Below are 72,089 nucleotides of genomic sequence, written 5' to 3'. Positions count from 1 at the left end.
TCAGCCGGGCAGCGCTGAGCACTTGGCTCACCCTCAGACGCTGAACGGCTGTACGCGTGGAGGAAAATGTCGTTAACATGCATCGGGACTGAACTGCGCACAGCGCAGTGAGACCTCCCTCCTGCCCTGCTTCCAACCATTGCCTAGTGGTGGCGCCAGCCCTGGGCTTGGGTGTGTGGAAGCAGAAATGTAAAGTGCTGTGTTTTTACAAATAAGTACATTATTTAGGCTGCACAGGAATTAAAAATCATAGAAATATATAAAACTGTTTATATCCATGTTACATCTGCCCCACCTGCACTGCACAAGAGTTTGAAAATGTGGATTGTGAAATTTTGGTGTGCTGAGAGCAGAATAAATGTATGTCCACTAATAACCCTTGAGCAGCTAAAGCCCACCTGAAGCACTCACACAGTAAAACATACATGTATGTGATTGAACCCGTGATTTCCTAAACAAGATCAGTGACGCACAGCATTAATACACATTCAATTAGCAGGTCACATGATCAATAAAAACTGCAGTTAGTGGGTATAATGTTTACAACACTGTAATATTGCAAATGGCTAAAACCAGGATGAAAAGCAGTAACCTTCTGGACTTTCAGAGTAATGAAGAAATGATGTCAGCTGCTGCACTGATGAGCTGTGCAAACAAGGGTGTGTCAAATTAGGTGAGGAGAATCATTAATTCGTATTGAAGGTTATGAGCAGATATTATGTTATTGTCTGCATATATATATATATATATATATATATATATATATATATATATATATATATATAGTTCTGTACACACTTACAGATGTTATGTCTGATGTAAGTGTTGGGAACAAAAATCTGGAAAAGTAAGGTTGGGAATTACAAGGGCAGAAATGGTGGCAAACGCTTGTAAAGAGTGATGAGTATTGTGGTTTGCAGTGTTTCTGCAGACCTAACCTGTGCTATTGTGTTGTAATGCAAACAGTGTGTGCTATACATTAAACTGAAGTTTTGGCGCCTCCACGACTTATATATGGCTGTGAGAGACCTCCCAAGTGTAAAACAAATACACCAATCACGATTCTGGTTTCATTTTCATAGTGATGCATGTGGAATTAAATACAATTTTTTGTATTTCATTTCACGAAAATTCGTAAAATATCCTGGTTTTTAAACAAACTTCCCTAGGACATTTGTATTTCAATTTACGATTCTACAAAAATACGAAACATTTGTAAAACAAAATACGAATGGCTACGACATCGAAAAATACGAATTTTTCAATTACGACTACATAGTAAATTAAAGCCCGGAACACGACTTTTTCTACAACAATACCATTCGTACACATTCGTAATCGGTCGTAGGTAAAATACGAATACGAATTTTTAGGTTTTCCATATTAATAAATTCCCCCCATATGTGTTATCTCTACCTGATTGTGTTCCATTTACAAGTATTTTCTTATTTTATTTCTTATTTTCCTTATTTTCCTAAATCAGTATTCTACCCAAGTACATACTGTATTTTTCCCTCTAGATATATTACTCACATCCTATGTATCAAACCATTATGTGGAAGTACAGTATAACATTTTTATGAAATCCAAATAAAACACATCAAATATATAATACCAAGATGCAAATTTAAACATGGCCTCTCATAAGGGCATTAAAGACCCTGAATCAACCCAGATTGAAATGATTTTGTAGAATACTTTTCAGAATAGTTTCCCTGTGTACTCATATGACTGAAGGCAGATTCACAGGCCCATAATCCCCTTGTTTTGATTTGGTTTCTTTTTAAATATTGATATAATCTACTTTCTACACTAATAAAGAAAAACACTATGCACTCAAAAGACATAGTCAAAAAAATGTTGATACACTCTTACACTTATTAAAATAGGGTCTGCAGATCAGTCCCCCTATCCCTTTTTCTCTATAGTTGTGTATACTGTATAATGTACACTTGAAGGTGAGGCTCCTGTATTTTGGTATTGGTACACAGCTTCTTACACTGATGACAACATATTATACTTGGCACTATTTAAAGGTAAGACCTATAAATATAAATAATGTTCTAGCATTATTAAGGGACCCATACTATGAATATCACATGGCCATGGCAGATGGGCCCACATATTTGCCATATTTGGTATTTATGTTAAAAAACTCCTGAAATATTAATGCATATTGGAATAAATACATTTATGGGTACTTATGTAGTATCTGGGCGTCCGATTTTGTGATTGTATGCCTTACCTTAAGGCATACAATCAGATGCGATGCGATGCGATGCGATGCGATTTTGCATAGGATTCAATGTTAAGAAGGTCCTGTTCATTTCCCCACTATCCAAGTGGGCATAGAGTTGATTTTATATAGTGTGGCGAGCGCAGCGAGCCACAGAGCCCGAAGCGTGGCGAGCGAAGCGAGCCCTGCGAGGGGACGCATATTTCTTAAAAAGTATTCTGTGTCCCCTCGCGGGGCTCGGTGGCTCGCTACGCTCGCCACAGGTTTATATCCAACTCCATGCCCACTTGGATAGTGGGGAAAGGAAAAGGACCCCTTTTTCAAATTGAGTTCTATGTTAAAATGGACTCAGACCATTTTAACATTGAATCCTATGGAAAAATCTTGACCATCGCATCGCATACGATTTGGTCGCATGCGATGCGATCCGATCCGATTTCTAAATCGGACGCCCAGATACTACATAAGTACCCATTTATGTACCTACATAATTGGGTAACTTATGTGAGTAGACTAGACTAGACCCTAGTCCCTATGCCTCAAAGTTTTCTAGAGACCCTGTGAATTTTCTTACAAATTATGATGTGCATATTTTCTTATTTATTTATTCAATTAACTACTAAGAATTAACTACTAATAAGTTATTTTTCAAAAAAATATTAGCTGCCATGTTGTTATTGCTATACTCCAAGTACCTCCTCACCTGTACATTAAATACTGTAGATACACTTTTAAAATTCCATCGGGAGCTCATAGACATCACCTGAACGCAGGATAATTATTTGCTGTCTTTTCAAATTGTAATAATAATTAAATGTTACTAGATTTTATTAGGGTCAGTGGCTTATAACATACATTTACTATTATTTTACTTTGTTTTGTTTCCATTTAGGTATAGCCATATAGGTACAGATGTAGCGCCGCTCATTCTTGCTGGGGCTGGTGATTCTATTGCCAGCTCCCACTAGCAGCCGGCTACTGCCAGGGCAGGGCTCCCTGAAGCAGAGATGGGCAGGGAGATGCTGCCCAGCCACTGTGATAATGGGACGTGCATGCACGTGAGATGCACGCACGTCCCAGTCCCTATCGCCGGCGCTCGCCAGTGAAAGGGATCTGGCGGGCACCCCGCAAAAATGAGCTTTACTACGTCTGTAAAACAGTTTTTTAGAAATATAGAAACACTCAATATTGACTATTGTTTCTATATTGTATGTCCTGCACATGTGTTCCCAAATTCACTGCCAGGTCTGTAACTTACATTTATTTAAGTCTATTTATGTCTACTATGGTTCAAACTAAATTAGCCCTGTTCAGTTAATATGGAGGAAAAAAGTTGGTAGCCTCAGGATTTTTCAATACCATTGCATTAAGACTTGGTAACACATTGAATCCAGGATAAATTAAACAAACTATGCATTAACAGGTTTGTGGCATACATTATTCCACTAGTTATTGGAGGGGTCGCAACCCAGATAAGTGCTGTCAGTTGGATAACGTCAAGGCTAATTGAATAGCACCATAGATTGATCTTAATTTTCTGCCAACATATAAATTAAGTTAATATTTTTGGTGTCATTTGCCATAATAAATTTTACAAAAATGTCAATCTTTTCTAAATAATTCCCATACTTACCCAATTTGCTTCTAATTATGCCTTGTTTCTGGTCTACAATATATCATATCACATTATTCTATATTATACAATCTCATATTTCATATTTAAATCTAATACAGCGAGCTACACCTGCTGTTTCTCTAACCCAACTACTCTCTTTTACAACCGAGATGCAGCCATCCCTTCTGTAGACACTGAAATCTAGAAACCATACAACTCTTGCCAGGTTATTTAAACTTCATTATTTCCCTTTGTTATTCATGGTCCCATCACAGTACGTCACTGTTTCCTACAGAATCTTGTACAATGCTTCCATGTTTAACATTTACTTCATCCTACTAACACACTTCTCAAGCACAGTAAGGCATACCTTCAAACTTTGATATGGCAGGAGGAGGGACACTCAAAATTTTAAGGGCATGGCCTAGTGGAAAGGGGGCATGTCCTATACTCGCAATGCTCCTGCAGGGCCACACCCCCATTGTCACCGCTGTGTGGCATGAACAGACGCTGTGCGCATGCGCACAGTTTCTATTCATGGATGACAGGGGGCTCCCAACTGACAGGGGAAGGTATTGTAAGGAGCAGTTAGTCTTCTACCCTTTATATTAGAGAACTGAAAGTTCTCAAAAAAATTAATCTTAACTTCTTCTACTGGGCATAAATGGCATTATCTGAGATTAAACTTGTAAAGTGAACTTCAGAAAAAAAGATAGTTCTGATTTTTTTTATTATATATATCAAAGAAGCAGGCGGCACTTGAAGACCTTCGGAAAAAAAATATTTTTTGTATGTTTCAGGGGTCTATGCCCCTTTCATCAGGAAATGACATACACACTTACAACAGGCATTTAAATAGGTAATCAACATGGCTAAAACACAGGTATGGTGCAGTGCTAAATAAACACCAAACTTGGTGGCGCCAGTTCCAGCACTGTCTGCAGGGAGCACCGAAAATTTCAGGAACATGCGGCACCCATAAGTGAGGCTGCTGCATGTGTAACAGTGTGCATGGCTCCTGTTACTGCCATCATTGGAGCCTGGGTGTGCTGCAGGGGAAGGAAAAGGAGCAGCAGAGCGGTAGCAGGGCAGAAGCAGAGAAGGTGGAGAGAACCTGGAGGAAAGTCCAGCACACCACAGGGCTGCTGCTCAGTAGCTAATTTATCCCATGGCAACAAATGCAGTTGTGGTGAATCTGCTACTGACTAATGGGCAAGACTCTGCTTTAAACCCAGCAGCCAGGTGCTGGCTGATGAAGCAGCTTCTTGGGCTAAGAAGACTATAAGACCTAGTCTCTCCATCCACACTTCCAATCCAGCCCTGGGACCCTGGGAGTAGCTTCCACCTGTCACTCTATCAGTGGCTCGAGCCACTATTAATTCCCTAGGTTTATTTCCAGGTGGCAAAGTACCTTTCATACCACAGTGATTTTCTGACAAAAGGGGTATAGACCTCTGAAACATAGAAAATAAAGACGTGCTGTATGCTTCTTTTATGCTGTTCTTTATACTTGTATATATATATATATATATATATATATATATATATATATATATATATATATATACACACACAAGTTCTCAAGTTGAGAGATGCACACTCGCCATTTTATCAATGAAATATCAAATTGATAAAAGCAAAAATACTTTATTCGTCCAACGGTGTCAAATAGCGTCCAGTAACCATGACAACGCGTCATACTCCGGGAGTAGGTGGGAGTGTTTGGTGACACACGCTTCCTGTGGAGGGCGGAAGTCAGGAACCTGGGCGGTCTGTGAACGGGGGATGCAACTGGTATAAAGGTATGTGTTGTGCATTATTTCTTTGATCCTGTACTGCCTGACGATGGGCTGAATAAAAAAGCCCGAAACGTTGCAAAATGCACCTCTGAGTGTCCTTGAAATTATTTTGGAAAGGAGTGAGTGCCGGTGTTCTGCTTCCTATTATTATACCCCCTCCGGGCACCTTCACACTACTACAGAGAGTAAGTGCCGACTACTCGCTACATGTATGGCTGGAGGACTACTAGAGAGGTCTCTTGCAAAAGTCTGAGCACTACTGAAATTTTACTTACCTATGAGGCATCTCGTCTGTGTACAGTCATCGCATCCACCTGTGTTACATCTAGTCTGCACGTTCAGTGCAGTGAATATTGGTGGTATTTTGGTTCACATTTACCTTGGACACTGTTCTAGTTTCCCTGCATGTGATTACAATTACAAGGCTCTCGGCTCTAATGAGCAGAAGGTGAGAGATAAAGACATTTCACTTAAAGGAGACACGCTGGAATTTATGCTCTCAACAGCTTGTGCATAGCTAATTCGCAGTTTGGAACATCATTCCTACAAATAACGCTTGTCTACAAATTGCCATAAAAAGGTTCCCTGCTCCAAGAGAGTGTACGGTTCAGAACCAGAGAAAAATGGATGAAGCAAGCGGTTTTAATTGGCATGAAATACCTATAGGCGAATTGCTTAGCTTATCAGAAAGTGAAACGGAATCACTACTATTTAAGGAGAGACTCAGAGACCCAACAGAGACCATTGACAAAGATGAATTTTTCAACACCATGCTGAAATACAAAAAGAAAGAAATAGATTTCTTACTTCATGGAGTGACGTTATCTGAGTACATTAGGGAGAAAAAAATCCCTAGAGGTTTTAGGGTTAAAAATTCTCCGACAATTGGGAGGTATAATAAGGACTTTGTTCGCCGGTGGATAGCCGTGATGAACAAATGCTCAATCGACTTGATGGCTCTGGTGGTGGAAGAGTCGGCACGTGAGTTATCCGTGATCAGAAAAAAGATTGAGGAATACCAATTGAGTAATATATCGACTGTCTCACCAACCTCTGACGCAAATCTGTTTGAGAAACTACAATCACAGATAGCCAACTACAAAAAAGAATTAGTGGCTTTTAAAAAGAAGAAATTCGAGATTGTAGATAAGGATTATCAGGACTCACGGGTCTATAGATGGTTATCGGGGGGTACTGAGAATCGCCAGAGATACCCTAACCAAAGGCGTCATCAGGACTGGAGAGAGCGAGGAGAATTGAACTCCAGTGAATATCAAAACTCTTCAGACGAATCAGACCGACAAACCAGAAAAACCCGCAATACACAGAGACCCCCTTTAAGTTTACTTTTGTAATGAATAAAGAGAGTGTACCTTTCCTGGATGTCAATATCTGTATAGAGGAGAACAGGATAGTGACAAGTTTATATAGCAAGCCCACTGACAGAAACACTTTGCTCAGAGCTGACAGTTTTCACCCCAAATCCACCCTGGACAGCCTCCCCTATTCACAATTACTGAGAGTGAAACGAATCAGCAGTAATGATGGTGAGGGAGAGGTACAGATGAAAAAAATGATGGATAAATTTAAGAAAAGAGGTTATGCCGATCACACTTTAAATATAGCTAAAAATAAGGTTGACAGATTGAGTCGACAGGAGACACTTGTCCCCAAAGCTAATAATGCCAACAAAGATGATGTGATTAACTGGGTGCATAATTACGACGTGGCACATAAAGAAGTGAAAGAGATTACACATAACTTATGGCCCATTATTCAGAATGACAGAGACCTGAAATGCCTCAAAAGGACCAAAATTAGATCTTGCTATAAAAGAGGCAAGAATATCAGAGATTGGGTCATTAGATCAGATGTCACTGAACATGTCAATAGATCTAAAGGTATTAATATTAAACCTAATGGGTGCCATAAATGTTCTGGCTGTACAACTTGTGGCCATATGATAGCTGGAAAAGTATTTTATCATCCACATAATGGCACAAAATATACCATTAGACATTTTTTGACATGTAGTACAACATACGTCGTATATATGATTAAGTGCCCATGTGGCATGACATATGTGGGAAAAACCATCTTACCCTTTAAGGAACGTATGGCACTCCACAGGTCGGCCATAAGAGCAGCCCTAAGTGGCAAGGGCAATGACCAACCTGTGGCCAAGCATTTTCTTAAAGAACACCATTCAATATCCAGCTTAAAGCATATGATCATTGATCATGTACCGGATGACCATAGAGGTGGTGACAGGGGTAAAAAACTGTTATGTCTAGAATCTAAATGGATCCACATTCTAGACACAGTATATCCAAGAGGATTAAATGAGCAATTAAATTTAAGTATGTTTTTATAAAATATGCGGTTACTATGTCCCATATTTTTCAAAGTAATCAGTTTGAGCCATGCTATTAATGTGTTCCTATATTCCATTTGTTGTAAATATGTATTATAATATCACTTTTTGTAATTATTCACAGGTGTATGTATTGTATACAGCAAACCTAGTTGAACGCGTCCAGTAACCATGACAACGCGTCATACTCCGGGAGTAGGTGGGAGTGTTTGGTGACACACGCTTCCTGTGGAGGGCGGAAGTCAGGAACCTGGGCGGTCTGTGAACGGGGGATGCAACTGGTATAAAGGTATGTGTTGTGCATTATTTCTTTGATCCTGTACTGCCTGACGACGGGCTGAATAAAAAAGCCCGAAACGTTGCAAAATGCACCTCTGAGTGTCCTTGAAATTATTTTGGAAAGGAGTGAGTGCCGGTGTTCTGCTTCCTATATATATATATATATATATACACACACAAGTTCTCAAGTTGAGAGATGCACACTCGCCATTTTATCAATGAAATATCAAATTGATAAAAGCAAAAATACTTTATTCGTCCAACGGTGTCAAATAGAGTAATATATAATGACATAGCCCCGACGTTTCGGCCCCTAAGTAATGGACCTTTCTCAATGAGCATGAGTGAAGAAGAACATCGATAAGAGACAGCTGTGGATCATGCAGACCAAAAAGGTGCAGACCGTAAATACAAGATGTAGTCTTTGGCGCTAGAGACTAGAGGGGTGTAACTTGTCACCCTGCAGCCACCGCGTTAGAGGATTGCCAGCCTCTAAAAAACATACATGAAACAGAAAAAAAACGTGGGGCGCTTGGGTAAACAAGGAAAATTTACAGATTAAAAAAAAAACATAAAGCACAACAATACATACATATAATCAATCTAAAAACTAAAGTGTCAATGGGACACTGAAATTGACCACTGGATATAAGCACTTTTAGAATAAACCTTTCCCTTTTATAATGAAAGGAGAGTATAAAGTGAATTAGTATCAGTCCAATTGATCTTGAGACATAATGTCCTTTCTCCTTTTCAGGACAAAACATAGTTCACAAGGGTGAAATGGCTAGTATGCACACTTTATCAGCTGCAGCAATGGTACCTTGCTTTTAGGTGAAAAAAAACAGTCACAGAGTGGGAACAGGACTTCTGTTACCGGGGTGTAAGTAACAGTGTTCGTTCTGTCACCAAATGCAGTTCTTACCGCTCTGTAGCGTAGGCAAGGGTCAGGGTGGTATGCAGATGGATCTGCGCCGCAGCGCCTGCTCGCTCCGTACCTCTCGGCTGGCTCTGAGTGATGTAATGCATGCAGCCAGCTATAGTTCCCCGCAAGTGACGTCTCCTCGCCGCGTTTTTTTTCTCCTGATGTTTTCACCCACGCGACACTCTGCCACAGCGTCTGCGATGGGGGGGAGATCTTCGGCTGGTGGAGGCAATCTTCCGGCTCTGTATGTAGTGGTAAGCGGGTTACGGGGGCAGGTGATCCAGGTTTCCTTTTGGAACGCGTTTCGCCGCACACTGGGCGGCTTTCTCAACCAGGTATGGACTTCATTCTCCATGCCCAGCTTAAATAGCTGATCTGCTTAACTTGTGCAGGTGTTTCTCGTTGGGTAATCACCTCAGTAGTCTCAAGTGATGGCTGTCTCATTCAAAGTGCTTAAGGTTTCATTTTTATCTATAAAAGTATTCTATTATGCTCTTGTGCTTATATAACAAGTTTTCACTTATAAGAAAAAAAGGTTATTCCGCATATTTGACTGTAAGCATTTCTTAAATCACATACATTCTTTAAAAAGCATTTAAATATTTTAACTTTCTCGCTATGCAGGATAGATTCACAGTGTCTAGACTATGTGCATATATAGGAACATAATACAGTACTATAATATTTCTATGCAATGTTTCTAAGCTATAGTAACAGAGGAGACTTCTTGATCCAATTACTATAATAGTTAATATTTAGCTATACTAAGACCACCATGGTTATGTATAATTTTACAAATGTTCTATCGGCACTGTTATATATCATATTGTTCTAGTATCCTAATGCTAGCAGTGCCACTATTGCTGCTAGACTTTATAGCAGAATCGGTACTTGTGAGTTATCCGGGCTGCCGATTTCTAAATCGGGTCGGATCGGGCACATCGCATCGCATCGCATGCGACCATCGGATGCGATGCGATGACCCGATTTTTCCATAGGAATCAATGTTAAAATGGACTGAGTCCATTTTAACATGGAATTCAATGGGAAAAAGGGGTCCTTTTCATACCCCTACTATCCAAGTGGGCATGGAGTTGGATATAAACCTGTGGCGAGCGTAGCGAGCCACCGAGCCCGAAGCGTGGCGAGCGTAGTGAGCCCCGCGAGGGGACACAGAATACCGTCCCCTCGCGGGGCTCGCTTCGCTCGCCACGCTTCGGGCTCGGTGGCTCGCTACGCTCGCCACAGGTTTATATCCAACTCCATGCCCACTTGGATAGTAGGGGTATGAAAAGGACCCCTTTTTCCCATTGAATTCCATGTTAAAATGGACTCAGTCAATTTTAACATTGATTCCTATGGAAAAATCGGGTCATCGCATCCGATGGTCGCATGCGATGCGATGCGATATCGCATCGCATCGCATCTGATTGTATGCCTTAACTTAAGGCATACAATCAAAAAATCGGCAGCCTGGATAACTCACAAGTACAGCAGAATCTAATCACTTTAAAAAATAGGGAAATCATTTAAAGGTACAGGTCGCAGTATCCAATGGAAATCACCAGGGCATTTGTTTTAAGTTCAGTATGTATGCCATACATGGTGCATATCAATACTCCTGAAATTACTACACAGTATGATGCAGGAATAAACTACCACTAATCAACATAATGTACATAAAGAAAGTAATTTTTATTTTTTATTTTTTTATTATTATTTTTTATTTTATATTTCTTATTGTTTTTTATTTTTATTATTATTATTTATTATTATTATTGCAGTGAAGAATGCAAAGAGGGATTAGTATGTTTTAATAAATAAATAACATAAATAAAGAAGAGATATAAATTAAAAGTGCATAGTGAGCCTAAAGATAAAGGCCATACTTAAGCTTGAAAAATAATCTAAAATCATATATAAATGTATCAGCATATTTGTTTGTATGTGCATATCCTCACAAGCAGCTGGATTTTTTCTGCGGAATATGCACTACACACCTACACCAATAAGGTATCATAACATCAAATTTCGTGGCAAAGCAGGACAGGGTGGGAGGGGGCGGGAAGAACTGGAAGATAGGAGAGAGTTTAAAAAAAAAAATTAAATAAACAATAAAAATGAACATAACAATAGAACATCCTATCTTTCAGCATTATCAGTGCTAGATGAACTTGAGGTCAATACTTTCATTGAGACCTTGGGGTTTTAGGGATTGCAGCCTCAGGTTCCATGCTGCTTCTTGTTTGCAGTGGGTCCTGAAGTGGTCCCCACCCCGACTTGTTGTTTTTATTTGCTCAAGTCCGATCACCAGCATCCCTTTCGGATTGCTATTATGTGCTTCAAGATAGTGCCTGGGAACACTGTGATTCATGCATTTATTAATAATATTTCTCCTATGCTCTGTTATTCGATTCTTGAGTTGGCGTGTGGTGCGTCCCACATAGTACATTTGGCATGGACAAATCAAGAGGTAAATAACGTAGTTTGTAGTAGAGTTGATAAAGAACTCTATCTCAAAGGACTTCCTTGTGACAGAGGCCTCAACTGTCCGTCTTTTGTTGCTTACAAATTCACAGGTTATACATCTTGTGTGGTTACATCTGAAGAAGCCACATACCTCTGGGCCTATCAGAGTTCTCTGTGCTGAGTTTTTTCTACTCTGCTCTCTATCTTTAAGCATACTTGGGGCTAGAATATTGTTGAGGCTGCGTGCCTTTTTAAAAATTATGGGTGTTTTTTTCTCAAGGTTTGATTTTAATATTGGATCAGTGCTTAGGAGTTTATAGTTCCGTTTGATAATGGAACTAATTTTATTTGCCACTACATTATATGTGGACACAAAAAAGGTTTTTTTGTTTTCATAGCATTTCTTTTTGGTTGTAATTTCTTTGTTGTTATCTCTATTTTTGTTTTTATTCTTATTAAGCATCTCATCCCTATTGAGATTTTCAGAATAATGTCAAGCTTCATCTAGCACTTTTTGAAATCACATAGTAGAGACTCTGCTTGTTCCTTGAACTTCTCATTTGAGAAACAGTTCCTCCGAATTCTATGTAGCTGGCTTTTTGGCACATTATTTAGCCAGCTTTTCTTATGGTTGCTAGAATATGGAATGAAGCTACACACATCCACAGGTTTTTTGTAGCTAGCAACTGTCACTATTCCCTCCACCACCTCCACCAAAATATCAAGAAAATTAATCTGTGTAGGATGGTGCGTGCAAGTGTAGGTTAAACCAAAATTATTAGTGTTCAAATAAGTAACGAAATCCGTGATAAAGTGTCTCTGTGCCAAATAATGAAAAGGTCGTTGATATAGCGACCATATAGGACCAGGTTCGACGCATAGCTTCCTTCCCAAATGTATTGGTTTTCAAATGCACCCATATATAAATTTGCGAAGATAGGCGCGAACCTGGTCCCCATCGCTGTACCGAGGACCTGTAAATAGTGACAGTGATCAAACAGAAAATTATTGTGAGTGAGAATAAATTTAATTGCATCTAGTATGAAATTGCTGGTTGAAGCAAAATGTGCAAACTGAACTGGCTGCAGGTATCAGTTTGCACATTTTGCTTCAACCAGCAATTGAGCTGTCTACAGCCTATACCTACACGTACCGCATCTACATTACAACTGAGCATCGGATATTGTGGATCTGGTCGTCAGTACTACATTGATCTGGTCGTGAGTACTACATAGACGGGATGGTCCCCTAAAAATTAAGTCACCTAATATTTGCACCAGAAATAGGTGTACTAAGAAGGCCGTGGACACCCCATATGCTTGTGGTTACTTCTGCCTCACAAATGAACATCTGATATCTAAGATCCAAAGTTTACTCAACTGACGTGAAGGCCATAGCAGCCAACAGTCACTAACCTATTACACCCCAAAGGTGTTAAAAGAAGGTTGTGGATACTCCACACGCATTTGAAGCATTTGATATTGTACCTAGTATAAAACCCCTGATTAAGTCTTTTTCAAGACGAAACGCGTCATGTTACTGATGTCACATTCCAAAAAGGAAACAATGTCCAGATGTGGATCTTGAAATATAATAAAGCATTCTGGTTTTAAGATCAAACATTGTATTTGGTTACTGTATTATGTACCATTATTATTGGTGAGAATTTTGTTAGGTGGTGAAAAGCGCTCTCTATACTTTTTGTTCCCATTTCTACTTTGCCTCCCCCAGGGGGGGTTTATAGAGTAGCTGCTTACATTAAAGGGCGCACGTGGGGTCATTCTTTGTTTTATATGTATATATATATATATATATATATATATATATATAATCCAAAAGAAATGGCACTCACCAGGGCTTCATTATTTTTGTAATTTCAGCAGGATTTTTATTCCATACTACAAATCTTCATCACAGACAAACAGTCAGGTTGACGTTTCTGCCACGGAACGTGGCCTTAATCACGACCACCTCTTACAAGACACACAGACAGTCTGTGTGTCTTGTAAGAGGTGGTCATGATTAAGGCCTTGGTGAAGCCCTGGTGAGTGCCATTTATTTTGGATTGGATTGGATTTGTGGCCCGTTCAAGGAACCACTGATGTGCGACCCCAGGCGGATGCTGGATATAAGTGAGTGCCGATCTTATCCAATATATATATATATATATATATATATATATATATATATATATACTGTATATATATATATATATATATATATATATATATATATATATATACAAACCAATTCAGACTTTATTATGAAATTAACAAATACTGAGCTTCATCTAGCTATATAATCAATAATCAATTTATTTGCACAGGAACCTTACTGTAGTCTCAGGTTATGATGTAAAGCTGAGACCATTGTGCCAGGACCGCATTTTTAAAATGGATTTTCCATATTCAGTAACAAACTTACTCCCTGTAGTTGGCTGGTACAAAATAACATTAACAATTCTTATCTCTTACACAAGCGCAGACTGCACTAACCTACAGTATATCCAGAACCCAAATATAAAGTAATATGTCTTGGAATGTCTAGAGTTAATGTTAGGATCCCGGGAGTATCCCCGAACCAACAACCTAACTCCGTTGCCTCTGGCTGCAGTTAGCGGACACGTGTGGTGCTAGGTTTCACCTATAATAGCCATGTTCGAAGGAGCTGGTTACGCCGGCTCCAACCCTGATGCCACCAGGTCTTATGGGAGACCACGCGCCCGCCAAGGCAGAGGGACGGCAAGGGGAAAAACTACCTAAACCCACATGTGGGACTGGGAACCCCCGGAAGCCCCAGGGGAGCAACAATGCTCAAAAGATGACATACAATAAACAAACTGCACTGGTAAATTTGGTGGAACAATTACACAGTGTGGGCGCAACAATGCGCAGGGGTAGAATATAAGAATAACAATATAGCTAGGTACAAGGGTAACCTTGCAGGGAGAACCCCTGACTTATCTGTGACGCTGGAGCAAGCTGGAGGGCTCAAACAGCAGGAACCGACAGGCAGGAGATGCAGGGAACCAGGAACACAACCGAGGCTGACAGGGCAGAACCAGGAGCTATAACCGGCGTCTGTTCCCAGCAGATGCCTGCTATTTATTCAAAAACTCGCGCCACGTCGGCTGGTGACGTCACCCGCAATGCGAAGGACGGAAGTTCGGGTCGTTGCTAAGCAATGCCCGATGCTTCCGCCCTAATGTCTGCCAGAAGCCGGGAGAACATGGCGCCACCCGCTGCGTCCAGCGGCTCCGGAGCTGTCCTGTGACAGTGGCACCCCTGGAGTTCGCTGAGACCCTTGGCGGCACCTAACAGTTACACTATCTTCACATCACTGTTATTAACCCATACGAGTTAAAAAAAATTGTTTTTAATGTGGGATCTATTAGACTATATTAAACACAGAACCAACCACGCACTGACCTGAAATACAGTAAGTGGTGGCAGTGGGGCAGATGTATTAAGCCTTAACAAGAGATAAATTCAAGGTTGATAAAGAGAGATAAATGTCCAGCCAATCATGTCCCAACTGCCATGTTACAGGCTGTGTTTAAAAAAAAGTCAGTAAGGAGCTGATTGGCTGGACATTTATCCCACTTTATCACCCTTGCATTTATCTCTTGTTAAGGCTTAATACATCTGCCCCAATATGACAAGTGTTAAGTGTATTTGACAAACTGTTTAGCAAAACTTTAGCTCATCTGTACCTTGGAGACAGGTGACTGAGGGACTGAGCACTTAATTATTGGGGAACCGCACAGTATTGATTGAGTCCATAAATGTTGTTTTTTCGAACATCTGTTTCCAGCAGGGTTAGTACCTGACATTTTTTCAATAAATCTATTGTTATCCCCATACATGCACTGTTGATTTATTACAAAGCATACAGTGGGATCCACTGCTTTTTCCCAGCATATATTACTCATTTCTGACAAGACCCAGTTCCTACACACAGGCCTCATACACCCCTCATCCATTATCTTTAAGAGGGCAGCCCCCCCTCTCATTGAGGACCAGCGGCTCGCTTGTGTGAAGTTATTCACTAGTCAGATCAGCGCCAACCACCTATACCTCGTTCATGAACTAAACTTCCAACTTTATTTTTATTTACTGAATTATTGATACATTTTGGCAATAATATGTTAATTTAACTCATATTAATTTTACAATTTTTTCGACGCATACAGTACATGTACAGTAGGTGGGTGCTTTATAAAATGTGAAGAAATTCTAACATAATATTAGCTAATCACAATAATTCTGAAATCATTCTACAATTAAAGACCTTTAGTCTATTATATAGATGCACATGTCTAAAAGTATTGTTAAACTATAGTATAAATTGTTCTCTTAACCTAAAGAATGTAATTTGCATTACTATGGAAAAGTTTTTAAACATGGCCAATAATGGCTTGCCTGGTGAGAGTTCTATTCAGAGTAAAATGCTACACTATGTAAATTATGCTTACATTATTTTCAAAGATCTGCAAATGTACATACTTCAGAAAAATATAAATGCAAAAATGTATTCTGAATTTAATATTCATGTTGTGTATCCAGGGCATTTTCACATACAATATTTGAGAAAGTTATGTAAAATATTCATATTGCAGTATTTTCAAAACTGTAGTGTTTGTATTGTTATGGTAACAAGTAAACATATACATAGTTATTTAAAAATCACAAAACTAAGTGTAATTGGGCTTGCTATGGCTATTTGATTTTGTATGTTTTGCATTGTTTGATCTGGCAACGATCGTTAGAGCAAGTATGAGTCATTTAAAGCATCATTGTTCTGAGGTTTCCTTTATGCGGTACGTAGCTATTCCACTGGTTGGAAATTTCGCTATGAAGGTACTTTACATGGCCATCAACCAATTGTAGTCTTTCTCCAAAGTCTTGCGTAGATTAATAATACCTCTTAGCGCTCCTTCATTGTGCTGTCTAGGTATCTTAACTGTGGTGTCCTTCACACCACAATGGGATTTTGGATATACTGTATGTAGTTGTAAAGACCAGTGGTACACAATGTTTTCATTAACTTGTATTTGAAAATGTATAAAAAATCCACTGACATGTACATAATAAGTAAAATATACAAAAGTTCTAGGAACATTAAGAGAGGGGGATATGGCAGTGGTACCCATAGTTACAGTGCTGAATTAAATACTGTATATCTATTAATTATAGGTTTAAACTCCAAAATTTATGCAAATTAGAAGAGTACCTGCAGTGGTGCACGCACCCTGCTAGGGACCAAAGTCTTAGGCTGGGCAAAGTCCTGGTCTGTCAGTGATGTCAGGGCTGCATATGACAATTGCAGTGACATGATGTGAGAAGGAGAATGGAGGTAGCACAAACCCACACACATTTATAGTGGCACTACCATGGTCCCCCAGCAGCACAAAGTATATCAGGAGATGCCTAATGTCCTGCGCTATATAAGAAACTGTAAATAAATAGATATTGGACAGTGTTCTAATTTACAATCCTCCTCCCATAGCGAATCACTGTTATTCTGCTAGTAATAAATAAATGAGAAAAAAACAAAGGAACCATTTCAGTTTAAAGTCTTTGTTTAACCCGTTAGGGGGCCAAAGCCTCCAGCTTGAAAATTCATAAAATTTCCTTTTTGCTAAGGTAGATTCAAAGTCTCTATTCCTCCAGGTGTTTTTTTACATTTTCAATAGTGAGGAAGTCTTTGATATGGGTTATTGAACTGTTATGGATCTTCCCAAAGTGATCCGATAATTAATGGGTTTGTGATCCATTTTTGATATTGCGTAGATGTTCTGCATTTATTGTTTTGAGAGCTCTAGTAGTGCAGCTAACATAATGGAATCCACATGACCATTCTATAAGGTATACCACATTGGGCACATGACAAGTGACTGATTAAGAGATCTTACTCTATAATCCTTATTTTTTACTTTGAAAGTTGTTCTTTTACTTGATTTGTATTTACTTATTCTGAACATGGTACTGTACATGTGCTACACCACACCATTAGTTTTTGGGGACCATCTAACCTGCAGTAATTACAGCATACTTCTCTTTAGGATTTCATACATGACTAACATATGTCACGACACTAGAGTGAAAATAAACTCTCATTGTTTCATTATTACATATGAATTACTTTATTACATTTGTTTTGGTTTACTGGGATGGTGCAACCGGCAATACCCCCCCACACACACACATACACCCACCCCCACACACACACACATAAAAAAATAAAATAAAACAAAAATGATTACCAGCATTTCCACATTTCGAAGAAGCAGTAAGTCATTCTGGTGAATAAAAAAGACTTAGTAGGCAGTTTATGGATGGGAGAGAAATTTCTCAATCACTGTTAGTTGCAACAATCTAGTGATTTTTATCTATCCATTTAGTGGAGTTCATTTTACTCATTTAGTAAATTATTTTTAATATCCTACAAAAAGGATCATTTAAATCAGGCATGTCCAACGTTGGCCCTCCAGATGTTGTAAAACTACACATCCCAGCATGCTTTGCCACCGTTTTGCTATTAGAGAATGCTAAAACTATTGCAAAGCATGCTGGGATGTGTAGTTTCAAAACATCTGGAGGGCCAACGTTGGACATGCCTGATTTAAATCCTTAAATAACAAATGTTTAAATTACTGCAAGCTGTCAATCATTTTTTTAATTCACACAGAGTCCACATACATCTGAATGCTCTTTATAAAGCAACTTATCAATTGTCCGAATTGTGTATTCTGTCTAAATAATCTTTTGGAATTGTTTTTCACAGTTATTTCATTGTACAGAATACAAATACTTTACAGCGTTTTAATAAATTCCATTAATAAATTAATTTTTTCTGTATTTGTCATTAACCTTAATTTAGTGTATGTTCTAATACTCAGGCGATACATTGATTGCGATCTTAACTGGTCTATTTTGAGCATTACATTGGCTGTGCATAAAAACAGAAAAATAAAACCTTGGTGTAACAGTATCTAAGTTTACCAATACCCAGACAATATGCTGTCATTCCAACTCATGTCATGTTTAGACAGCCACTGACTGAATAACACACCACTATTTATCTGCAGTTGTCATATTGCCCTATGTTTACATATAACTGTCTAGAGAGTACATATCCAAACTGGTTTATCTTTCTTTATAATGGACTGACGAGAGCATGGACATTTTATTTCCTGTTCTTGTCACTGTCACTGGACAGTTTGCTCGTTCATTCTAATTAAAGTTTTTATTGTATTGGGAAATCCCAGAATCAATTGTATTGTATTTGACTATTAGTTTACAAAAAACAAGCAAAGCTGGTATATACAGTGTGAGCAAAACACATGAAATTATAGAATAGTTAGTTAATATTGGTAGTTCATCTGGTAATTAATCTTTGGGATCTGACCTGTTTCATATCTTTGTATACATCTTTGAGAGTACTGTACCTATAACACTAGATAGAAGTAGTAATAATAATAATGATATTAATAATAATAATAATAATATATTCTATACAAACAACAGTAAAAATGAAGTATATAGGGCCTTATTCTAGTTCACTCTTTCTGACAAAATCCTTCTTAGATGGACAAAACCATGTGCAATGCAGGGGGGCAGATGTAAAATGTGCAGAGAGAGTTAGATTTGGGTGGGGTTTTACTTCAAAGTGAGATCTATATTGCAGTGTAAGAATAAAGGGTACTTGTGTATTTTGGCGGCGCCCATCGCATCGCATACCAAAAGGCATACGATGGTATGCGATGCGACGCGATATCGCGCGATATTGTACAATGGCATACAATTTTCAAATTGTATGCCATTGTATATGGCATACAATGCCATACAATGCGATGCGATGCGATTAAACATTGTATAAGCACCCTAATGGGTGCTTACAATGTTAAATGCACCCCCACGCCACCCCCCCACTATAAACGGTGGACGGTACGCGTCCTCCGACCTTTTCATACCCCCACTATCCACGTCGGCGTGGAGTCGAGAATAGAAAGTGTGGCGAGCGCAGCGAGTCACCGAGCCCGAAGCGTGGCAAGCGGACGCGGACACCTGTGAAGCCCACGAGGGGACACGGACATCTGTGAAGCTGCGCTCGCCACGCTTCGGGCTCGGTGGCTCGCTGCGCTCGCCACACTTTATATTCTCAACTCCACGCCGATGTGGATAGTGGGGGTATGAAAAGGTCGGAGGACGCGTACCGCCGCCCCTCGCGGGCTCGCTGCGCTCGCCACGCTTCGGGTTCACGTTTATAGTGGGGGGGTGGCGTGGGGGTGCATTTAACATTGTAAGCACCCATTAGGGAGCTTATACAATCTTTCATCGAATAGGGGTGCAAAAATCACGTTGCATTGCATCGCATGACATCGGGTGCATGGCATGCGATGCAACGCAATGTACTCATCGCGCGATGGAGATCGGGGGCGCCGCCAAAATACACAAGTACCGAATAAAGCAGCCAGTATTTACCCTGCACAGAAACAAAATAACTTACACAAATCTAACTCTCTCTGCACATTTTACATCTGCCCCCTGCAGTGCACATGGTTTTGTCCATCTAAGAAGGATTTTGTCAGAAAGAGTGAACTAGAATACGGCCTATAGTGTAATATATAGAAATTACTAGTATAAATTACTAGTATAAGAATATGCCTCATGGAGCAATAGTCATCTTCTACAGATAAAAATGTACTACAAAGGCCCACATCAGAAACATAAGTGGCAAGACCATCCATAGGATTCCTCTTTGTCTTGGTCTTCGCTGGGTTACCGCTAACTTTTTTGTGCAAATTTGTATATAGGAGTAGTGTTCATTAGTGGATACTAAGTGTGCTGTTACATTAAGAATCTTGTTCTTATTGTACTCAAATTATGTGGATAACCTCCATCATATTCACCATACCATACATTATACTGGCTATTTTCCAAAGTATTAAATAGGGAACAAAAAAAAAGAATAGTGTGAATATGCTTTTGACGGGTAAGAAACTGGCTGCAGGATAGAGAACAGAGAGTGGTGGTAAATGGTGCATTTTCTGGTTGGATACCTGCCCTAAGTGGTGTACTATAGGGATTGGTGTTAGGGACTCTTCTGTTTAATATATTCATTAATGCAGGAGGAGGGAAAACTAAGCAAAATATCCATCTCTGCAGATGGACACAAAATGCAGGGTAATTAGAACAGATAAGTAAATCTCCATGCTATAGAGGGATTTAAATAAACTAGATGAGTGGGCAGGAAAATGAGGTTCAATGTTGATAAATGTAAGGTTATGCATCTTGGGAGACAAAAACAGTGAGCTACTTACAATCAAAATGGGGTAGAATTGGGTAAATCAAATTTGGAAAAGAACCTAGGAGTCCAAATTGACAACAAATTGGGGTGCATTGCTCAAAGTCATATAGCAGCCTGTATAGAAAAGGAAGAGTTCTGGTGGCAGTCCTCATAACTATGCACAATACATTTTTGTTTACTCTCTCCTTTTACTTTTGTTACATTCTGGACAGACTTTTCTGTCATATATTCCTTTCCTCTTTTCTACCCCTCTTTACACTCTTTTTATAGCACAAAAGTGTCACAGTAATTAAGCTATGAGGACAGATTAGCTGAATTAGGAATGTTTACACTGGAAAATACATTTACAGGGAGACATGCTTAACATGTACAAATATATCAGGGGACAATATAACGAACACCCTATTTACTTTAAGGTCAGAGACTATGACTCGTGGGCATGTGCTCAGGCTGGTGGAGAGAACATTTCACACCCTCCGGAGGAAATGCATTTTTATGGTCAGGGCAGTAAAAGTATGGAACTCTCTTCCAGAAGAGGTGGTGTTGGCAGACACAGTAAATACATTTAAATTAAGGTTGGACAAGGATTTATTTGATAAAAACTTCCAGGGGTACACTCAACAAACATAATTTAGACCAATGGGGAATCGAAGAAAAATTCAAATGGGGATTTAACATCTGGACAACACCCTCTGATGGGTCCGGTAAAAGGTTAAACTTGATGGACGTAAGTCTTCTTTCAACCTAAACTACTATGTTACTATGTTAAGTGCCAAAGACAAAAATTATAATTAAACACATGAACAGTAACCTAGTTATTATAAAACCATTATTTTTCCTTTCTATACAGTAGCTTGTTTACATTTATTTGACTTACTATTGCATTTTTTTTAACCTTTCATTTATTGAGTGCTGCACCCAAATACCTACCAGTTTTCAAGTATATAACTAATTGTAATGAAGGCAAAAGACAAAATAAGTCATTAATTTCACAATGAAAAAAGAAGGCCTTCATACAGCTTATCAGGGTTTAGTCAAAAAATATACTTTAATGTTAGCAAACTGTGGGGTATATTCAAACATTGTTGAAACTGCCATCTTGCTGAAAAGACGGCAGTTTTTGACATGAGTAGATTGGAAGGGGTTCTGATCTATTCAATGCTATCTGTTAACAGGTGGATTGATGGAATAGCCGCTCATCCACCTACTTTTGACTGAAACGCAAAAGGTTTTGGCTGTGTTTCCGTCAATCCCAATGCAACATAAAAAGATGCCGGATTAAGGCACGAAGGATAGTGCCGGGTGAGCAGGAGCAGCTTTCACGGTGCTGTTCTCCTGTCCACCGACACCCGCACCCTCCTGCCAATGCCAGCACCCTCCCGTACCCACTGCTGACTCCCATACCCACTGCCGCCGGGTGAGCTGCCTCCCATGGCTGCGCTTACCCGGTCCCATCGTCGGCTGGGTGAGCATCAATCAGTAGTCAAATCCGACGTCAGATTTGGCTACTGCATTGAATAATGGATGCCCGGATCCATTCTGGCAAAAGAATTTGGGAATGGATCTGGCATCAATTGAATATATACCTGTGAGTGAAAAGAAAACAACAAACATAGGGCATTGCCTTACATCTTTGAGCCACTCTACACTTGGGGAGCTGGAGGCTTCAGGTTTATTGAGGTAAAACCTTGCATACCTTGCATTCAGATTTGGATTACCTGTAGTATCAAATTATAAAAAATGGTAGAGATGAAAACTGGGAGGCTCAAGGACTGCAGTGAGATGTAGTTCTTGCAGCCATTGCCAACGGGGATAAAACTACACATGTATCACAAACACACTCATGCATACATTACACTCAAATTCTCATTACATAATGTACACTCAAAACACGCACATATTTAATCACTGCTGCAGGAGTCCAAATCCCAAGAGAAGATACTGCTTCAGAAGGTGAGTAATTACAGATTAATTAGGTATATTGTACATGCTTAATCTGTCCTCACAGGGAAAGGGTGGGCAAGCTGGTGTGCCAGAGCAAGCACCACTGATTTTACCTAAAAATGTAAATTTTGCAATGAATCAGACTTATTATTTATTTATTATTTATTAACAGTTTCTTATATAGCGCATACAGATTCCGCAGCGCTTTACAGAGTATAGTTGAACATTCATATCAGTCCCTGCCCCAGTGGAGTTTACAATCTACATTCCCTACCACATGTACACGCACACACAGACATTATAGGGTTAATTTTTGTTTGAAGCCAATTAACCTACCAGTATATTTTTGGATTGTGGGAGGAAACCGGAGTACCCGGAGTAAACCCACGCAAGTACAGGGAGAATATACAAACTCCGCACAGTTAGAGCCATCGTGGGAATCGAACCCAAGACCTCAGCGCTGTGAGGCAGTAATGATAACCATTACACCATCCGTACTGCCAACTTATTCACTAGACGCGTGAAAAAAATGGTGTTTTCTCTAGAAATACAATTCTGTGGGTGTAGGGTGGACTTCTGAGGGTCCTCTACAAACCACAGGGCCCGGCACTTAATGAAAAAAGATTTAATTAGTGATTAGTAATAGGATTGGCCTGGGCTCAGCTGCAGCAAGTGCAGGTGAGTCTGCTTATGACTCACTGGAGGATTGCAAAATAAATGGATTTTTGCACTCGAGCTGCTGAGATCAGATATATACCTCGTGAACCGTACTGAACAGAAGGACACCAGGGCACGTTTTGATTAACACTGTTAAATTTTATATATTTTATATTTTCATGTTAAAAAGGAGCTTATACACATACATATACAAAACATTACATAAATATGGACACAAAATTATAAATGAAAAATCACAGGCAGATACCATATAATTTCATATAACAATGAAGCACTTGAATAGTATAAAATATAAAATTTAACAGTGTTAATCAAAATGTGCCCTGGTGTCCTTCTGGTCAGTACGGTTCACGAGGTATATATCTGATCTCAGCAGCGCAAGTGCAAAAATCCATTTCTTTTCTCTAGAAATCACTAATTTATAGTCTAGTTCCTCCCCTCATAGAAACATAGCATTTGATGGCAGATAAGAACCACTTGGCCCATCTAGTCTGTCCCTTTTTTAAACATGTTACCCCAACCGAATTTGATCCTTAAGTAATCCTTTGTAAGGATATCAATATGTCTATCCCAAGAATGTTTAAATTGCTCTACCACCTCTGATGGAAGGCTATTCCCCTTATCCACTACCCTTTCTGTGAAATAATTGTTCCTCAAATTTCCCCTGCATCCTTTTCCCTCTAGTTTCAGTACATGTCTTCTTTCTGGGAAGAATGTCTCCCTCTTGTACCTTGTTAACACCCTTTATATATTTAAAAGTTTCAATTATGTATCCCCTTTCCCATCTCTGCTCTAAACTATACATAAAATATTTTAGTCTTTTTGGTAAGGTTTGTGATGTAGGCCATGCACCCTTTTAGTTGCCCTTCTTTGTACAGTCTCTAATGTATGATTTGGCCTCCAGAACTGAACACAGTACTCTATATGAGGTTGTACCTGTCACAGCCGGTGGAGTTTGAGGACCCACCTCAGGTGACAGTCCATGTGTGGACTGTACTGGACGTCCTTGAAATTTAGTGGATTGAATCTAGCACCTTCGCATAAATCCCAGGTGGTGAGTATTGGTGGGGCCTCTATAGTAAGGGTGCGGAGTCTAACTGCCCAGCAGTCTTCTCCAGGGACCCCCACAAGGAAGTTTGGAATTCGCTGTTTCTGGACAGCAGGTTGAGGCACCTTACTCCAAGAACTCACTTGTGCACAGGGACAGATGGTCTGCAGGTAGGCCCGCTGAGCATAAGGATAGCGGACCCGTGTAACTATAACGCAAATGGCTAACTTGGCTTGAACTGTGCTGGAAGGTGTAACAGTAACTCAAATGGCCGACTTGGCTTGAAAGACTCTGTAAGGTAATAACGGTAACTTAAATGGCAGATTTGGCTTGAGTACAGAGACAGGAATGGACATGATCAGGGATAGGCAGAAGCTGGACTTCAGAAACAGAGCTGGAACTGGAACCGTACTACCACACAGAGACACCGGAGGCTGCTGCAGAGCTAAGCTACTGATAGCTGCAGAGTTGTACCAGCACTAAGGCTTACAGCTTGCTGGGATTTATAGCCCTGCCCAGCTAGGTCAGACCAGCCCTCCTCCAGAGAAGGGATAAAGCACCCCCCACCTGCCGGTCATGTGACCCGGCCAAGATGGCGGCGCCCTGTCCTGGGAGCCTCCACCCGACATGCCCCCAGACCCACTGTGGATCTTGAAGCCCCCACACCAGCCAGCCCCCCCGACCCACTCAGCCCAGCACCACCACGGCGCCAAGACCGATTTGCCCAGCCGAGTGGTCTCTGGACACTTAGCTGGATTCTTGTGAAAAAAGCTTTTTACCAGTGCTGGTGCAGGGACATCCGCTGCTGATACCCACAATCTCTCCTCCAGTCCATAACCTCTCCAATCCACCAAGAACTGAAGCCTGCCCCGAACTTGGCAGGCATTTTCCAAATATTTAACTCCATGACCTCATCTCCTTCTCCTTCACTGCTTCCCCCTCTCCCACCCCCCCTCCCAAGCGCATTGTCTCACGGTATAATGTCAACACACTTGATATCGCTGCCTTCTCAGACATGCTGTGTCCTCTTCTCGCCCCAATCGCCGCCATGTCCTGCCCGAACCTCGCCGCCTCCCTCTATAATGACACCCTATCTTCGTCATTGGAATCTGCCTGCCCTCCCTCCTCTATCCCCCTTCGATGCTGTAACCCTCAACCGTGGCACTCGCCTATTACCCGATTCCTTAAACAGTGCTCTTGCACTGCTGAGCAATTCTGGAAGAAATCACGCTCCTCACAGATTATCTCCATTTCAAATTCATTCTTTCCTCCTTCAGCTCTGCCCTTGCTCTGGCCAAGGAATCCTACTTTAAGTCCCTCATCCTTTCCTAATCATCCAACCTCCACAGGCTCTTTGCCACCTTCAACTCCTTGCTCTCCCCCCCTCCTCCAGCTCTTCCGTCCTCCATCTGATTTTCAACCAAAATCTCCTCTGTCAGGACTGCCATCACCTCACCCTCTCCCTCCTCCCCTCGAACATCTCCACTTCCATCCTTCCAACCCCTGTCCTCATTGTACCCCACCACTTCCGCTGAAGTCCATTCTATCCTTCTATCCATTTCTCCCTCCACCTGCCCACTCGATCCTATCCCATCCAATATTATCTGTCGTCTCAGTCCATAGGTCTGCTCTCACCTGGCTCACCTCTTTAATCTTTCCCTATCCTCTGGGATCTTTCCCTCCTCCTTCAAACACGCTCTTGTCTCCCCAATTCTCAAAAAAAAAAAAAATCTGGACCCCAACTCTCCATCCTACTACAGTTCCATCTCCCTCCTCCCTTTTGCCTCCAAGCTCCTAGAACGTCTGGCCTATAATCGTCTCCAAAGCCACCTTACTGCTAACTCCATTCTAGACCCCTCCAATCCGGGTTCTGAACTTTACATTCCACTGAAACTGCCCTGACCAAAGTCACTAACAATCTACTATTGGCTAAATCCAAAGGCCTCTTCTCTATCCTCATCCAGCTTGATCTGTCAGCTGCCTTTGACAATGTCGACCACCCTCTCCTGCTCAAAACCCTCTGCTCCTTTGGCATCACTAGCACGGTCCTACTCTCCTACCCCCCACAGCCAGTTGGTATTCCCCAAGGGTCAGTCCTTGGCCCTCTCCTCTTCTCCCTCTACACCACCTCTCTGGGCACCCTCATCAGCTCCTACGGCTTACATTACCACCTTTATGCTGATGATACCCTAATCTATCTCTCCTTCCCCGACCTATCCCCATCACTCCTGTCCAAGGTCTCTGAATGCCTCACGGCCATCTCACGACCCAATGCTTCCTGAAACTAAACAAGGCTAAAACTGAACTTCTAATCTCTCCCGAACATCCCCTCTTCTCCCACTATCTCCATCAGCATTGGTGAAACCGAAATCACCTCCACTGACCAAATGCGCTGCCTCGGTGTACTCATTGACTCCTCCCTCTCTTTCACCCCCCCAACATTCGTGCTCTTTCACAGTCTTGCCGCTTTCACCTCTGCAACATCTCGCGCATCAGACCATTCCTCTCCACTGATGCGACCAAAATTCAAACTCACTCTCTTGTCATCTCCCGTCTTGACTACTGCAACATCCTTCTCTCCGGGCTACCTCTAGCCCGCCTCGCCCCTCTCCAATCCATTCTTAACATCGCTGCTAGGCTCATCTTCCTCTCCTGCCGCTCTACCTCTGCCTCCCCTGCCTGTCTATCTCTTCACTGGCTCCTCATTCCTTTCCGAGTTCTCTTTAAACTCCTCACCATCAACTACAAGGCTCTCTCCTCCTCCACCACTCCTTACCTCCCTTCACTGATCTCTGTCCACACTCCCTCCCATCCTCTTCACTCCACCGCTGACTGCCACCTGACCTCTTCCCTAATCACCTCCTCCCACTCCCATGTCCAAGACTTCTCTTGTGCTGCCCCTCTGCACTGGAACAACCTCCCGCCACCCATCAGACTTTCTGATTCCCTTACCTCCTTCAAAACCCACTTCTTCCAACTAGCCTATCCCTCCTCCTTCTAACCTCTTTTGCTCCTCCTATCCTGCCTACCCTACCCCTCAATCCGTTCCCATCCATTCCTACTTATCCTATTGTTTTTTGTTCATCCACCCACCTCCTTTTAGTCTGTTAACTCTTATGAGTAGGGCCCTTCTTCCTCACGTACTCACCCTACCTCTTTTCGTCACCAGTGCTCCTGGCCTGTTCTTCCCTTTCTCTATTTCATCTTTAATCTCCTCGACAATTTCAACACCTACTTCAGAACAGATTCTGCTTTTAGTTCAACCAGCTATACCCCTATTTATGCTGTATTTTATCTACACACCCTGTACATTACCTTGTCATTTGTTTTTTGTTTGCTATGTACGGCGCTGCAGACACTTTATGGCGCCTTATAAATAAACAAACTACTGCTACTACTACTACTAAATGTTGGTAAAGAAGCGTAATGAAGTGTTAACTGTGGGCAGATTGCCAGCAAGCAATTTGAGAAATTTGGGTAACCGAGGATGCATCCCTTAAACCACAAAGAAGGGGTAGACTGGCTGGAACTGTGGTAGGTGTTATTATGGGAAAACTCCACCCAAGGGAGCAGCTCTGACCAGTTATCCTGAAAGGATGAAAGATACAGTCGAAGGAAGGTCTCTAGGTATTGGTTCACCCTCTCGTCTGCCCATTGGTTTGAGGGTGATAGGCAGTTGGGAATTTTAGTTGAATCTGCAGCGCTGCACAAAAGGCTCTCCAAAACCTAGCTACAAACTGCACCCCTCGATCAGAAATGGGAGACCGTGGAGTCGAAAGACGTGGATAATGAACAATTGAGCCAGAGTAGGAGCACTAGGTAGGCCCTTTTAGGGGTACGAAAAGGGCCATCTTGGAAAAAATGGTCTACTTTTACCCAGATGGTGGTATAACCGTTGGATGCTGGCAAGGCTGTGAAAAAGTCCATGACCAGATGGGACCATGGACGGGTTGGAATAGAAAGTGAAAGAGTCTCCCAGCTGGAGCTTGACGAGGACTCTTATGTTGGGCACATACTGGGCATGACGACACAAATGGCAGGACGTCAGTTCGCATGGATGGCCACCATTACGACCGACGCAGGAATTCGAAAGTTTTCTGGGATCCTGAGTGTCCGGCAAACTTGGATTGATGTGCCCACCGCAACAAGTTTTGTCTGAGGACAGAGGGTATGAAAGTTTTCCCTACTGGCGGGGTAGGAAGCTGGGAAGTAGCAAACACCACTGGATCAAGGACAGATTGGACTGGAGTTTCCTCTTCAGCAGACGATAAAGAATGGGCTAAGGCGTCAGCTTTGACATTCCGGGAACCTGGACAAAACGATAACTTGAATTCAAAGCGGGTAAAGAAGAGGGCCCACCGGGCCAGTCGATGATTGAGACACTGAGCCGTACAAAGATAAAGCAGATTTTTGTGATCTGTGAACACTGTAAAAGGATGCTGAGCCCCCTCCAAAAGGTAGCACCATTCCTCCAGGGCTAATTTTATTGCCAAAAGCTCCTGTTCCCCTATGGCATAGTTGCGTTCCGCAGGTGAAAATTTCTTCAAGAAGAAACTGCAGGGGTGTAATTTTCCATCATCTCCATTCTGGGAGAGAATTGCCCCTACTGCCTCAGAAGAAGCATCAACCTCTAAAAGAAATGGACAACTCACATCATTTTGACGGAGTACAGGGGCAAAGATGAAGGCTTGTTTCAAGAAATGAAAGGCCTCGATCGCCTTCTGAGGCCACCAGGCGGTATTGACCCCCTTCTTGGTAAGGGCAGTGATAGGGGTCACAATCGATGGGAAGCCTTGAATTATTTTGCAATAATAATTTGCACACCCTAGGAAGCGTTGGATAGCTCATAGGGTCGTCGGTTGAGTCCAGTCTAGAATAGCGAATACCTTTTCTGGGTCCATCTGCAATCCTTCACCCAATACAATGCACCTGAGGAAGGGAACGGCCTTCTTCTCGATGATGCACTTTTCAAGTTTGCAGTGTAAGTTGTTCTCCTGGAGTCGGCATAGAACCTCTCTGACTTGGTTCCGATGAGAAACTAAATCATGGGAAAATATCAGTATATCGTCAAATACACTACTACGGATGAATACAGAAGGTCTCAAAATCAAATTTACGAAGTTTTCGAAGATGGTGGGGGCATTACAGAGTCCAAATGGCATCATTAGATATTCATAATGTCCGTCTCGGGTGTTAAAAGCCGTCTTCCATTCATCTCCATCACATATTCGGATCAGGTTATAGGCTCCCCGTAACTCCAGCTTCGAAAAAATTGTGGCTCCTTTTATTCTGTCGAATAGCTCTGGAATGATGGGCAATGGATAACGATTTTTGATGGTGATCTCGTTAAGGCCACGATAATCGATGCAAGGGCGAATAGAGACATCTTTCTTTTTCACGAAGAAGAAGCCGGCCCCTGCCGGGGAGGAAGAGGGATGAATGAAGCCCTTCTGTAAATTCTCGGTGATATAATCTGACATGGCTTTTGTTTCAGGTAGAGAGTGGATAAATATGATCACGGGAATGCCTCGACCCAGGCACCAGATCAATGGGGCAATCCCATTCCTGATTGTTAAATACATCAGTAAAAGAACGATACGGAGCAGGAATCCCTGCATGTCCATCAGCTTGGTTAAACAGGACTTTAAACAAGAACAGCTCCAGGAGAGAATCTGCATGGCCCCCCAGTCAACATGCGGACTATGCTTCTGTAGCCACAGGAGGCCCAGAATCACTGGGAAAGAGGTTAACCAGAAATTCCAATCTATCATGATGGAGAGCACCCACACTCATGTCTAGGGGAGACGACATAAAGGAAATGGAACTATGCAGGATATAACTGCTATCCACTGCAGTTAGCTGGACAGGAAACTCCAAGTACTGGGTAGGGATGTTATGTTGTTGTATAAAGTCGGCGGAAATAAAGTTCCCCTCTGCTCCTGAATCCAGTAAGGCAGAGGCATCAACTTAGTCCCTAAGGTGAAACTGAACCAGGAGCAGGAACTCAGGATGGGTTGGAGAGGTATTTACTTGTCCTAACCGGGCCTCTCTGGACCCCATTAGGACCGGTGGTTTCCCAGATGTCGGGGACATTGAGTGATCAAATGGCCTGATTCACCGCAATACAAGCAGAGGTTCTCTCAACAGCGACGTTGTCTCTCCTCTAAGGAGAGATGAGCACGGTTCACTTGCATGGGCTCCTCTGGACATACAATGGGATTTGCAGGAGCATGAGCAAGAGGATAACTTTGAGCACGATCTTCTTTAGCTTTCTTGGCTTGTCTCTCTTGATAACACAGATCCACCTTATTGCAGAGCGAAATCAATTCCTCCAAACTCTGGAAGGTCTCGGGTCACCAGGTCGTCTTTGATTCGCTCAGAAAGACCACTCTGGAATGCCGATAACACAGCCTCCTTATTCCATCTCACCTCGGAGGCCAGGGTTAGAAACTGCACTACATACTGTGCGACCGAACGATTTACCTGCCGGATCTCCATAGCGGATGACGAAAAGAGACCAGGTTCATCAAAGATCTGTCAAAATTGGGCGATGAACACAGGATAATCAGACAAGAGAGGTCATCTCTCTCCCACAGCGGCGAGACTCAATCCAATGCGGAGCCAGAAAGCAAAGAAACAATATAGGCCACATGAGTCTTGTCTGTAGAAAAATGGCCTGGTTGCAGGGTGAAATGAACGTCAAACTGATTTAGATAGCCTCGACATAACTTTGGTGTGCCATCAAACTTGCTTGGAGGTGGGAGATGTAGCTGTCCGGGGGGAGGAGGCATTGCTGGACGGAGGCCGGACCATCTCTGGAGTAGAGATTGGTGGAGACAGGACTTTGGATAATGAGGCTTGCAGGAGATCCTGCCGGTGAGAAATATTTTGCAGTCCTTGTGCCAATTGCCTTTGTGAACCTGAGGCAGAATCCATGTGGCTGGTTCATACTGTCATGGCCGGCGGAGTTTGAGGACCCACCTCAGGTGACGGTCCAGGTGTGGACTGTGCTGGATGTCCTTGAAACTTAGCGGGTTGAATGTAGGACCTTCACATAAATCCCAGGCGGTGAGTATTGGAGGGGACTCCGTAGTGAGGGCTTGGAGTTTAACTTCCCAGCAGTCTTCTCCAGAAACCCCTGCAAGGAAGTTTGGAATTTGCTGGGTCTGGACAGCAGGTCGCGACCCTCACTCGGAGAACTCAATTGTGCACAGGGACATACCATCTACAGGTAGGCCGGCTGAGCGTAAGGATACTGGACCTGTGTAACTATAACACAAATGAATAACTTGGCTTGAACGGTGCTGGAAGGTATAACTGTAACTCAAATGGCTGACTTGGCTGGACGGGCTCTGAATGTAATAAAGTTAACTTAAATGGCGGACTTGGCTTCAAAGACTCTGGAAGGTAATAACGGTAACTTAAATGGCTGACGGCTTGAAAGACTCTGTAAAGTAATAACGGTAACTTAAATGGCAGACTTGGCAGATACACCAGCCAGCCCCCCTGACCCTCTCAGCCCAGCACCACCACAGCGCCAAGACCTTTGTGCTTGCGGGGTGAGTAGGCGCAGCCAGGACCTGCGCCGCTGCTGGGCGTGACAGTACCAATGACCTATACAGTGGCATTATTACTACTTTCTTTCTATTGCTGATTCCTCTCCCTATGCAACCAAGCATCTGACTTGCCTTATTCATTGCTTTGTTAAATTGCCCACCTTCCTTCAAGACACCTGAAATAGTGACATCTAGATCCCTTACCTCCTCAGTAGTTTCCATTATAGGGCCATTTATACTATATTTAGACTTTGGATCTTTGAGACCCAAATGCATGATTTTGCATTTGTTGGCCTTAAACTGTAGATGATCAATCATTTGTTTTACCCCTCCTGGTGTGTCTACCCTGTTGCATACCTTTGTGTCCTCTCCATATTTTACCCTCAATTCCATTTGCAATGGTCCAAGTACAGATCCCTGGGGTACTCCACTGGTAACCTTTCCCTCCTGTGACTGCACTCTATTTACTACAACTCTCTGTTTTCTATCCTGCAACCAACATTTTTCTTATTCATTAAACCATCTTAGAATCCAATCCCAAGCTTTCAAGTTTATTTAACAGTCTGCAATATGGGACAGTGTCAAAAGCCTTACTAAAGTCTATATAAGCTACATCTACGGTTCCTATTGATCTATTACTTTAGTCACACAGTCAAAAAAGTAAAAAAGATTTGTTTGACATGATCTCCCACAGCAAACCCATGCTGGTTTTGAGATATTCTACAACTCTTTGGTTTAAGAGCGTTTCCATCAATTTCCCTACTACTGATGTAAGGCTCACTGGTCGGTAGTTGCTTACCTATTCATTGCTTCCACTTTTGTGCATTGGGACTACATTACTATTTTCCAGTCCTCTGGGATTACTCCAGTAGCTAATGAATGGTTATAGAATTCTGTTAATGATTTTACCAGCTCCCCTTTAATGGATGTCTCCCATCTGGCCCAATTGATTTATTCACTTTCAGTTTTGAGAGTTCTTTTAGGACTTTTTCCTCTGTGAACATACTTGTTTCTCCCTCATTTTTCTGAATATACTGGCTAAACTAAACTAAACTGTGACCCCTTCCCCTCTCTTTCAGCAGTAAATATTGTGCAGAAATAATTATTAATATTATTTGCTATTACTGAATTCCACACACATTAAGACTTTCACAATCACTCTAAACTTCAGCTGCTTCTCTTAGAAATACTATATCTTTTCATGCCTCTAGCCAGATACATAATGGCCAGGGCCGGATTTGTGCCTAGGCCCGTGAGGCACCGGCCTCAGGGCGGCACCATTTAAGGGCGGCAGGCAGGCTGATATTCTGTTAAATAGCAGCATGGCACAGCGGGTGGGCAGCGGCGAGTGACGAGCGCCGTCGCCGCAGATATGAATTATCATATGTTGGCGGCAGCACCGCTCGTCACCCGCCACTGCCCACCCACTCTGCCATGCACATTACATCACCGCATAGTGGCTGGGTCCGACGGTCCCCCTGTGTATCCGGAAATGGCTCAGGCTCACTGCTGCTGGCTCCCGCCCATTGGCTACTCTACACACACACAGTCTATTGGCTGCGTATCCAGCAGCTGAGCGGCGCGCAGATCCTCCCTGCACTCAGTCAGTCACAGTGTGGGAGAGTCTGACGGAGACACTGCTAATCACTGTACTAATAAGTGCCTCCCTCCGGGTCATCTGTACAGTGAGCAGCCCAGAGTGCTTAAAAAAATATTAAGGTGGGCTAGAGTTAAATTTTAATGAAATATATAAATAACAATGTATATGATTACATTAAAATAGGGGGGGGGACACAAAAATGTTGTGCCTAGGGGTGGCCTGACCCCTAAATTCGCCCCTGATAATGGCCTAACAGGGTTCTCTACCACTTAGCTCCTCTTCTGTACATCTCCTTGCATGACTACTGCTGTATCTGCACAGCAAAATATGTACTCAAGCAGTTGATGTTCTTCTTAATTGTGTATAGGCTGTGCATGTGTATGCAATTTCAAATTAATTTGCAATCACTTTGGGCATTGCTTTCCATTTCTGTTCACTTGCTAACATTTTTGGCTACGTACTGTAGATTGAAAAAAATGTAATAGCATAAAACTACAGTATGTGTAGAATTGTTTAAGTAGCATTTTGCCAATTAAGTTTGTTATCAAGGCTCTCATTGGTACAGAAAGATGTATGCAATATGGTAACTGGTACAAGCAATGAAAAACAGAAAGTTTTCCTTAGTAATTTGCCGGCCTACCATCCAGAGAGGTTTGGAGCCATCTATGGGCTGAATTTAGTAAGTATTGCAAAGCAAAATCTTTCGCTAATGGGCAAAACTATGTTGCACTGCAGGTGGGGCAAATTTAATATGTGCTAAAAGAGAGTTAGATTTAGCTGATGGTTCTTCAAACTGAAATTTAAAATCCAAATCTAAAGGTGTGTACACACGTATCAATTTACTTTCGATTAGATTTGCTTTTCAATTTTGCCTATTCCATCCCATTTCGATTTGGCCATTGCTTTTACATTTGATCTGCACTTTTGCATTTCGATATCGAATTCGATTTACATTCAAGGCACAGTGTACACATTTAATTTACTGGATCAAATTCGATATTTCCTTGCCTGCACCGAATGCAGATCGAAAGCATCTTAAAAACCTTTCGATTTTGATTTGATTTAACTTCTATAAGCAAAATCGAATCAAAAACCTGTCAAAACCAAAGCGTGTGTACACCCCTTAACTCCCACTGCACAGGGTACATTTTCCCCATCTGCACTACAACATCGTTTTGCCCATGAGATAAATATTGTGCTTTGCAATTATTACTGAAGTAGGTCCTACTGTGTATATTTTATCTGGGGCAGCACGGATGGTGTAATGGTTAGCATTACTGCCTCACAGCGCTGAGGTCATGGGTTCGATTCCCCCCATGGCTCTAACTATGTGGAGTTAGTATAATAACCCTGTGCTTGAGTGGGTTTCCTCCGGGTACTCCGGTATCCTCCCACAATCCAAAAATATACAGGTAGGTTAATTGGCTTCCAAGAAAATTAACTCTAGAATTTCTGTGTGTGCACGTACATGTGGTAGTGAATATAGATTGTAAGCTCCACTGGGGCAGGGACTGATGTGAATGTTAAAATATTCTCTGTAAAAGTGCTGCGGAATATGTATGCGCTATATAAGAAACTGTTAATAAATAATTAAACTAGAATATGCAATGTGCATATATCATTCATGAAAGAAGTTCCTTTTCCTGGTAGCAGGGGATAGAATAGATTTGCTACAGTAAGATTCAATTGTAGCTCCATTCAGCTGCCAATGTCTGTACTTCAGCACTCAACTCCCAGGGATGGGGAGCTAAAATGCACAAAGACAGACCCAGTGGCGTAGCTATAGCACCGCAGCCCCCGCGGTCGCGGGGGGGCGCTGTGCATATGGGGGCGCCGGGGGGGCTGCGGTGCTATAGTAATCCCCCCGCCCCCCATCCCCCGCAGGCTTACCTGTCCAGTGTCCGCGCGTCCCGGCTCCCCTCCTGGCTTCAATCAATGCTATGGAGACGGACCACGATAAAATAGCCGCCCCATAAAGCAGACAGTTCTCTGAAACTGTCTGCGGTATGGGGGCGGCCATTTTATCGTGGTCCGTCTGCATAGAATTAATTAAAGCCAGGAGGGGAGCCGGGACGCGCGGCGGACAGGTAAGCCTGCGGCAATGGGGGGAGGGGGCATGGGGGGCATGGGCAGCCGAGAGGGGGGGCAGCCCCAAACAGAGCTACGCCACTGGACAGACCCATTTTAAGCGTTCAAACGAAACTTTTCGCGTCCCAACCATTATGCATGGCAAAATCCAACACTTATTGGTGAATCTTGCTCTGCAATCTTCCATCATTTTATATGGGAGAACAGGCACAAAATTCTATTAGTTTTGATTACAGTACAGTATATTAAACATTCCCTCTAATGAAAGCATGCTATGTGGTGTATTATTGTTCAGTTTTCAATCAGAGAAATAGTGTGATAATTTTAAACATCTGCACTTTTTAAAATTTCCATACATTCAATATTGCTGGAATACCACTACAGCACCTCCTGGATTTCAAGAAATCAGGTACGTGTTCAATTCCTGTAATTATTTTGTACATTTCTAAAAGTGCAAATAAAATATAAAGTATGGACTTGATTTTGAGCCACCTGCAGTTCCCTGAGCGTACACACATATGTACTCTTGCACTTGGGACAGAATCAGAAGTGTGGGGGAAAAGTAATGGGCGTTCCTCCTGGGTGAGGACTGGTATGTTGCTACTAGTGCTTGTAAAGATGCATTAGTAGCAACATGCAGTGTCTTTTTATGGAAGTGGCATGTGAGTGTGACTGTGCTCTTGTGCTCTCAGATGCACTGCTACAAGCATAGGACTCCATTGTCAGATAGAGAGAAGTTTATGGTGACAATCCATGTTACAACATGCATGGGCACTAAAATTGGATGTCTCAGTCCTTGAATACTAAGCTTCATTAATGTTGCCAAGTGAAAAAAGTGTGTAGGCCATTTGCAAAAGTCACAGGCAGGGGACCAAGAGTTATTCCCTGATATTTTGTTTTTTAGAAGTACAAGATTATATAAAACACAAGAAAGTCTAAAGCGCTTAAGTTGGGGAGCACATATGTATTGTATCAAACAAAATAAAAATAAAATAAAAAGTAGAACAGCATGGCTGTAGCAGTCCGGGACCATGGACCACCCCCCCCCCCCCTGCATCACAAGGTACCCCCTGTCCCTTCCCACATGGGACCAAGGCAAATATTCTGTATACTTTAAATATTTCACCAAGCTCATTTAAACACAGTGCATATACCACTAAGTGTGGATTACTGGGCTTATTGATGTCGGGAAAGACTAATACTGAAGGAGCAAAAGTGTGGTTTATGAGTAACAATTAACCACAAAAGTATATCCCACCTAAGTGACATTTATGTGTACAATTATACTTAAAAGATACATTTGACTTCCCCATTGTTCCAAATTTACTTTCTGCCCCCATCTCTAAATCTGGGAGCAGACAAGAAGATATACAGTATGCACACTGAGTAACAATTATTGTTTTATTTATTTTTATACAAATTGCGGTACAGGGCAAAATAAGTATGTTACAGGGTGTAATGTAATAGTCTACAAAAAATATGTATTGTCAAGATCTCAGCCAGTTCACCTAATGTTTTACATGCCAATCATTTAAAAGGCAAAACTAACCTGGTGTATTTAAAAATTAATTATTTCAACTAACACCTTCCTACTCATAGTAGATGCTCTATAACATGGGCAAAAGTCCCACCATTTAAACAAATTATATTTTGCAACAAATGGCAATACTGAGTTGTGAGGTCTCAGTGACACTTTGTTAATTATTGCAGCTCAGTACAGTATGGTGTTGGGAATAGGTGCAGTGTGTCCATTTGTATTAAAAAAAAAAACTTTCAGTTATACATTTATTTTTAGTTTAAAAAATCATTACCTACGCAAACAGGAAGGTCCACCCAGAATGTATTAATATCTCACCTTCCAAAGTAAGGAAGTGGAAACTACTCCCTCCCTCGACCCCCAGCCGGAGAACACAGTGCATCATCCTAGTTTTGACGCACTGTGTATATTCTCTCCTCATCCCCACTAGCTTCATTGGCCATGCAATGATTTGCATGCACACTCGACAGGAACTGGGCGAGTGTGCCCCCCCGCACCCGTGTCACCAGGTGATTTCCATGGGAACGCCTAGCATTTTCATCAGAGCGCACAAGAAACGCAAATGGATGAATTCTCTGCCCCCCCCACACACCCCCAACCCCCCAACCACAGTCTTGGGTGTGTGTGCCCGGCAAACACTCTGTTTGCGTGGACGCACGCACCTGAGTATGCACATGTGCAGAAATATGACACGCACATATGATGAAATATGGCGTGGACGCACGCACCCGAATATGCACATGCGCAGATAACAAACATCATGCTGCAGGCGAGCGTGCAAATCAGAATAATGACCATAATGTGCACTGTTACCACTTTTCTCCCATAACCTCCCATAATGCATCTACGCTAGAGTTTCTAGTCATCCATGGAAATTGTCATGAAAAACTAGATATTGATTTTACGTATTTAATTGTTTTTTTTACTTATCTACCATTACCATTACCATTTTTACTATGTGCAAGAGTATTTTAGCTTCAAATTGTGACGTTAGTGTACATTCATGCAAAGTTATGTATCAAGACAATTATGAACTAAGTCCCTTTATCCTCGTTTTCTTTAAAAGTAATTGTATTTCCTGACTGGAAACCTGAACACACAAAAGAAATCATTTTCTTTAAATGCACTTTTAAATCCCTGCGGGTTTATTAATAATTTTGCAATTCTGAATAATATATCTAAATATAAAGAATGTGGGGTCAGTAAAGGAAAAGGAATCAGATACAGTAGATTATTCTGGCCATATAATGAACACCTAAATGCCATATCATATTCACTTAATGTTTAAGTGGTGGGTAACAGCTACACTGAAAAAATATATGCATATGATGTTTATTAGTAAAGATTATTATGACTTAGTTACATAACCAAGTGATTCAATATTAATCAAAGATATCATAAAAAGAAATGTAAAAAGAAAAATGTTCGAGGGGGCGGGGCCACTGTGGTGCAGGTGTGAGAGGTGGGAGAGTGAGCTCCCCTGACATGCAGCAATCCGTGCTTTACCTGGGTGCCTGACGCCGGCTAGCGAGCCTGAACCCCAGGGACTGATGAGAGCAGGGCGGCGCGGCCAGATCCTTCGGCACTTCTGAAGGACTCCAGAGACTGAAAGCCGAGCCGGGGAGAGCGAGGTGCAGTGATAGCAGGAAGCCGCATCCACTCCCCGCTACAGATTACAGCGGGTGACGTAGCTGCCGGGACCCGGAGCGGCTAGCGGCGCAGCCTTGTCCCCACTACCTCCGCAGACCCCCGAGGACTCGCACTGCTGCACCCCAGCTGCCAGACAGCAAGTGCCCCTTCCAGGGCGATTAAGCGCCCTCTGTCTACCCGGCTAAAGCAGCGGCAAAACCTGGCCAGGGAGAGCGTGGCACAGCGGGAGCAGAAAGCCGCATTCACTCCTCGCTACAGACTATAGCCGCGGGCGACGCAGCCGACGGGACCCGGAGCGGCTGATGGTGCAACCCTGTCGCCACTACCTCTGAAGAGCCCTGAGGACTTGTATTGTTGTACCCCATCTGCCGGACAGCAAGTGCCCCTTTTAGGATGATTAAGCACTCTCTGTCTACCCGGCCAAAGCTGTAGCAAATCCCGGCCGACATTAGTGCATCTAAATAAATAAAAATATAAAAAAAAAAATATATATATATATATATATATATATATATATCAAGAGGAATACCCTTTCAATGCGCTAATAGATATCTGTCGGGGCAGCAACTCTATTAGTCCCCCCTGTTAGTGGGGGAAGTGGAAGAAATGGTGAGAAAGAGAAACGGAGTGCGCCCCTAATGTCGATTCCACCACCAAAATATAATCAATAACCATAAAGTAGTGGTAATTCCAACATAATATTCACAATTTATGATTTGGTACAACTTTTATTAAAAACATGTAGTTTTCATCTGTGCAGTATAATTCATACAGAACATGGAAATACACCCAACGCGTTTCGTCGATAACGACTTCCTCAGGGGTAAAATTTCCGTATGTTGGTGGGTAGTGAAATTATTCACTCCCTAGGTATATAAACCTTCTAAAAGATCGAATCCTATAGGGATATTAAGTATAAAATGCACCGCTGCATCAAATTCCAACTGTATTCCAATAATGGATCAAGGTAGTAGTAGATGTCCTTCTAAAAGATCCTGTTAGGGATCTTAATATTTAAAGCTCGGCTGCATCAAATCCCGTCTGAAAACGTGTGTAGGTCCTAGGTAATGTAGAATGAGGACTCCTCTGGGTAATGAACACAGCAAGCCAACACTGAACCAACCAAATATATATATAAAAAAAAAAAAAAGTGCTTCACTCGATTCCCAGGCCCGCATGCAGCGACCGTGTAGTGAATGCTGACTGCCGGCTGGAGGGGCAAGCAGCTAGAGGGACAAGCGGAGGCCAGAGGCTGGAGGAATATTCCTACACAGAAGAAGCCTGATCCTAGTAGGAGCAAAAAGCAAAGAGCTGCATTTAAGAGGAGAGGCACACACCGTATAAAGACAAGGATAAATCATACAGTACCCACACATAACAGCCACAATAGCCCTACAAGCGGGGACTACATCGTATACTCCAGGGAGGCACTTTGGGCATGCTAAGGACCAGAAGACAACTTACTGGTGCAGTATACTTGTTGAAATTGTGTTAAAGGCATCCGATAGAAAATAAGCCTCTTTGTTAGACTTGGCTGTATGTTTTTTGTGGACTGAGGCACGCAACAACTTGGTGCAGTATATCTGTTGTACACGTGTTAAAGCCTCCGACAGAATATAAGCCCCTTGGCTAGGCCTGGCCATCTGCCGCTGCAAACAGTGGAAGACAATTGTCGATGTGCAGCTTATTTGGTGTACAATCGTTAAAACTTCTGATAGAATACAAATCCCGGTTGTTTTGCTATTGTGTCCTATAACAGACTTGTGCAGCATAATTTGTGCATAGAGGTGGACGCCCTTGATATAATACAAACCTCTGTGCCAGGACTGGCTGATATTCCCGTGACTAGCGATACAGGAGGCAACAGAACGATACCCCTGACCGCTCCTGTAGTCATAGACTAGCAGTGCAATCGGAAAGCAACTGTGACTGTATACTGGAAGCCAGGCAGTTACCCCTGAATACAATGGGGAAAACCGGCAACACAGCCGCGGCAGCTCGGCTTGAGAAATATGCCCGAGGCCAGGGTAGGAATACTGTAGAAACCCCCACCCCTACCTCAACACCACAGGCCACTCCAACAAAAAATAAAAGTCCCACTATGACTACTACCCCGGAGATCACACTCCAACAAGTATTTGAAGCCATCAATAGCTCCGAACAGCATCTGTCCGAACAAATAAACGGAGTGCAGCAGGAAATTGCGATGATAAAAACTGAGCTAAAGGCTAATACAGAGAGAATTAAGGAGGCAGAGGGGCGTATATCTGTAATGGAGGATGAAAACAACCTTTTTTCAAATAAAGTTAACAAAATGGCCCTGCAAATGACAGAAATGAGAAATAAGATCCTAGATATTGAGGAAAGATTAAGAAGGAATAACCTCAGATTTGTGGGACTGCCCGAGAATGTGGAGGGTGTGGACGCACCCAAGTTTATAGTGGACTGGCTGAGCACTAAACTGGGGAAAACCTCCTTCACAGACCATTTCTCAGTGGAAAGGGCACATAGGGTGCCATCCCGACCTCTGCAACCAGGGGCCCCTTCAAGGACACTGATCGCAAAAATATTAAACTATCAGGTTAGAGACACTATTCTTCGCCTGCTGCACACTAAAGGGCCACTGGAGCATAACGGGATAAAAATCTCGGTATTCCCAGATTTTGCCCTAGAGGTCCAGAGAGACAGAGCAAAATTTGGAGAAGTTAAAAGAAGGTTGCGGGACAATAATCTAAAGTATTCGATGATATTTCCCTCAAAGTTACGGGTAATAAGTGATGGGGAAACCCTATTTTTCTCTACGCCAAATGATGCTGCGAAGTGGCTAGATAAAAAGTTCCCGGGAGCTCGGCAGCTGGCGGACGCTTAGGTCTCAGGTTGTTCGAAAAAGTTATATGCAATAATCATGTCAGGGAGCCTCCTGTAAATTGGTGGCCCTACTAGTAAAGCCCTCGGAGAAGGGGAGCATATTGTGTTTTGTTTGTTTTCTCTTTTTTTTTTTTTTTTCTCGTAGGGGGGAGGGGGGGCTAAGGTTACAGGTATACTGAGGGTGGGTCGGTATACAGGGTGGGGGGAGGGTATGTTTTCTTTATTGTGTGAAATTGTATGTCAAACAGTATACTATATAATGTTGTGGCAGCAGGAAAAATGTAAAAGCTATGGAAAGCGGGCGCTGGATGAGGATGGATGGGAGGTATGGTCGGCAAATATTGCCATAAAGCAAAATGATTAGGTTACTGCCCTGGAATATAAGGGGCATAAACGATAAGATTAAAAGGTCCCTTGTGTTAAATCAATTAAGGCAGTATAACGCAGATGTGATCTGCCTATTAGAGACTCACCTGGTGGGGGGGAAATTAATGTCACTAAAGAAACCATGGGTTGGACAGGCATACCATGCCCCCTTTACATCCTCATCCAGGGGTGTCTCAGTGTTGATTAAAAAAACTATTTAATTTGTCTGCAACAAAGTTAAAATAGATGCAGGAGGCCGATATATTTTCCTTGACTGTACAATTAACGCTAAACAGATATTGATTTTAGCGGTTTACATTCCCCCACCCTTCTCATATGAAGTCCTTATTAAAGCTGCGGAATTTGCGATCCTGGCACCGCATGCCCCTGTTGTCTGCCTAGGGGACTTCAACAATGTGTTGGATCCCCAGGCCGACAGGAGGAGCGTGTCGCCGGGGTTGGCTAGAGGAAGTAGGGGGTTCGCAGAATTCATAAATAATATGGGATGGGTGGACCCATGGAGGGAGCATAATCCCGGAGTAACGCAATTTTCTTGTTATTCCTCCTCACATCAAACCTTCTCCCGGATAGACCTTGCCCTGGTTTCTCGCAGTTTACTGCCCCAGGTCGCAGGAATTACATATAAACCAAGGGGGATCTCTGATCACTCCCCAATTGTAATGGAATTGACTGGGGCCAGTGTAAGAGGGCAGAGTTTTTGGAGATTAAACCCAAACTGGATAGAGAGGATAGGGCAGAACGAGTCCCTGATTGCTCAGTGGGGAGAATTTTGGGAATTTAACCAGGGGACAGCCACGGCAGCAGTAACATGGGACGCATTTAAAGTCTATGTGAGAGGCACCCTCAAAAAATATATAGCAGAAAAAAAGCAGGAGAGTAGAAATAAAATCTCCGAAATGGAGAAAAAATGCGATGACTCAGAAACAAATTACTTATTGAATAGTACTGATGACACACGTAAGGAATGGCAGGAGGCCCAAAGAGCATGGCTAAACACGTTAGAAGAGGAGAATGCCAAAATAATGCAATATAGGTCACAGAAGCGATATCAGCACTCGGATAGAGCAGGCAATTACTTGGCCTATTTGGCACAAGCCAAAAGACCCCCCAATGTAATCAGCAGTATAAAAGACAATGGCCCTTATTCAGATCTGTGCGGCCGGAGCCGCACACGGTGCTCCGGCCGCACAAACCAATCCCCGCCCACGATACGGATCGCCACGGCCGTCCGTACACGGACGGCTGGCGATCCGCAAGAAAATGGTGGGGCGTACGCCTCCACCATGATGGGAGCTGCCCCCTGCATTCGATGGTCGGCGACCATCGAAGGCAGGGCCGCACGCCCCACCAGGTCCCGCAAGCTGAGACCACACGGACAATCGTCCGTGTGATAGCTTGTATGGGGGCTGAGAGCTGACATCCGGCGACGTCAGCTTCCCGCCCCCATCACTGGCGTCATACCCTCATTAGCATGCATACGCCCCGCGTTTGCATGGGAACGCCCATGAAACGCGGGGCGTATGCATAGGGAAATGAGGGTATGAAGCCCCTCACGCCCCTATACGCCCCCTTTGCGGCGGACGAACTACGTCTGCGGCGAATTGGGCTGCACATGCGCAGATTGACCTCTGCGCATGTGCAGACTGAAAACATCGGCGGTACGGCCGCACGCGGGCCGTACCGCACGATTCAGAATAAGGGCCAATAAGTGCAACCTGGCGAAAGACCCTATACAGATAGGTGAGGCGTTCAAAGAGTATTATAGTAGCATTTATACCAGCAATGTGCAATATAATCAATTAGAAACACAAAATCGATAAAATTGAGTTGCCAGTTCTAAATATGGAAGATAGTGCTAGCCTTGAGGTCCCTTTAACGTTAGAAGAGGTCATGTTAGCTATAAAAGAACTCCCTCTCGGGAAAGCCCCCGGATTGGATGGGCTACCCTCAGAATTGTATAAAAGATATAAAGACACAATGGGCCCACTATTACATGACGCACTGTGTGCAAGTTTTGAACAAAATAACATCCCAAGATCCATGACACAAGCAAATATTATAGTCATACTGAAGCAGGGAAAGGATCCGGTGTGCATGGATTCATATAGGCCCATCTCCCTCCTATCATGTGAAGCTAAAATCTTGGCGAAGATACTTACGGCCAGACTCAATAAGCACATACTAAAAATTGTGCATCAAGATCAGTCTGGTTTTATGCCAGGCAAAGCAACATCGCTCAACCTACGTAAATTATACAGCCACCTACAGATGCCAATGGAGAAAGAGAGGGAGCCAGTAGTGGTGACCCTGGATGCAATTAAGGCATTCGATTCTATAGAATGGCCTTATTTATGGACTGTTCTCAGGGCCTATGGTATAGGTCCTAACTTTATAAAATGGCTGCAGTTGTTGTATACAGATCCAACGGCCAGGGTCACCATAAATGGCTGGACATCGCCAGCCTTCACGCTCGCCAGGGGGACGAGGCAGGGGTGTCCCCTTTCACCGGTCCTCTTCGCCCTGGCGATCGAACCATTGGCCTGTATTATTAGGAGGCACCCCAAAATTAGTGGCTTCAGATCGGGGGATGAGAGAGACGCTGTGTCCCTTTATGCGGATGATCTGCTTTATATACCTTTCGGACTATAGCACCTCTCTCCCCCCCGTCTTAAATTTAATACAAGAATTCGGGAACTACTCCGGAGTTAGAATAAACTGGGGCAAATCACACATATTTCCGCTAGATGGCAAAATTCTGCCTACACTCCCCTCTCCATATCCGTTAGATTGGGTATCAACATTTAAGTATTTAGGGATTGTGGTCTCTAGGGATCCAAAAGAAATCATACAACTAAATGTCCAGCCAATACTGGAATATATGGGGATAAAATTTAAGGTATGGCGAAGATTACCATTGACTGTAACTGGTAGAGTAAACCTATTCATAATGGTGATCCTCCCCAAGCTTTTATATGTGTTGCATCATTCCCCGATATTTCTCCCCAATCCTTTATTTAGAAAAATTACCAGTATGATGTCATTGTTTATATGGAATGGGGCCAGAGCAAAAATTTGATTAAGTATCTTGATGAGAGATAAGGCGGAGGCAGGATTGGGGCTCCCGGATCTCAGAGGTTACTATATATCCACCCCACTGGCACAAATTAAGTGCTGGATGGTAGAAGAGCAGAACAGTAAAATAACTGCAGCTCTGGTAGCCTCAGTGAATCCGGGAATTAGCCCTCTTCATAAAATCCTACAGGGACAGTTAAGGATATCAGATCCCCCGCTAGTGATCCAGGCGGTTAAAATCTGGAGGGAAGCCAACAGGTGCATACAATTTAGACACATAGACCTAGACCACCCAAATGAAGATAATAGGATGTTAAGTGAACTATGTGAGCTACAGATCAGAAAGGTCTGGAGGCCGTATGCAATTACTACCCTGAGTCAGATATACAATGCAGATGGGATCAAGTCCTTTTCTGAATTAAAAGATGAATATATTCTACCGCAGACATATTTTTTCCGTTTCCTACAGCTGAGGCATGCTCTCGAGGTACAGTTTCCCAATACTCCCCCAATATTTAAAGAATCACCAATAAAAGTAATACTAAAATCAAGTGATAAAACAAAATTGGTATCTAGAGTATATAAATGTATCAACCGGTATAAAAGTTGAGAGAAGTGGGAAGGTGACCTAGGACCAATAGGGGAGGAGGAGTGGAAGAACGCAATGTCAGTAATATCTAAAGCAACAAATGCGCTCCGGGTGCAACAAGTCCAACTATTTACATTCCATAGGGCATATTTATCAATGCCCAGGATGATGAAATTTGCGGGGCGGACCTCAAGTGCATGCCCAAAGTGTAAAAGGGACACGGGTACTTTTTTTCATTTATTATGGGAATGCCCGGAAGTGGCCACTTTCTGGGGTAAAATTGTGCAAGTGCTGGTAGATACTGGAATTCCAGAAGAAACTATGACGGCAAAATGTTGCATATTAGGTGTGATGAATGGAACTAGATTACAGTCGGGGGATAAATCCTATATTATTAACCTGTGCGCCCTAGCGAAGGTCATCATTGCTAGAGCGTGGATGTCAGATAAAGGACCAGACTTCCAGGCCTGGAAGGCTCTTGTCAACTACACAGCTAGACAGGAAAAATATGTATATAAAAGTAGGAAAACTCTGAATGTATACACAAAAGTATGGGACAGGTGGAATTCGTCAATATATTGGAGGCACGATGACTCATAAAGGAAAGTAGAATAATAAGTAGTTAAATGGGTATTAAAGGGTCCATTAAAAGTAAAAAGGAAATCAATAGCACAGAATAGATTTAGAAATGTATCATAGAACAAAATCACACCCAATGTTTGCCAACAGCACAACCGACAGTTGGATATTTTAAGTGACAGTCGAATAACAAGTAGTCAAAATTAGCACTATAAATCAGACTAAAAATAATAGTAAAAACACAAAGCACAACACAGATTTAGAAAATTGTGAGTTAAATAAATCACGATCCGTGGCAGTTAACTGTACAGCGGAAAAGAATCACAACAAATTAGACACAATGGACACTGAAAAAGATAGACAATTCAAACACACGGAGAGTAGAAGGAAGTTGCTGTAAACGGCGACATAAAAAGATGATTTAAAAAGCACAAATAAATACACCGGCCGAATCTAAGGCTATGGGAATAGTAAGATTAGATATAGTAACAAACACACAGGTGGGTAGCAATTAACAATATCTAGAAAATAATGTATAGAAGGTGTAAAATTGAAGTCATCGTGCCACCAATAGATGCATCCCTCCAGAAGTAATGGTATGCTGAAATATAAATGAGTCAATGTCCACGCCCGCCCTAGCCTCCTAGGAGTTTAATATGCTGGTAATTCTCAGCCACCGCCACGGCTAAAGTTAAGCAATAAATTGTATACTGCCACATATATGAATAAGCTGCTTAGATTGGATATATGTCTGTTATGTGTATGTCTTTTTGTGTATTTTTTGTGTTTTTATATAATCAGAAAATTAATAAAAGATGATGAATTTAAAAAAAAAAAAGAAAAATGTTCAAATTTTGACATTCAATTCAAAATGTTAGTTTTTGAAAAATTGTAACCAATAAGCCAACATCAATACACAGTATAAGTACTTTTTTTATAGGGTAACAATAATAAATTAGCTTAATTAAAACACGTTTCAAACACTATACAATGCATATATATATTATATATATATATATATATATATATATATATATATATATATATATATATATATATATATATATATATATAGGCTAGTCGGCTAGCTATTTTTTACCACTATACAACTATGAGGCGAAGTACCGCTAATGGCCGCTCAAATTACCAAATTACTCCTTTGTGTGCTAAAAGATGTCATAACAGAAAGTGAAAGCAATTTTTGGAGGGGCACTGATCTGTTTCAAACTTGTTGGATATGGAAAGAGGGAGCTGGGAAGACAGAGACTTACTAGGGGTGGGGTGGAGGTGTTTATGCGCTAAAAATGGTCACAGCTAAAAGTGAAAGTAAAATGCAGAAGCTGTAATTTTGACTTTGAACTAGTATAACATAAACATGCAGAACTCAAGCAGGATATCAAAGCATACATTTTTTTGTCTTCCTTGTGCTAGATTTTTCAAAAACCTTGTGTATTTTTGTGGTTTTTTTTTATCTTTTATAAATCGTGTATAAATACTCCTATTACACTAATGCTTTTATATGATATATTACTAAGCTGAATGTACTATACTAAATTTAGTTAGAAAAATCATACTGTGAATGTATTTATCCTAAATGAGGGAACAACCATTGATAATTGTAACTAATTATTACTTTTTCCTCTACACTCAGAGCACCAGGGATTAGAATACAGTAGGTTCAAGTTCACACTTTCCTAGGGATTTCAGCCCTAGGATAACCAGTCTTGGGCCTTTTTTGCTGCTATGGAGGAAATTCAGACCTGATCGCATGGCAGACAGTTATGATAGAATCATTGTATGCATGTGCAAGGCCATCCTGTGATGAAAGTCTGCTTTTTTATTGCTGTCCGTCAGCAAGGAAGTAGACGTCTGGGAGTGGTAACCGGTCGTTTAGTGAGAGTGTTAAGAAAAATGCTAGGCATGCCAAAAAAAACACTGGGAGTGTCAGGGAAAACAGGTGTGGCCAAGAATTTAGGGGATTTAGGTGTGCATCTCCAGGCTGTATGTTCCTGTTTTCATCACAGCTGCCGAAAATGTTTCTGGCTACTCTGAGCCTGGGATGAGTGGTGAGCAGCGGACAAATCATTTGATGGTGAGCGTCTTATAAAGGGTTTTGGAGATATTCCCATGGCTGTGAATAGTAGGATGAATGTAAGCATTACACTCAACGGCAACGCCATACGCCACATTAGCCATACAAATCTTTACGCACAGCTATCACATGAGTTAGGTGGGATTTCACTCTAGTGGGGCGGCATCTGCCTGAACACTGGTTGCTGCGAATACTCGGGTGTACAATCAGGTCTGAATCAGGTCTGAATTACCCTCTATGTCCTACTTCTATAGCATAGCTAGCCCCTTATTGCTTTAAATCCAACTCTAATTAATGCAGTAACCTTGCAGTGTAATAAGGGCTTTGAATCAAATCAAACTACATATACAGTATATGGTGGATTTTAAATGACTGTCAAACTCAGTGTTTAGTAAATAATGTTACTTAACACACTAGTGGCCAGGTTTATTAACCTTTTATATACTAAAATAATTTGAAAACATTGTTTCTCACCCTTTTCTCACCCTTTTGTATGTATTAAAGGGCATTTGGAGCAGCTTTAATGTAAAACTGCTGCAAATGCTTTAATTCACAATTTTTAGTAGCCACGAATATCTAGCCTACCTATGGAGGTTAGATCGCTCATCAATGCACACTGCAGCATGTCGCAAGGTGGCAAAGTGTTGTGCATCATGGCTAGTGTGACGTATGGCGTTGCTGTTGAGTGTAATGCTTATATTACTCCACCAGATGTTGCTTTTGAAACTCACCGTTGCATGCATGAGGTATCTAATGAAATACTGTATAGTACAATACAGTAATATAGTCCAAGAACTAATTTACTGTATGTTAAATGCAATTATATAAACTATGCCTAATAGCCGAGCACTGGGCTACAGTATCACTGAATACTGATCATGTATGCAGAGCTTAACTTTGTAAGGGTAGGCTAAGCTTGGCATACATCATACTGTACAGTATATCTGGGTCTGAAATTGCGACAAAAGTGGTCTAGCACTCAGACTCAATTGCACGTGGTGGCCAGGACGCTGCAGCCAGAAGAGACGAGGAGGCCCGGCTCCTCCTCTCTTGAAGCACTCCTAGATAGATAGATAGATAGATAGATAGATAGATAGATAGATAGATAGATATTGGTGGCAGTCAGAGGACTTTAACAGTAAAAAGAAACACTGCTCACAACAGCTGGTCTAGTCATTGTTTTATATTTTACTGTTTTGTCAGAATAGTTTCTGCTAAAATTACAGCAAAGTTACCCTTTTACAAATGTTTATTTGAAAATATTTCAAAAATTCTTATTGAAAGGGCTTCATCAACAATCATGAATTATTTATATTGTTATGTGATACTAGTTAGCCCGCTCAAAGCAGATGCTTCGAAAGCTATTAAGGCAGCAAATGCAGCAGGTTACACAGAAAATATTGCTGCATATAAATTCAAAGAATTGTTTACATGAAATACAGGGGCATAAATACATTCCCAGTTATATTTAAAACCGCCTGGTGAGTGCTGTTGCCTTGTGATTGCCTTTGAGAGAGAAAGAGAGAGAAAGAGAGAGAGAGATGTGGTTTCACTTTCACCGGGACTTGTTTCCTAGCACGGAGCCCACGATCTAGATTGTATGTGTTGGGCCGATATCGCAAGCATTGCATGCATCTTATGTGTTTGTGCGGCATAAGATGCATGCGATGCGATCGACGCGATCGACGAGATTTTTACATTGGAATCAATGTGAAATGGTCCCTGAGACCCAATTTTACATTGATTCCAATGTAAAAAGCCCCCCAAACCCCAATTTTAATTGCTAACCCCCCCTCATGGGTGAAATCACCCCCCCCCCCACTGTTAACGCCACCCCACTATTGACGCCAACCCGAAGTGTGTCGAGCGCAGCGAGCCCGCGAGGGGCGGCGGTACGCGTCCTCCGACCTTTTCATACCCCCACTATCCACGTCGGCATGGAGTTGATTTTATAAAGCTTAGAGAGCGCAGCGAGCCCCGCGAGGGGACACGGAATACATGTGAAGTAGTACGCTGCGCTCGCCACGCTTTGGGCTCGGTGGCTCGATGCGCTCGCCACACTATATAGAATCAACTCCATGCCGACGTGTATAGTGGGGGTATGAAAAGGTCGGAGGACGCATGCCGCCGCGTCCTCTGACCTTAATTAAGGCAAACAATCTACTAGGAAACAAGTACCGTTTCACCTGCCTCTGTGAGAGAGAAAGATATGTAGTTTCACTCGCTGCCAAACTATGGCAGTGTTTCGGTGACACACAGACACTAGAGATATACAGTATGTACTAGATGATCATGCCAAAGTAATGAAACTTGATCTTCCAGAGTGAGTATAAAATGAATATGATTCTAAATTCTGTTATGTTTCTTCCAGCTGCCAAAATTCAATTAACTAGGAAAATATGTATGTGAAAAAGTGGACTGTTCCCTTTCTATATAACTGTTCAAATCTTGAGAACTTATGCAAATAAATTTAATTGCAGTAAAAATGTAAAGTGCATTTGGTCTATTGATTTCCTTGTTCTTGTACCATTGAAATAACTCTAATTCTATTTTACATTAAATAAATAAACTCTGAACTTACATTATACAGGGCTTTCCAACACAGATGGATGTCTGGAAAGACAGTGTTGTTTATGTGACCTTATTGCTTGTTTGCAACACATCCAAAGAATAACATCTGTTCTCAAAAATACAGAAAACAACTTTCATTAATAATATAGTGTACTACTGTAAGTACAGTATTTCCACAAAATGGTAATAAACTCATCATAATACACATACATGTATTTTGTTGTCTGCCTGTTATTTAAACTTATGTTTAATATTTTTTGAAACATAAAAACATACATGAACAATTATTGCACATTCAAATTCTATTTTATATTATTAGAATTTCTTAAATATTCTGGATTGTGAAGCATATTAACTACCCACATAAATTGATTGCAACTGATGTGTTAGACAATTATGACTATCCACTAAGGCAGGGGTCCTCAAACTATTTTACTCTGGGACCCCATCAGACAATATAAATAATTACAGCACCACAGCAAATTACTGCAGAAGGCCATCACATCACATGTGTAGTCAGCAGACAGCACATACATGGCAGCATTGTGGAGGCACAAAATGATGGGCATTTGCCTAGGGCACCGACCACTGGAGGGCGGCATTTTGCCCCCCGTGCCGCAGGGGTACCTGTCCTGCGGCGCTGTGTATTTAAAGCTGGCGGCGGAGGCAGCGAGGGGTCCCTGCAGTCAATAAATAATGAGCGCTATCAGCCGGGCTATGGAGAAGCGCTTCTGTTGTGAAAACACTGTCCGCACGCTGATTGGCTGAGATTCAGCCAATCAGCGTGCGCCGTGCGGCCAGTGTTTTCACAACAGAAGCGCTTCCGCATAGCCCGACGGATAGCGCTCGATGACTGCAGGGACCCCTCTCTGACACCGCCGCCAGCTTTAAATACACAGCGCCGCAGGACAGGTACCCCCCCCCCTCCCCCGGCACCGGGGCGCCCCCATCCCGACTCGCCTGGGGAGCTCCGGTGCCTTGCACCGGCCCTGACTGAGATTAGAAAAGTCATCAGCCTGATGGTCAGCAACATGGAGTCGCAACCCCATGCTGAGAAGGAGGGGACCCACTTTGGGGTCAGGTATAGTTTGAGAACTGCTGCACTAACGTGATGAATAAAGTGCAGCCTATGAGTGTAACAGTTTATCAATGACTAAACAATTTCAGTGAAATGTGAAACCACAAATAGAATAAATGCAAATCAAGTATCAGATAAAACAGCTAAGGGACTTAATTAAGAAATTATCGCAGGGCAAATTAGTTCTCAAAATGGAAAAAAAAACATGTGCACTGCACGTGTAGCAGGTGCAGGGGTCAAAGTGGTCTGAAACTGGGCAGAACTGAGTCAGTCAGTTCAAACTGAAGGCAGAACTAGTTTCCTCTCCGCCTGCCCACAGCTGACCAACAGAACTGGTAAAGTAGAAGGCAGCTCTGTGGTCATGCCCAGGACACTGGAAACCATCCCCTATGGAGAGCACACTGCAGCTGCAGTAATGTTACATAGCCACATCGGCTGCCCACCCCCTTAGAGTTTTCACTGCAGCCACAACATTTGTGTCCGGAGACCCACAGGCCTCCACTCAGCCCCCCCAGCATCACACACACGGAGGAAGAGGACAGACCTCAATGAGCAGCACCTATGACCAGGAACTGCTGTGCAGTCCCAGCACACCGAAGCTCCATGAATGCACTCGCTGACAGCCTCCACAGCAAGTGTTTGTTGGGGGTATTATTGGGCACTAATATGTTTCTAACAGGAATAATGGTCAGAACATGTGTTGTGTAACGTGTATAAGGGTCACTATATTTGTTCTGTAATGTGTATATGGGTCACTATGTGTGTTCTGTAACGTATATAATGGTCACTATGTGTGTTCTGTAATGTGAGTAAGGGCCCATACGTGTATTCTGTAACATGTGTAATGGTCACTATGGGCCTTATTCTGCTCGATACCGTCGGACCGTATACGGGCGGATCAGGGTTTTTATTCAACTGCACATGCGTAGCTTTCACAATGCGCAGGTGCGGCGACCTCACACCGCTCACGGACGGGTCTCTCCATGCGAAAAAAACTGTCCGCAAGAGCACGGTCATTGTGAGCGGCATGGGGGCATTTTAAGGGGAGCCGCCGGAATAACGAGTTAAACTGGGCGTAAACATGGGCGTACACGGGGGTGTGCACAAAAAATGTACGGCGCTACAACCGCTCGATTGGCGAAAGCACCGTGCATTTTGGGCCAAAAACAGGCGGACGCCAAAGATAGCTCTAGACCAACCCTAGAGATACCGTATGAGAGCGGACGCCTGGGTCTGCTAATTAACGCTGATTACTAGTCAAACACATACACCTGAATGTAATAAACAATGCTGCAGCCTATTAAGTGAAAACCATTATTTCACTACCTGCAACCCACACACAGCCCTTAAACACATTGGAAGCATATCTTTCTACACTTTCATTTTAGGTAACAATCATTCTAAGACCTGCTTATATATGTCAAGGTAGTTATTTTATAACCATCTACACCCATTCAGTAAGTGTTTTTGTATACTTTAAAAAGCAGGACACTCAATTCACAGAAGTCGACATGTGTCAACTTTTTCACTGTAGCACCAACATAACTTTATTTAAAAGTAAAACCAATGTGGGGACACATAGATAGTGATTAAAATGCAACATTAGAACATAATAAATATACATGTAAGGAGGGTTAAAATGTTGTTTTATTAGGGTGTTTATTAAGGTAGACAATTGAGTTAATAGAAAACAATTATTGAATAACAGTTAAAATAATTAATTGTCTTAATTATAGTTGAAAGTCAAGATTTGCATTGCCATATATGTGAAGGGTATGCCAGCGTGCACGGACGTAAGCTCACTCTCAGGATCGGTGACACACGCTGAATGCTCCATTGAAAAAAAGCGAGACCCGTCCATGCACTGTGGCGTACGGTCCTATATATGGAAGATGTCGGTGTGAAAACGGATGAGACCTGTCCGTATGCGGTGGCATACTCTCTGTTGTACGCCAGTTAACGTTGTCTAAGAGGAGACCCGTCCGTATACGGTGGCGTACGCTCAAGTGTACTCCACTCCCCATTGTCGGTGTTTGTGACCGTCCGTACGTACGTTGCACCGACCTAACCAGAATAAGGCCCTATGTGTATTCTGTAATGTGTATAATGGTCACTATCAGTGTTCCCTCTAAGCTGTGCGCACGTGCGCGCGCACACAACTCAAGGAGCATGCGCACAGACATTACAACAGAGCGCACAAAGCAGCAGTGGTCCCTTTTTTGCAGTTGTGGACTCAATTAATGTGTGTTTCACCCATTAACTACATTGTGTGCTGTGTTTTGAATGTTTAAATGTTTAATATAATTTTGAAGTAAAGTTAACACAAATGCTGAACATCATTTTCCAGTTATATATAAGTGACGCACAAAAATTTCAATTTCCTTCCAAAGTTGCACAGCCAAAATCTTTTGCCGCACACAGCCTTCGTAAAATTAGAGGGAACATTGGTCACTATGTGTGTTCTGTAATGTGTATAATGGTCACTATGTGTGTTCTGCAATGTGAATAAGAGTCATAACTACATTTGGTGCAACGCGAATAATGGTCCCTATATATGGTGTAACGTGAATATGGGTCACTATGCATGGTGTAACGTGAATATGGGTTACTAGGTGTGTTGTGTACTGGGAATAAGGGTCACTACATGTAGTGTAACATGAATAAGGATCACTACATGTGTTGTGGGATGTGAATAGGATTGTTCTACTCTGGTACAATTTGAAATGGTGTACTATTGTGTTTCACAGTCATTTTCTGTGATACAACAACTTTTTTGCAGTGCGTGCCTTCGATGTGCACTGTTTCTTTATTATGTATGCGAGTTAGGGCATTGAACACTAACACCAGCCCCCGCATTGCTTAATGGAAGGAAGGGTGTGGTGATGTCAAGAAAAATGAGTACCACCATCTCCCTGGGACCACTTTAAGTCCTGGGCAGGTGTAACATGTGCAGAGAGAGTTAGGGTGAGGTGAATGAGGTGTGTTCAAAAAAAAAATTCAAAGCACCTTTAGGGCCAGATGTACTTACCTTAAAAAGTGATAAAATGGAGAGTGATAAACCACCAGCCAATCAGCACCTGATGTCTCAGGCTGTGCCATGTGACATGTATCAGGCTGTGTTTGAAAATAACAGATAGGAGCTGATTGGTTCAATCTCTATTAGGGGAAACAATTAGGAAAAATAATACATAAGGTAAATTGTGGCTAGATGTCATCCTTAGGTTAGTGAACAGTAGTGCTTCCATTTGTTCATGTTTTATCATGTGCAGCCACAAACAATTGTTTTACCTATAATTTTGGAAATACTATTATCTGATTTGTTTTTTAATAACATTGCAAGTATACTGTAAAAACCCAGTATTTACAAAAAATTTAGAAACTGACCAAAACATGCTGTCAAAGCCACATATATAACGGACTAGCTTCTAAAACATGAGTTTGGTTAGGCCAATATATTGTATTGGTCAAGGCTTCCGAGAGCACACCACAGTAACCCCCTGGCAATGAGCATGTAACTCCCATGGCAACAAGCATGTAACTCCCTGTCAATAAGCAAGAAACCCCCTGTCAATGAGCAAGAAACCCCCTTTCAATGAGCAAGAAATCTGCTGGCAATGAGCAAAAAACCCCTGGCCATGAGCATGTAACCCCAGACAACAAGCAAGTGTAACCCCAGAAAACAAGAAGGTAGCCCCTGGCAATAAGCAATAAACTTGATTTAATCGTTATTTCTCTAATACTACACCTTACTTGCTCCTTTGTGCCAGAGTATCTGTTTGTACTGCAACAAGCACTGTGTAGTTGAAACACTTGATTGAATCGCTATCTCTTTAAGATATCACACCTTACGTGGTCTTCTGTGTCAAATTTTCTGATTGTTTGACAACAAACAATGAGTAATAATATGTAAATCATTAGAATTGCCTCATTAACCTCAAACAACAGGCCTGAATCTCATGCCAATACAGACACATTGTTTTCTTATAAACTCTGTAGAAGCCGGTGTTTGAAACATATACCTTGTATACTCTTGTGGAAGCTGGTTATTTGATACACTTGTTGCATGTTGACAGGCTTAAACATAAAATTAATGGATTTTTTCTCCAGCTTAAAATTATTGAGCTGGAGAAAGGAGGCGATTTTACTACAGGTTTCATTTGTGTGGCTCACTGATTTACAAGTGTACTTTTCTAAATGTTGACTTTTTGTGTGTCAATTATATATGTCTGTCTAGTATTTAGTTTAGAGGTGCAAAATAAAAGCTAATTTTTAATACACTGAATTTCAACCTCCACACCTCCCCATCCCTTAAATTTGTTATACTAGTATTGACTGCAACACCAGGGGTGTTGACAGAGTAGGTTTTTGGCATCGGCCCACCTATTACTTACCACTGTTGTAATTAAACAGAGATTACGTTGATTAATCCCCATACAAGAGTAGGTTTTTGGCATCGGCCCACCTATTACTTACCACTGTTGTAATTAAACAGAGATTACGTTGATTAATCCCCATACAAGAGTGCCCCAACAAAAAGAGAGTATTTTTTCTTCTTTTGCCTCAAATAAGCAAGAAAACACCTGGCAACGAGCACATGTATCCCCTGGCAACAAGCATGTACCCCCTGGCAATGAGCATGTAACCCCTGGCAATGAGCACATAACTCCTGGCAATGAGCATGTACCTGTAGGTAACACAAATTATAATAAATGTATAAGGGGTTAGCAACTTCTGTATTAGTCTAGGGTGGCTGGAACTGTTAATCAGGCCATGGCAGCATGTTAACACACTTGTAAACTTAACAAGAATAACTAGGCACTACATTTCACTCCAAATATATTTTGAAGCAAGACAATGACACCAAACATACAGCCAATGTCACTAAGAACTATCTTCAATGTAAAGAGGAAGTGTTGTACACAACATAAGCAAGTCTGTTTGGGAGTACATAAAGAGACAAAAGGATTTCAAACCAAAATCCATAGAAGTTCTATGTAAGTGTACCTAGAATAATTGATGCTCTTTTAAAGGCAAAGGGTGGTGGATGTTGTCGTACTACCTTTCAGTGTCTGTGGCAAAATAACACAGTTGTGTGGATGTGGATGATCTCCTAGCCAACAGGAGATGCTCACAGTCACAGGTGAGTAGCTTGTGTGTGGTTTGAAACTGAAAGGTGAGATAAGTGTAGTTTCAAAGAACTTCATGATCAAAAACTTGCTCTTCTACTGAAGATCATGTGGTTCCCCATCAGTTTAAAGTTTAGTAAAGCCATGGAAAGCAAAGCCACTACAAAACCACCAAACCCACTAGGAGGAGAACCAGGGTAAAATAGTGGAATGGGATGGGTGCAGAGCCAAAAAGCTGGACTGGTAGCAAAGCCTGGGATACAATGCAAAGGTGGCAGAATAAGAGCAGTAGACTTGGCTATAAACAGAACCAGAAAAAACACAGCTTTGTGAATTCAAAGTCTGGGCAGTACTTTATTGGCTGGACAGCAACACAAACTGGTGGGAATAAATTCCTATGGCCGGGCCACAATGAAGCAAAAATCCTATTGAGAATCTTTTAGTTTAACTTCCATGGTGCAACCCTTATTTTTGGTACTTGTGTAGTTTTGCTCACGAAAAAGTATGTAAAATAAAGTAACTTAACTCCATGCCAACATGGATAGTTCATACCTCCACTATCCATGTTGGCATGGAGTTGATTTTAGATAGCGTGGCTAGCGTATCGAGCCATTGAGCCTGCAGCGTGGGCGAGCGAAGCGAGCCCCGCAAGGGGACTCAGACGCACTGCGCCATGCTGGTGCCGTGAAACTACACAAGTACCTTATTTTTTCTTATTGCTGTCTGCAAAGACATAAACTAAGTCATCATCATAACAAATTGAATAAAATAAACAAAATGGGAATTAGTCTACAGTATGCTGTTACTTTATAAGCAGTAGGATATTAAAAGTTAATAACATATCCATAGAAATGTAACAAAACAGAAGCACTAAAACTATGTTTGGCTCTAAAATGCATCACGCATGTATTGGAGGCTGATTTAGGAATAGTTAAATGTTCATATCATAAAATATATGTTAGGCATCACTAACCGCATAAATACTTTGGTACTTCTGTAGTTTTACGGCGCCGCCGCGCGCACACTCTGGCTCAGAAACTTGTCAGACTGCCAGAGGCTCTGATTAACCGTGCGCGTGCCGCTCTAGCTCAGACAGAGTGTGCTTGCGCCGCTCTAGCTGTACTGACAGCTACGTAAACAGCAGCAGCAGCAGCGCGCTGCCCAGGCGCTGGCAGGTCACTGTGGTACTTGTAGTTCCACAGTGCAATAGGCAGCGTACACGCCTGCAAGCCCCTAAGAAGGAGGGTGGCGCCTGGATTTAGGCGCCGCTAAGAAGGAGGGTGGCGCCTGGATTTAGGCGCAAAAGCCAGGCTCCCTGGGAGCCGCAAAGGTGGTTTAGCATCTAAATTTAGACGCTAAAGCGCCTGGATTTAGTTGGGTGTAGGGGTACATCTAAATTTAGACGCAAAAGCATCTAAATTTAGCTGGGTTTAGGGGTACACTATTAAAGCCCGTCCACAGTGGCAGTAGTCGACGCAACAGCTGTCGACCGTGTAAATCCCACTATCCACGCCCACCCGAAGCGTGGCGAGCGGCGTCGGTACGCGTCCTACGACCTTTTCTTACCCCCACTATCCACGTCGGCGTGGAGTTGAGAATAGAATAGTGTGGCGAGCGCAGCGAGCCACCGAGCCCGAAGCGTGGCGAGCGCATCGAGCCCCGCAAGGGGACGCGGATACCTTCACAGGTAAACGCGTCCCTTTGCGGGCTTCACAGGTGTCCACGTCGCCAAGGACACCTGTGAAGCCCGCGAGGGGACGCGTATAACTGTGAAGGTATCCGCGTCCCCTCGCGGGGCTCGCTGCGCTCGCCACGCTTCGGGCTCGGTGGCTCGCTGCGCTCGCCACACTATTCTATTCTCAACTCCACGCCGACGTGGATAGTGGGGGTATGAAAAGGTCGTAGGACGCGTACCGACGCCCCTCGCGGGGCTCGCTGCGCTCGCCACGCTTCGGGTGGGCGTGGATAGTGGGATTTACACGGTCGACAGCTGTTGCGTCGACTACTGCCACTGTGGACGGGCTTTAATAGTGTACCCCTAAACCCAGCTAAATTTAGATGCTTTTGCGTCTAAATTTAGATGTACCCCTACACCCAACTAAATCCAGATGCTTGCAGGCGTGTACGCTGGCACCCAGGGAGCCTGGCTTTTGCGCCTAAATCCAGGCGCCACCCTCCTTCTTAGCGGCGCCTAAATCCAGGCGCCACCCTCCTTCTTAGCGGCTTGCAGGCGTGTACGCTGCCTATTTCACTGTGGAACTACAAGTACCACAGTGACCTGCCAGCGCCTGGGCAGCGCGCTGCTGCTGCTGCTGTTTACGTAGCTGTCAGTACAGCTAGAGCGGCGCGAGCACACTCTGTCTGAGCTAGAGCGGCACGCGCACGGTTAATCAGAGCCTCTGGCAGTCTGCCAAGTTTCTGAGCCAGAGTGTGCACGCGGCGGCGCCGTGAAACTACAGAAGTACCAATACTTTTACAGGACATTGTTTTTAGACAACCCACAAATACAGTAAATACATTATATACTCAAAATGATAAAGTGAGATGTGCCTAAGGGAAGGAGAATCTTGTTTGATGTGTCATAATTATTTTGTCCAGTCTGTGTCACCGACTGCAATGCAGGGGACAGGGCTGATGTTGTTGCCAGAGGTAGGTGACAATTTACGTATTTGTTAGAATGTGTGTTGAAAAGTTATACATTTTTTTATAATATTTATAATTGTACACATTATCTATGATGGATAAGGAAGCTATTTAAACAGATAACATACAAGTACTGTAATATTCACCAATAATCCAAAAAAGCATAAATCAATTATTTTGAAACAGAAAATGCATGCAATTACAGGTTGAATCAGAATCAGCTTTATTGGCCAGGTATACTTGCGTATACAAGGAATTTGATTTGGATTGCTGTTCACCAGCCGTTTAAGTAACAGTTAAACAGTGACAGTACAGATATACATAACACATACATGTATAGTCTTACTGTGCCCTGGGGATTGTAGATGGGGATTGTAGATGCAGGGATTGTAGATGCACTGGTCATTGCAACAGGTAGGTAACAGTTAAGCAGGAACAGTACAGTTTTAGGTTGCTATGCAGTGTGCGAGACAGGGGAGACACAGGGGTAAATATGAAAAACAAGAGGTGAACAGCAGTTTCAAGTGGCGCTATGCAGCTTCAGAAGTGAGTCTTTCTAGGTGTCACAAACACCTTAGATAGAATTTTGGAAGAGAGCCCTCCTTCCTCACGTACTCACCCTACCTCTTTACCTCACCTGTGCTCCTGTCCTGTTCTTCCCTTCCTCTACTTCATCTTCAGTCTCCTCGACAATTTTGACACATAATTTTGAACTGATGCTGATTTTAGTTCTACCAGCTATACCCCTATTTATACTGTATTTTTCAACACACCCTGTACGTTACCTTGTAACTTGTTTTTTGTTTGCTATGTACGGCGCTGCGGGCACCTTGTGGCACCTATAAATAAACGTACTACTACTATTCTTCAGGAGGCGCATACAATAAATAAATTGTGACACTAATAGTGTGAAATTACAATAAAAAAAAGAAGAAATATAATAAAAAGGAAAAAAGTTCTTGTCTGATTTTTTTGTGTCAACTGTGTAATTTATTTTGGAATAAAGATGCTCTGTGTTGAAGTGGTAATAGAGGATGATGTGATCAACGTTGCACATATAATACAAGATGTGATTAGGTGACTGTGTGTATAACTTAAGATAGTGACTTTAAGGGATGCAGTTAAGATCCCGGCGGTCGGGATCCCGGCGTTCAGAATCCCGACGCCGGAATCCCGACCGCCGAAATGCCGACACTTTCTCCCTCCTGGGGTGTCCAACGACACCCCTGGAGGGAGAATAAATTAGTGTGCCGAGCGTAGCGAGGCACCGGGCCCGCTGCGTGGTGAGCGCAGCGAGCCCGCAAGGGGGGGCGATCCACGTCCCCCCCTTGTCGGCATTTCGGCTGTCGGGATTCCGGCGTCGGGATTCTGAACGCCGGGATCCCGACCGCCGGGATTCAATATTGAATCCGACTTTAAAGTGTCATAAAGTGATGGGTGTACCCAACTCACTCTAATGGTGTATATTTTCAAACCTGTATCGGTCTGTTGTTCATCCCCTTCAGGGTCTTTAAAGGTCGAATTATTCAGAGTATGCTCCAGAGGTATGAAACAAGAAAATAAGAACAGCAATGTGTAGATTCTTTTTGTATAGTTTGAAGAAATATCAATGAAATCCTTTTCTATAATACAGCATACCTCACTCAAAAATCAAGGTGTAGTGAGACATATATATATATATATAGGTATCTTTATAAGGGGAATTTACTCAGAAGAGCCTACCCAAGACTCACAAGAGATATACAGTATGTGGTGAAAGGTTTCTTTTATCAGAATAGATTGGATGGATGAAGGGCGTACCGTGACTCAGTGGGAAAATGGTGAAGACTCCTATCAAGGTTTCTTTTCTTTTGTTATTTTCCCTCGTTACAGACTCAGGATGTGATGTTTGGATAAAACCTGGGAGAGAAATAAAAACCGGTACTTGTTTCCTAGCACAGGGCCCACAATTTTAATGCCATCGTTTTGATCGCATCAATCGCATCGCATGCGACCAGATCGCATGCGATGCAATCGATGTGATGAAAATGTTTTTTTTAATTGTACAGGCACCCTGATGGGTGATTACTATGTTATATGCACCCCCATTGTTAACACCACTGCCACTATGAACGCCAACCCGAAGTGTGGCAAGCGCAGCTATCCACGTTGGCGTGGAGCTGATTTTATATAGTGTGGTGAGCGCAGTGAGCCACCGAGCCCGAAGCGTGGCGAGCAAAGCCGCGGAATACATGTGATTTCAAATAATACAAATAATACAAATAATTTCCTATTTATTTTATTTCTTATTTATTTTTATTGCAATCACACACTATTAGTGTCATAATTTATTTATTTGGTACTCTTTACCTAGAAGGGCGCCAGCGATTGAAATCGCGGTCGTCGGGGGTAAAAATCGCGGTCATCGCGGTCATCGCGGGCATCGCGGGTAAATCGGGATGACCGCGATTTTCCCATAGGGAACAATGTTAAAAAGGCTGATTGACCGCGATTTGACTGTTAAATGCCTCAATGGACCCGATTTGGCCCTAGGAATCAATGTTAAATGGGCCACAGAGCCCAAATAAGCACAATTAACCCTTAAATGTCCCCCCCAATTTTTAACGCCACCCCACGATCCACGCGAACCCGAAGCGTGGCGAGCGCAGCGAGCCTGCGAGGGGCGGCGGTACGCGTCCTCCGACCTTTTCATGCCCTACTATCCACTAGGGCGTGGAGTGAGAATATAATAGTGTGGCGAGCGCAGCGAGCCACCGAGCCCGAAGCGTGGCGAGCGGACGCGGATACCTTCACAGTTATACGCGTCCCCTCGCGGGCTTCACAGGTGTCCGTGGCGACGCCGACACCTGTGAAGCCCGCGAGGGGACGCGTCTACCTGTGAAGGTATCCGCGTCCCCTCGCGGGGCTCGCTGCGCTCGCCACGCTTCGGGCTCGGTGGCTCACTGCGCTCGCCAAACTATTATATTCTCACTCCACGCCCTAGTGGATAGTAGGGCATGAAAAGGTCGGAGGACGCGTACCGCCGCCCCTCGCGGGCTCGCTGCGCTCGCCACGCTTCGGGTTCGCGTGGATCGTGGGGTGGCGTTAAAAATTGGGGGGGACATTTAAGGGTTAATGGGCTCTGTGGCCCATTTAACATTGATTTCTATGGCCAAATCGGGTCCATTGAGCCATTTAACAGTAAAATCGGGTCCATCGCGCCTTTTAACATTGATTCCTATGGGAAATCGGGAGCATCGCGTCGCGGGCATCGCGGGTACATTTATGGCCGGCCGCGACGCGACCGACACGATTTCCATGTTTAACATGGGTTTCAATGGGAAATCGCGGGCATCGCGTCGGTCGCGTCGCGGCCAGACATAAATGTACCCGCGATGCCCGCGACGGGCGCCCTTCTAGGTAAAGAGTACCATTTATTTTATGGGCCTCCTGAAAAGTCTCTTCCAAAAAACAGGGGTACATATGGCTGAGTGGCACAGTTCCTAGGTAGCCATTTGTGGTGCCATCTTAATCATGCTGCTCAAAGGCAGCAGTAATAATAATAATCATTTTATTTATATAGCACTTTTCTTCCATAGCTGGCATACCCTGCCAGCTTGTTGCTGGCAGGGTGTGCAATCAGTGATGGTACAGCATACAGGCTTTGCATACAGTGGGGGCGGAGGTACCGTACATGTGCACCATGTACAGTACCTCCGCCCCCACTGTATGCAAAGCCTGTATGCTGTACCATCACTGAATCATAGTAAAGAAACATTAAACAAAAAAGTAATACATAGCTTTAATCAGCTTAGAAACTGAGAGAGATGTTAATTGATGAAAAATAAAATGATGCAATGTGCGGGTGTAAGTCCAATTCCAGTCCAAACTCCAATCAAACTCATGCTTCAAATTACATGCTTAAAGTGCAGGCTTAGATGGCAGGATAGCCTTTGAGCAGGCTTCCAAATATTTCCAATGTTAAAGGAAAGTTTGGGTCAGCTGGTACAGGGGGAGGGGATGGTTTTTGAACAAATTGCTCAACAAGCTAATTAATGGTGGAGGAAGTTGCAGACTCCCAGTAACAAAACTATTTACAATGCAGACTCTTCTTTAAATGAAAAGCATCAGATTTTCTTGTACCTATAAAATTGGAGATGAGATGGTTTTAAAACGTCTCTTCAATGAAACTCATGCTTCAGATGACATGCTTAAGATGCAGGCATAGATGACAGGGAAGTATCCTTTATCCCAATATCTCTCATCTTAACCTGACCATCTCTCATCCTAACCTTTGGTTTATGGTCACTTATTCCCCTTCTGTGTCACCCCTGTCTGTCTAACCCTCTCACAAGTAGGGCCCTCTCTCCCCATGTGCCTTTCTTAGAATATATGAATCTCTGCCAGCCAGAGGCACCGGGTAAGAAACTGATTTTGGAAGCTGTTGGGGGAGTGCCGGACTCTTGGACTGTATGTATATATATATATATTTTTTTTTTTTTTTACCACAGCCAATTACTACCACAGTAAGGACTGCCCTCCATTCGGGCACACTCCATTTTAGCACAGCCGACACTGCCACAGTTGCAGCTACAGAGTCTTTGTGAATACCGGCACGAGCAGCGGTGAGTGAACACATCCAGCTTCCGCATATCTCCTACCCGGTCTATACTCACCAGTGCAGGACTACCCACCATAAGTGCCGTGAGTTTTCCCATCCACAAACTTCCCTGTGAGCAGGAGCAGGAGCATACGGAAGCACGATTGAGAGATGTGCTAGCACTGACTGCACCATTCCATCCCCCGGAATCCTCCCACCCGGTCCACGTTCACCAGCACAGGACTCCCTGCCATGGGTGCCGTACCACTGCAGGTCGAGCAGCTCAGCCACATCCATCCACAGATACCATCATATCCTCAACTTAAAGGGCAAGTGCTCCACAACAATTAACATCAAGTTACAGAACACTGCATTCTAGTGGATAACGGACGGCACATATAATTCACTCAAAAGATAACATGTGTATTTAAGTGAGTGACTCATAAAGTTAGTCAAAGTCTATACAGTTTATATATATACAGTAATATATATTTTTTATATCTCTTACCTATAATTTTATATTATATTTCAGTATATTTTGATTGTTACATTTATCTTAGGTGGCCGCCTAATTATCTTATATGTGTTTTAATAAATATTTTATACATATAAAGTTTCATGTATGTGTCTGTACGTTTAATTGCATCCATGTTGCTATAGCACTATTTATTAGCGCAGTATATCCAGTTCTTGGTAAATTGCAGTCTAATATCTCCAGAACCCTGTATCTGCAATCTATGCGATTCAGGTGAAGGGAGTTTGGTGTGCACTCACTAGCACACTGAGATCTGCTGCTAGCTATGACCAAATTATTTTTTCAATTGTATTTTACTAGAGAATTGATTTTTCTTAAAAGTACAGTATGTTCAATTACTTGTTAATAATTAGCACCCATTATTCCACTAGTATCTAGTGGTCTTACTTTTCTTTGATTTAGATTCCCCTTCTGTTGATTTACTTTCTTCTTTTTAATAATTGATAAAAATAAACTATTAACATATCTATTTTTTAAAGCATTTTTCCAACACTTGCCTAAAATGTTTGCAGAGGGTGTACCACAGCATGCAAGCTGGGGCTGGGACAGGGTGCATGGCAACACACAGGGGGTGTGTCTTTAAGATGGCAGGGACAGTGAGGCAGACTGGGGTGTGTGATGGTTAAGAAAACTAAACTGTGGAATTTGGTGTTACTCATCAGTTACTTACTTTAGTAACTCACCCAAGGAGGATCTGTTGCAGTAAGGTGGCATTGGTATGTTCAATGTGCCTTATTCAGAGGTGCTAGAATGCCAGTTAAGGAGATGAGGAATCTGTAGAAAAGGTTCATACTGATCCTGACAGATCATGACACACAACAGGGATGGGGTGTGCAGTGCAAGCCGCTGAGTGGGAGAGTGGTGGGGGCAGTGGCTTAACTATTAATTAAGCTCCCCCCGCCGGCTTGTACCGCGCTCCCCCCACCCCCGTCGGCTTGTACCGTGCTCCCCCCGTCGGCTTGTAACTTAATTAAGCCGCCCCGCCGCCGCCTTGTACCGTATAATCTCCGCATCAGTCTGCGGTCCCGGGCAGCTCTCCCTGCTCTCCCCGCTCATGCTAATGTAAACTGCCCCCGTACAGCAGACCATTTTAAGGATGCTAGAGGAGGCCTGCGCCTCCTCTAGCATCCTCAAAAATGGTCTGCAGTACGGGGGCAGCCATTTTCTAAGTGTCAGTAGTTTACATTAGCAGGAGCGGGGAGAGCAGGGAGAGCTGCCCGGGACCACAGACTGATGCGGAAATTATACGGTAATACAGGTGGAGGCAGCGGGTAACAATAACCCCGCAGCCCCCCCGGCGCCCTCACTTACTAAGCGCCTCCCCACCACCGCGGGGGCTGCGGGGCTATAGTTACGCCACTTTGGGGCACACAGAGAGCCAGATCATAAGTGGGAGACTGCTGGAATTATAACATTTGTGTGGTAAAATGAAAATAAATTGTGCTGTTGTCCAGTGAATCAAACCATACAGAAAATTATTTATCTTAAATATGATTGAAATTCAGTGGAGATTTTCTGTAAGTTGTCTGCTGTCAGATCCTTCAAAGCACACTTTGAATGGACATGTTTTTAATATCAGACAGTAAAAATAAGGTCCTAGGATGATCCTTTGAAATGCAATTATAGCTAGTTTACCTTAGGGCCCCAGTTTGCTGACATACTTGCTTTGGTACTTGCAAAAAACTAATTTAGACTGAGTATGTTTATAAAACAAATTAAGACTGAGTTTATGTTTATGTATAATAACACTTTTAGCTTTTTTTTTCCATTACAGTAAGTTTAAAATAACATGGCTCTCTGAATCATTCTTCCTTGGTAAATTTAGGGTAAAAGTGAATTAAAAGAATATATTGCCTATAGCAGTGGTTCCCAAACTGTGTGCCTAGGCACCCTGGGGTGCCTCAGGACACTTGCAGGGGTGCCTTGGGTTAGTGGACCAGGATCAATTCATATTATTTATGGTCAATGTACCAGGCAAAACCAGTGCTGGTGGCTGCCAATCATAATATATGTGGACAAACAGAAGCAAATCCTGTCCCTCACCACATAACTGTGACATATAGTATAAACACAATGCACTTCATTTAATATTTTTTTTCTGAATTTCTCGATAAGAAGCATTTGGCCTAGGGGTGCCTTGAAAATATTTTGATGCTCTAGGGTGCCGTGTTTCAAAAAAAGTTTTGGCCTATAGTATAGTATTAATGGAGCATCAATGACCACAAATAATTGTTACAGTTTCTTTACTGAACCATCTTATATCGCTGCCTGTAACATACACCTGTCCATATAAAACTCACTCTTAAGTACCAGAATTCAGTATACATCAAATACATATTAGCAGTGGTGGCTGCTGCCCCTGGACTGAAGCACAAACCACACAGTGCACATATAAGCATACACGTTATGATGTTTGTAATATATATGTGATGGCTTCTTATCCTGGGTGCTGCAGAGCGGCTGATATACGCTGCACTACATATCCCTGGGATAACAAGCCAGCACATATTTTACATACATCATAATGTATGTTTATGTGTGTCAGACAATGTAAGAGCCATTACTTTAGTTGATGAGCCTGTTTATAACAGTTTGCTGTTTTGTACTTAATATACTTTTTTATTTCTCTTTAGACATCTTTATATAATGAGAGTTGTTTGCTGCCAGGAAATGAATAAAAGCTGCTCCCAAGACAAAGTTGTTTCGAGTGCAGAGCTGTACTCTCTATAGTTATTAGGTCGCTCAGTGAGTGCTTAAGATGACTACTAAACTTGGGCAGTACTGATGGTGTAATGGTTAGCACTGAGGTCATGGGTTCAATACCCACCATGGCCCTAGCTATGCAAAGTTTGTATATTCTAACAGTACTTGCATGGGTTTCCTCCGGGTACTCCGGTTTCCTCCCACAATCCAAAAATATACTGGTAGGTTAATTGGCTCCCAAAAAATTAACCCTAGAATGTCTGGGTGTGCATGTACATGTGGTAGAGAATATAGATTGTAAGCTCCACTGGGGCAGGGACTGATGTGAATGGTCAAATATTCTCTGTACAGCACTGTTGAATCTGTATGTGCTATATAAGAAACTGCTAATAAATAAATAATAAACAATGTTTCTCCTAAACCTATACAATTGCATTAAAAATATTCCAATGTTTCTAGACTTTTAGCAAAGCTGTAAATTATAAGTTGTTTTATTAACTTAGAAGTTGTTTTATTTAGCGTGTTTGAAAAGGTTTGAATTAATTAACACTATAAAATCATGAAGTTAGTTCACAATGATTACCCTTAATAAAAAGAGGAGCATGTTAGGTATTCCTAAACAAAGACTGCCCAAACTTGAGGGATCTGAGTGAATCTAAGCAGTGGCTCAGTTTTTCCTGCCTTTCTCAGATTCCAAAACTAAATTTCATCAACCTAGAGTTTAATTCTCATGGGTACCCTTGTTGATAATTCCGTTGTGTACTGCTACCCCTTCATAAGTATCATTGGCCTTTTCTATTATTTTTGCAATAAATCACTTGGATTATTTAAATATGGATTTGCTGGCCCTTACCATTTGCCTATCCTTTGAATTTGCCTATGTGGAGCATATAGATAGCACTCGCAAAAAGCATAGTCCAATATACTGGGGTGCTGGGAAACTCAAGCTTACATCAGATCCAATGTGGCAAATATATTAGAGTGCATTCACCAGGTTATCTTCAGTAGAATAAAAGCAATCCTTTATTAAAACATTTCGGGTCACTGGGGACCCTTTTTGAAGATATAGCTCCAAGCACCATGGATGCAACTTAGGTAAAAAGCTTTTATTACCTCAACATTTCAGGGACTACAGCCCCGTCATCAGGAGGATGACTTACAAACACATAATGACCACTTCTCACCTTATTTAGAGGAACCCAGCGCCGCATCCGCCATTGTCCATGCCAACTGCCAACACCTGATCACGGCGCCACCTGATGACATCAGCGTGCCTAGTCATTCTATTTGCATAGCAATCAAAGACAGCAAACTCCATGACAATCAGTCAAAAACAATGAATACAGGTTACATATTAAGCAAATTAAACATTATCCACACTACATTAAACTGTTCCAGGCTATTCTTTCATTAAGACCCCTAGGGGAGACTGTTTCAAGCCTATGTATCCTTGATGCTTCATGCCTAAGCAATTTTTTATTGCGATCACCACCACAAATACTCTATGGTACATGGTCGATAATCTGGTATTTCAGTGAGCACAATTGATGATTACGTGATTTAAAGGGCGGTGCCAATGACTGATCATTAGGTTTACCCAACAACGCTGCTTTAAATTGCTGATCTGTGAAGTGCCATGAACTCCTTACATTTTCTTGATGTCTTTCTGACATAATACAGCCCACAAGGGCAAATGATGGGGATGTTTAAAGCCTTTGCCTGCTATTAAAAAGCTACATGTCACACAATTAAGACACCTGTAGTATCCAGGTTTTTTAACAGACTTATTGACCTTAGTATTATAGCCACTGAGTCGGAATGTACCAAGAGATCACAGAGATTTTTGTCCCACCTATAACATGACAATGGTCTGACACCTCAAAAGCATGTCAGGTCTTTGTCAGTGGCTACCAATGGCCACAGAGACTTGGAGGCAATCGGCAACACTGGGCTTGATGTATCATATGTGGTTACAAATGGAAAAATTGCATCTTGTTTCTTGACCACTGGTTCCAAAAGATTTCCTCTTTTTAGTTTAAGCACCTTGTTCTTAGCTTGGTGTAGTAGCTTCAAAATAAAACCTCTCTTGTGGAACTTCTCCACTATTGTATCTAACACCATGGAGAGAGTATGTCAATCCCTGCACAAAAGTGCCACCCTCGACATCTGCAAGTAATGCAGCCCTTTCTTTAAGGGGGGCGGATGGTGGCTACTAGCAACCAAGGTGTTTTTGTCATTCTTTTGGAAAAATTGGAGGTTGAGTACGGCCTTCAGACAAACAAATATTTACATCAAGGAATGCGATATTGGACTCGCTCCATTTGAATGTAAACTCAATAGGTAAAGGAATATTGTTAAATTCTTGCATCATCACTTCAAAAGTGTCTGAGCCCCCACTCCATAACATAAACAAATTATCGATATACCTTCAGAACATCCAGATGTGAGCACTGAGTCTATGTTCAAGAAATATATTCAAACATATACTAGCATAAGATAGTGAGACTGTGGCTCCCATAGCATACCTCGATGTCTGCAGGTACATCTTTCCATCAAACACAAACTAACTGCAGGTAAGTATAAGTCTAAGCAAGGACAGAAACAATTCAATGTTGAAATCTTGGTTCTCAGCAATAGTTATTAGGAACCTTTCAGACTACAGGATTGAATGTATGAGACAATTAACGGCTACATCAATGTACAGCATACTACCTAAAGACCCTACTGAACAGTACAAAAATGTAACTTGACCAGTTACTACAAGATGTCACACAGAACTGGATCAATGACAATACATCTGCAGCTTTGAAGCGGGAGAACCCAAGAATTCCCTTGCTTTAAATTATCCTCAAGCTGCACAAGGATCAACACAACCCCCCTGGCAGACCTATTGTGCCAGCTCAGGACTCAGTGTACTATGATGTAGCAAGGTTTTTGGACTATCTCTTACAGCCGGTGGTAAAAAAAAAAGTATAAAGGTTCATACACACTGGGCGACTATGACCAGCTTGTATGGACAGCGATGATTGCGTTCATCTCTGGGGGGGAAAGCCGCTCAGTGCATACACACTGCCTCAAAGCCGCTTATCTGCTGGTATTACCCAGCGATGATGTGGGAGCGCGCAGCAGCACTCACCGCTCATCACTGGGGCATACACACTGGGTGGCTTTCAGCTCAAAGTCGCCCAGTGTGTATGGGCCTTTACCTCAAAGACACAAACACTTTCTTATCTAAGCTGCATGATCTAGGTGAGCTACCAATTAACTCTTTGTTATGTACTGCAGACATTATTAGTTTATATACAGTACTAATATTTCCCTTGACAGAGGCATTAAAGCCACTGAAGACTTATAAAACTAAAAGCAACAATTATGTTGGACCACATATTCCTTTTTTTATCAAACTGTTGGAACTTTCCCTTTACAGGAATTACTTTGTATTTGATGGTGTTTATTATAAACAAGTACTAGGCTGTGCTATGGGCAGCTGCATGGCACCAGCCTACGCAAATGCTTTCATGTTTAAGTTTGGAGCAGTACTGATGGTGTAATGGTTAGCATTACTGCCTCACAGCACTGAGGTCATGGGTTCGATTCACACCATGGCCCTAACTGGGCAGAGTTTGTATATTCGCCCTGTACTTGCGTGGGTTTACACCGGGTATTCCGGTTTCCTCCCACATTCCAAAAATACAGATGGGTCAGGTCCCATCCTTGCTGGCGGGTCGCCAGAACGTCTGCGCTGGCGACCCGCCAGCAGCCACGCCAGCGAATGCACTGAGACGCGCGTGCGTCTCACGCGCACGCGCGTCTCAGTCTCCGTCGCCAGCGCGACGGAAACCCTGTCCGTCTCCGCCTCAGGGAGAATGTTGTATATACTTTTCCAGCATAAGCTTGCCCACAAAATCTATTACTTTACAGGGTATATACATGACCTAGCAGGACATGTATATACCATGCTGCCACCAATCATTACAATACTAGTCCTTCAAATTTCATCTACTAAAGACAATGCCCAAGTGGTAATTAAAAAAAAATATATATATTTTATACTGCTAAAGAAAAAAAAATCTAATAAATGGGATGATTAGTTTAGAAAAACTTAAAATTGACAACATGCCATCCATTACAAAAGTAGCAATGAGTATTGGTTCTTC

Source organism: Crinia signifera, chromosome 1, assembly GCF_055691185.1.
Source record: "Crinia signifera chromosome 1, ASM5569118v1, whole genome shotgun sequence".
Taxonomy (NCBI): domain Eukaryota; kingdom Metazoa; phylum Chordata; class Amphibia; order Anura; family Myobatrachidae; genus Crinia; species Crinia signifera.
Note: the sequence above shows the minus strand (reverse complement) of the source record.